At 41.5% G+C, this 72,089-nt stretch overlaps 1 protein-coding gene across 1 annotated transcript; it reads left to right on the top strand.

Annotated features, from left to right (window-relative positions):
* The first annotated feature begins 23,701 nt into the window (after positions 1-23,701).
* LOC149121639 (uncharacterized) lies at positions 23,702-56,470 on the top strand. Its single transcript, XM_089315067.1, has 4 exons — positions 23,702-24,028; positions 47,584-47,710; positions 47,954-48,046; positions 51,105-56,470. Exons 2-4 carry the CDS (start codon positions 47,587-47,589, stop codon positions 53,312-53,314), a joined length of 2,427 nt encoding a protein of 808 aa, XP_089171193.1. The 5' UTR covers positions 23,702-24,028; positions 47,584-47,586; the 3' UTR covers positions 53,315-56,470.
* Positions 56,471-72,089: the final 15,619 nt, after the last annotated feature.

Genomic DNA, 72,089 nt, shown 5'->3' with positions numbered 1-72,089 from the left:
CTTGGTTAAGTTTATTCCAAGGTATTTGATTGTTTTTGTAGCTATTGTGAATGGGATTGATCTTAGCAGTTCTTTCTCAGTCATGGCATTACTTGTGTATACAAAGGCTGTTGATTTTTGTGCATTGATTTTATATCCTGCCACTTTGCCAAACTCCTCTATGAGTTCCAATAGTCTCTTAGTAGAGTTCTTTGGATCCTCTAAGTACAGAATCATATCGTCTGCAAAGAGGGATAGTTTGACTTCTTCCTTCTTGATTTGTATTCCTTTGATTTCTTTTTCTTGTCTGATGGCTCTGGCTAAAACTTCCAGAACTATGTTAAATAGCAGTGGTGAGAGTGGGCATCCCTGCCTGGTGCCAGATTTCAGTGGAAATGCTTCCAACTTTTCCCCATTCAATAGGATGCTGGCTGTGGGTTTTTTATAAATTGCTTTGATTATATTGAGGAATGTTCCTTCTATACCCAATTTGCTTAGAGTTTTCATCATGAAAGGGTGTTGAATTTTATCAAATGCTTTCTCTGCATCAATTGAGATAACCATATGGTTTTTCTTCTGCAGTCTGTTAATGTGGTGAATCACATTGATTGATTTGCGAATGTTGAACCATCCCTGCATACCAGGGATGAATCCCACTTGGTCTGGGTGGATGATTTTCCTGATGTGTTGTTGTATTCTATTGGCCAGAATTTTATTGAGGATTTTTGCATCTATGTTCATCAGGGATATTGGTCTGTAATTTTCTTTCAGTGCTGCATCTTTCTCTGGCTTAGGGATTAAGGTGATGCTGGCTTCATAGAAAGAATTTGGGAGGATTCCCTCTTCTTCGATTGTTCTGAATAGTTTGAGAAGAATTGGAGTTAGTTCTTCTTTAAATGTCTGGTAGAATTCAGCAGTGAATCCATCTGGTCCTGGGCTTTTCTTTGTTGGGAGGGCCTTTATTACTGTTTCAATTTCTGTTTCAGTTATGGGTCTATTTAGGTTTTCGATGTCTTCATGGTTCAATTTTGGTAGATTGCATGTGTCCAGGAATCTATCCATTTCTGATAGGTTTTCCTGTTTGCTGGCATACAGGTCCTTGTAGTAATTTCTGATGATTCTTTTTATTTCTGTGGTGTCTGTTGTTACGTTTCCTTTTTCATCTCTGATTTTATTGATTTGGGTCTTTTCTCTTCTTTTTTTAGTTAGTTGGGCCAATGGGGTGTCAATTTTGTTTATTTTTTCAAAAAACCAGCTTCTCGCTTGGCTGATTTTTTGTAATGTTTTTTTGGATTCAATCCTGTTAATTTCTTCTCTGATTTTAATGATTTCTCTTCTCCTACTAGATTTGGGTTTGGTTTGCTGCAGTTTTTCTAGGTCCTTGAGGTGCGCTGAAAGCTCATTTATTTGGTACCTTTCCAATTTCTTGATATAGGCACCTATTGCTATAAATTTGCCTCTCAATACTGCTTTTGCTGTATCCCATAAGTTTTGATATGTTGTGTTGTTGTCTTCATTTACTTCCAGAAAGTTTTTGATTTCTCTTTTGATTTCTTGAATGACCCAGTGTTCATTCAGGAGCATGTTGTTCAGTCTCCATGTGTTTGCATACTTTCTGGGGTTTCCTGAGTTGCTAATTTCCAGCTTCATCCCGCTGTGGTCTGAGAAGCTGCATGGTATGATTCTAATTCTTTTCAATTTGCTGAGACTTGCTTTATGGCCTAGTATGTGATCAATCCTAGAGAAGGTTCCATGCGCTGCTGAGAAGAATGTGAAGTCTGTAGATGTAGGGTTGAAAGTTCTGTAGATATCTGTTAGATCCATTTGGGCAATAGTGTCAATTAAATCTGCTGTTTCCTTGTTGATCTTCTGTCCGGATGATCTGTCTATTTCTGAGAGTGGAGTATTGAAGTCCCCCAGTACTATTGTATTGGAATCTAAATCTCCCTTTAAGTCCCTTAACATATCTTTTAAATAGACCGGTGCCCTGTAATTAGGTGCATATACATTTATAATAGTTACATCTTCCTGTTGAATTGAACCCTTAATCATTATATAGTGTCCCTCTTTGTCTCTCTTAACAGTTTTTGTATTAAAGTTTATTTTGTCTGATATTAATATGGCTACACCTGCTTTTTTTTGGTTTCTGTTGGCATGGAATATCTTTTTCCAACCTTTCACTTTCAGTTTGCATGCCTCTTTGTTAGAGAGATGTGTTTCTTGTAGGCAACAAATAGTTGGGTTGTGTTCTGTGAGCCAGTCAGCCAAACGGTGTCTTTTAACTGAAGAATTCAGACCATTAATGTTCAATGTGACTATTGATACGTAGTGACTTTGCCCTGCCATTTTCCCGGAAATATTTTCTAGTATATGCTTTGAGCTTCCCATGCTCTTTTACTGGTAGGTGTTCTTCCTTTCCCTTCTTTCATATTGATGGCCGTGTTTCTGTGTTTCTGAGTGTAGCACATCTTTAAGTATCTTTTGCAGGGCCGGACGAGTGGCCACAAAGTCTTTCAATTTCTGTTTGCTATGAAAGGTCTTTATTTCACCTTCATTCACAAATGAGAGCTTACCAAGCATTTTTTAATGTAGGTTTTAGTGACAGCATTATATTTCTTTCCATGGTGTACTGAAAATGATTTGAACAATAATCTTTAAAAATATAAATTAGTTCTCTTCAGCTCATTGCTTTTATTTCTCAGCTCATTCTGTATTCCTTGTTCAACACAGTATGATCTTGCTTAGTGCAGTAGAATGTAAGAGCAAGCCAGATCAGCTCGCTCACAACCCCCTCCATTCACCTTCCTTTACAGATGCAGTTCTAGAGACCTCTACATGTCTCTGAGATAATGAAGACATCGCCAGTAAGTTCTTTATTAACTTATTCCTCCATTGTTTTATGTTGTATTTTAGGAGATTTAAGAGGTTGTGATAATTAAAATGGAAATGTAAAAGTAATTAAAACTCACTGTTACAGAATATACATAAACAAGATAAAGTTATGTTTACAACACACTAGAACCATGTATTCTAATTGCAAATTGCCCTCTGGTTTTTCTGATTACATAACAAAAAGACCATTCATTACATAATTCAAGCTGATACTTAGAGCACTCTTGTGGGATGTAAAACCTGAAATAGTCTTTTTTGGTCCTGTAGGTGATATAGTGGACAGTGGTTTTCTTAAAGAACTCTCTTATACATTTCTTCCAGCCATGCTGGAGCTAGTGTAAATTTATATATTTGGGCAATCATTCTATTCTTCATTTGGAGTTTAACCTACTCAAAATTGTCAAAATTCATTTCTTCAAGTACTTACCAAGAATATACGGTCAAAGCCTATATATATATTTGAGAGGTTGACAGAGAGAGGGGGAGATCAAGACAGAAAAAAAGAGACAGAACTCAATTGACTCAGTTCTGAAATACCCAGTGCAGCCAGGACTGGCCTAAGGCTACAGCTGAGAGGCAGGAATGTAGTCCTTACCCACATTGTCCAGTTACTTGAGTTATCACTACTGCCTCACAGCATCTGCATTAGCAAGCTGCTGGAATCAGGAATCGGGGTTGGGAATCAAACCACGGCACTCTGAATTTGGATTAGGGTTTCTCAGCTGACATCCTAGACACTAGTCTAAATGCCTACCCTCTTCTTTAATTTTTTCTCTGCAATATTTGAAACCAATGTGAGTGATCTGCTCCTGAAATTTTTGTTTCTTTTTTCTTTCTAACATGACCTCACTGGTGATTTCTCATCTTTCTCTTTGAACTCTTCTATTTTCTTCTCCTTAACAACACTCATCCAGGAACCCATGTGGTCTCCCAGTCAACGCTCACTGCATGTCCCATCACTAATATGCCCCAGATGTCACTGTTATGGGATCATTTGTTCAACATACTTTCTGATTTACCTTGTGAGTTCTTCTCTCACTCATAGATTATTTGGAATTACATTTTTTCATGTTTAAATATTGGAGATTCTTCTGGTTTTCATTTTTCTTATTGACTTCTACCTTGAAAGTATGATCAGACAGAATGTTTTATTATTTTAGTCCTTAATTATGACTCATCATATGTTTTGTTTGGTGATTATTTTTCACAGAGTGGCCTATGGATATTAATTAGGTCAATATGCTGTCATTCACATGTATAGTTGACTGGTTTTATGTTTTAGTACTAGAAGAGATATATTAATTGTCTAATATTGTGTTTTTTTTTAATTTCTTGTTAAAATGTGTGAATTTTGTTTTCTGCCTTTTGAGGCTTTGTTTATTGTACATTAACATTTATAATTGTTATATCATCCTAATGTATAATCCATTTATTATGATGTAAAGCCTTTCTATATCTGTGGTAATATATTTTTTGTTGAAGATATTTTGTTTGCTGCTAACTAAGTTGTCAACTTGAGCTTTTTCTTTTTAGAGACATTTTATTTATGTGAAAGCAGAGTTGCAGAGAGATGTAGAGCCAGAGAGAGGTCATGTATATGCTGGTTCACTTCTCAAATGACCACAATGTTCAGAGCTGAGCTAATCTGAAGCTGGGAGCCAGGAGCTTCTTCTGGTCTCCCATGTGGGTGTGTAGGCCCAAGGACTTGGGCCATCTTCTGCTTTCTCAGGCCATAGTAGAGAGCTGGAATGGAAGTCAAACAACAGGACTCTAATGGTGCCCATATGGTATGCCAGCACTGCAGGCTAGGGCTTTAACCCACTGTGCCACAGTGCTGGCTCGAGCTTTTTTTATTTTATTTATTTATTTGAAAGGCAGAGTTACAGGTAGGTAGAAAGAGAGTGAAAGAGGTCTTCCATTTGTTAGTTCACACCTCACATGGCCACAATGTCGAGCTGCTCTGATCTGGAGCTAGGAGACATAAACTTCTTCTAGGTCTCCCACATGGGTACAGGGGCCCAAGGGCTAGGGCCAGCTTGTACTAATTTCCCAGGCCATAGCAGGGAGCTGGATCAGAAGTGGAGCAGCTGAGACTTGAACCAACGCCTACATGGAATGCTGGCACTGCAGCTTCTACCTGCTGCACCACAGCGCTGGCCCCAAGAGCATTTTATAATTAGTTCTTAAGTCAACAACAGGAGTCACTGTGTACTTACTCCTCATGTAAGATCTCTGTACTTAATGTGTTGTTCAATGTGAATTCATGCTATAACTAGTACTGAAACAGTATTTTACACTTTATGTTCTGTGTGGGTGCAAACTGATGAAATCTTGACTTAATATATACTAAATTGATCTTCTCTATATAAAGCTAAACTGAATCTTGATATGAATGGAATGGAAGGGGGGCAGAGATGGGGGGTTGTGGGTGGGAGGAAAGTTGGGGGTGGGGAAGCCATTGTAATCCATAAACTGTACTTTGGAAATGTATATTAACTAAATAAAAGTTTAAAAAAAAGACCTCTGTCTCTGTCTCTTCCTCTCTCTGTAACTCTTTCAATAAAATAAATCTTTGACAAAAAAATAAACCTTATTTTATAGTAACAAAAGATTATGAGTTATAGAAACATTTCATCACTATTCCAAGGATGTATCATCCACTATATAATAAATTTCACTTGCCCACCTGTGCCAGAAAATTTTATAAGGATGTTAAGATGCTTGGAGAAAGATCAATTTCCTTGCTGTTGGGACCTACTAGACCCATTTTAAGAAGAGAGTGAAGAGCTAGCACTGTGGCATAGTGGGTAAATCACCAAATGCAGTGCTGGCATCCCATATGAGTGCTGGTTCGAGTCCCAGCTGCTCCACTTCTGATCCAGGTCTCTGCTATAGCCTGGGAAAGCAGTGGAATATGCCCAAAGTCCTTGGGCCCCTGCACCTGCAGAGGAGACCTGGAAGAACTCTGGGCTCCTGGCTTTGGACCAGCCCAGTTCCTGATATTGTGGCCATTTGGAGAGTGAACCAGTGGATGGAAGACATCTCTCTCTCTCTCTCTGCCTCTGCCATTCTGTCACTCTGCCTTTCAAATAAATCAATACAACTTCAAAAAGAATATAAGAGAGTGAATGAACCATTAAATGGAGAGACCTTGGAGTCTTTCCACTGCAAGATTAGCTCTTCCAGGTTGTGTCATCTTGTGATTCAGTTTTCCCTCCATCAAATGGAGGAAGTGTGATTCTACCTGTCCTTATGTCACCTTGTGAAAGTGGTAATAGGGAACATTGGTGTACCAGATATTCTCAATAAGGGACTTCTCTAGTCCTCCAGTCCAGACTAAAGTTATTTCTCCCATACTCCCATTGTATATTGACACAGAATGTTTTTACTATTCAAGTTATAGAGAAGGACTGAATTCACACTTCATGACAAATATTCTACACATGCTTTTTACTCAACTTAAACAGGAAGATATCTACTTTCAACACATAAAATATGCCATGCAGTAGGGTTGACATTAAATTCTTCACAGTGAGAAGAAGGGTAATTGTGGGGAACAACCCGGACTGGACTGAGTTACTGGAATTAAGACTTATTCTATGCATCTGCTCTCCCACAATATGGCGCTGGGAGAGAAGAAAACAGCTTCTACGCAGCTGCCTCTTGCCAACTTGAGTGATGACCTCCAGGAGCTGATCCTGCTCCTGATTGGAGGAGAGCAGCGTACTCGGCGTGTGGGCAGCCGAGTTAGGATTGGCAGAGGAGGACTATAAAGGAGGAGAGAGATGGCATGCACCAGGAACATCTAAGGGGAACATCTATCTGAAGGAACACCTGTGCAGCCCCCGAGAGAGCCGGCCAGCGGTGTGCCGCTCCCCCGCGGAAGTGGGGAATGTGGCAGGGGGAACCGCCCTTCCACGGAGGTGGAAGGGACGGTAGCCAACCCGGGAAGAACCAGCAGCAAACCTGGGGAGGGCCGAGCAGACAAAAGAACAGTGCAGGGTCCTGTGTCATTCCTCCATGAAGAGGGGGAGCGACAGTAATCATTAAGCTTGTGTGACTCTGGATCAACTTTCATTCTGGGCTGTGAATTCATTGTCCTTTCCAACAGAGTTTGGTTCCTTCATGACCTTTGTGCTCTCACATTTTCAGACATAGCAGTTGATCCTTCACAGTGGAATTTTTTCCATTAACCAACTGTGAAGACATCTTTCATTTGAAATGCCAAGGTTCCCTTGAATTCTTTGGAGTTGAGTCTATTGTCTGTATCTTCTATCATATGCATCTGTGCAATGCTGAAATTAAGGATGCTTTGCTCCTCTCTGCTGTAATCTGGAGTATTCTTTTGCACTCTCACACAATATGAGTTGTGGCTACTTGGTGTTGTCAGGTAGAAAGTGGGGCATGAAGTCTTTTATCTTTTTCCTTTGTGGTTATGTATTGTTGGCAGTAGTAGATGGCCTTGAGTTTCAGGAGGAGGGAAAGAGATTCCAGGTTTCTAACTAATTGAGAATGTGTCCTGCTGCAGGTAGAAATAATAAAGTATTATTTTCTGGGTTATTATTTAATATATTCCTATTTTCCAAATAAATCTCTCATATTGAAAATTCATATGAAACATTAGGTGGGTAATCAACAGAAGGAGGAAAACCAAAAGTCCATATCTGCAGATGACATGATTAGACCCTCAGAAACAGCTCCACAGCCCATCAAAAACCTGTGACAACGGATGAACTATTGCAGGAGGAGGTAGGTCAGGTAGTCCATACCTAAGGTGGACTCGGGCTGCTCCACCCACACTGACAGACCCCGGACTGGGATTTCATCCTACCCACCATTTTCACACCTGATCCCGCTTCCCAAATGAGAAGGAGTAGGCCTTCTTCCGGGCTGAGGCTGGCGGCCACCTCTCACAGACTCTGAGGCCTGAGGAACCCGTGGCAGCTGTGTGCAGCCACAAGCCAGGGGCTCAGGGCTCTTCTCTGAGCTCACAGTAACTGTTGCTAAGCAACGCCTAATACACAAGTGTGCAGGCGTGCCTTGCTAACGAGCTCTGTGGGCTGCACAGGCATACAGAAGCCTGGTGGCCAGAAGTGCTCAGTGTGCATGTGCAGGGGGAATCGGAGCATTTGGGTTGCTTTCCAAGATCAGTGGGACTTGACTAAGCCTTGGTGATGTTTTGGAAAAGCAGTCCCTGCAATCCGGCATGACTAAGCTGGCGCAGGGTGTCAGGCGCTGAAGGCCTCATGCAGAGTCAACTCCCTGGAAACCCCTCTCCCAGAATCAACTGATCCCAAAGTGGATTCCCCATCCAGATCCCCCGGGGTCCTAGTTGGTTTCCATGGGAATGCAAGAAAGGAAGTCATGATTTCACACACACACACATAGTACACATACCACAGAGGGAGTCACACATTTCCTTTCTAGAAACGGTTTCTACTGCTGATACACTACTAAACTAAACTTTTGTTCCTGTCTACCTTTCATTTCACATTGGGAGAATGATTGTTCAAACTCTAACCAGGGTTAGTCAGTTCCTCAGAGTCCTGGGTTGATAACATTCTCCTCCTCTTCTCCTAACCCTCATCTGGATGTCATGTCTATAAAATGTTGCTACTGATCCATTCGTGATAACATTGATTCCTGTGAATGTGAAATCGATGCACACACCTATCCTCTATTCATGAATATTACAATACAGAAAAGCAGTCCCAAGAAAGACATCCAGAAGTATAAAGCAGTTAAAGAAGCAGAAGTTGCAGCAGGCATGAAGGTGAGCAGGTGAAGCTGCCAAGAGAGACAATGGCATCCATATGCAAGTTCCACTGGGAGTCCTGGAGACTCTGTATCTAATCCAACTTCTTGATAATGCACATGAGAATGAGGTGGATCCTTATCCTAGTCCATGATTCCCTGCCACCGCCACCCAAGTCGGAGACCTGGATAGAGCTCCAGGATCCTGGATCCCACCTGGCCCAGCCCAAGTTCTTGAAGGAATCTGAGAGAGGGAACCTCAGATGTGAGATCTCTCATTCACTCCTCCATTGAAGCAAATACATGTCTGAGAAAATGAGAAAAATGTTACAAAGAATAATTTCTAAGAATAATATAAAAAAGCAATGAACATCCTATTGGGATCTGCCCACTCTAGTTTTTTGATCCTTTAAGCATAGAGAAAAAATGTATAGATATCTAATGAATTGCACCCAGATTATCTTTGCAGGTTTAATCAACTGAAGTCAATTTATCATTCTTTCCTTTTCTCACAGACAATTTTTATGAACGTCCACATTTTCCCAATGACTGGCCACTCGTTCCCATAATAGGGCAATAATACGACTTCAGGAAGCATTGTTTTGATTCACTCGTTTACCCACTCACTCAGGAAAGCAACACTTCCCGGGACTATCAAGTCACAGTCACAATCCTGAGAGAAGCCAAAAGGATGAGAGCTTGATTTTACCCTATATTCATGTGGAGGAACAGAGGGAGGAAAAGTAGAAGAGCAAAGTCATCTGTCAGTACCCCTCAGACCTGGAACCAGACAAAGATATCAACTCCCACCACTCTTATTTCATGAAGTATTGGAAGCCTCATCAAGAGCAGTTAGAAAAAGAGAAAGCCAGCAGGAGTCAGACATAGGGCTGTCACTCAGAGGGGGGCAGGACAAGAAGGGCTGTCAGTCTCCGGGATCAGGACAAAGTAGGGTGGTCACTCCCAGAGGGGTGGAACAAAGCAGTACTGTCAATCCCAGGTGTTGGGAAAAAGCAGGGCTGCCAAGGCCAGAGGGGCAGGACAAAGCAAGACTGCCACAGCCATAGGGCCAGGACAAAGCAGGGCTGTCACTCTGAGAGGGGCTGGACAATGCAGGGCTGTCACTCCCAGGTGGCGGGACAAAGCAGGGCTGTCACTACCAGGGGTGGGACAAAGCAGTGCAGACACTTCCAGAGGGGTGGAATGAAGCAGTCCTGTAAATCCCAGGCATGGGGAAAAGCAGGGCTGCCAAGGCCAGAGGGGCAGGACAAAGCAAGACTGCCACAGCCATAGGGCCCAGACAAAGCAGGGCTGTCACTCCCAGGTGGCAGGACAAAGCAGGGTTGTAACTCCCAGGGGGCAGTACAAAGCTGGGCTGTCACTCCTAGAGGGCCTGGACAAAGTAGTGCTCTCACTCCCAAAGGGGCGGGATAAAGCAGCACTGTCATTCCCAGGGGTCAGGACAAAGCAGGGCTGTCACACCAAGAGGGGCATAACAAAGTATTACTGTCAATCCCAGGGGGTGGTACAAAGCAGGGCTGTCACTCCCTGAGGGGCAGGACAAAGCAGGGCTGTCACTCTCAGGGAGCAGGACAAGGCAAGGCTGTCAGTCCCAGGGGGCAGGGCAAAGCAGGGTTGTCACACCAAGAGGGGCGGGACAAAGCAGGGCTGTCACACCAAGAGGGGCAGGACAAAGCAAGGCTGTCACTCCCTGAGGGGTTGGACAAAGCAGGGCTGCCAATATCAGGAAGCAGGACAAAGCAGGGCTGTCATTCCCAGGGGTCAGTACAAAGCAGGGATGTCACTCCCACAGGGGCGGGATAAAGCAAGGCTGTCACATCCAGGGGCTGGGAAAAAGCAAGCCTGTCACTTCTGGAGGGGCAGGACAAAGCAGGCTGCCACGCCCAGAGGGGCAGGACAAAGCAAGTCTGCCACAGCCATAGGACTGGGACAAAGCAGAGCTGTCAGTCCCAGGGGGTGGTACAAATCAGGGATGCCACACCCAGAGGGGCAGGACAAAGCAAGACTGCCACAGCCAGAGGGCCTGGACAAACCAGATCTGTCACTCTGACAGGGGCTGGACAAAGCAAGGCTGTCAGTCCCTGGTATGTGTAACTGCTCCAGTCTGTAAAGATGGAAGAATTTAACAGCCAGATTTATCTAAATCTTAGGGGAGTATAGTTAACATTAAAAAAGAAGAAGAAGAAAAAGCAGAGCCAGGGCCATGACATAGTAAGCTAATCTTCTACCTGCAGCACCAGCATCCCAATATGTGTGCAGTTCATATCCCAGCTGCTGCACTTCTAATCCAGTCTCTGTTATGGCATGTGTAAGCAGTGGAAGATGGTCCAAGTGCTTGGACCTCTGCACCCATATGAAGACCAAGAAGAAGCTCCTGGATCCTGCCTTTGGATCAGCTAAGCTCCAGACATTGTGGCCACTGGGCAATGAACAAGGAGACAGAAGACATTTCTCTCTGTCTCTCCCTCTGTCTGTAAGTCTGCCTCTCAAGTAAATAAATAAAATCTTAAGTAAGATTTGTTACTCTCCTCCTATTGAATCCACTCTCACCTGTTCTAACACTGGATAGCAATCTTTAGTAATATTCATGAAGCACCTGACTCTCCCGTGTCTTTGGTCCCCTCTTCTTAGCCATAGTACTCATTACTGAAGCTCAGGGCCCTAATATCAGTACCTGATATATTATTACAGCTCTGAGTCACCCAAATCATTCAAAACAACATGCAACACTGACCTTCACCTGTAGATGGAGCTCTGAAGGTCAAAAGAGAGAAGGGAGAAAAACCTGTGGACACATTTTGGGTGGCAATGGTTCACATTAAAGCTCAGGGGAAATGTCTAAGACTCTCCTCAGCCCTATTACCAATCACTCACCACTGGCTTTCCTATCTTGATCTGATAACCTCTTCACAGCTGTGGGCAGCCACAGGCAGTCACTCCCTTTGTTTACACTTAACCATATGGATGGAGACTTCCTGGCACAGACAATTAGACTAAGGAGATTCTGGGAAGAGGCAGGAAGAACCTTATCTCACTGCTAAGCCTCTCACAAGAGATGATATAGATAATCAGTCACACCTGAAACCGGCATTAATCACCTAAGTGTAATCAATAATTAAGAACCTTATCTGGAACTCTTTGTAACCTTAAAAGCCTTTTTGATATGTAAATCTTTTGTGCTCCTTCTTGTAAACAACTGGTCATGTTTAAATACTACTGGATTTGTTGAATAAACAAACAAACAAAAAAAGCCTTGTTTATGACTTGTCTTGGCTCCATTCTTTTTGTCCTTGTCCCTGCATTCCCACTCTCTGTTTCAGGAAACCAGGTACTTTGTGCTGCAGGCCTGCACGCACAGAGTCTTCCCTTCTCCAAATGTGAAAGCAATGTCCACCAGAGCAGAGTTTGCTCAGGACATTCTGGCAATTTCTCAACCCCCTATACTATAAGATAGCACTTTGGGAGACCGAACAAGGCCTAAAGATGTCAAGTAAACACAGTCTTAGGACTTTGCTTTTGCCAGCTCCAGACACACACTCCCATAGAGGCCCTGAATGACTGTAGGACTTTTTAAATGCAGCAAGGAAAAGAAAACACAAATGCAGTAGTAACAGGAACATTGATAAAAGTCTAGAAAAGTTTTCTGAATGTGTGAAAAAAGTTATTTTCTCTTTACATTTTTGTTTGAAATTTGCATGATGTCTAATCCTCAGAGGCCTAACCAAAGTTTTAGTTATAAATAATGCAAGTTTCCTAAAATAGAAACAAATAAAGGTAAGGCAGAATGTTTGTCTTTCCTCCTTTTAAATCCAGCTCCTAAATTTCTCACTACTTTAGTCTTTAAATAAAAACCTCACTGCTCAGAACAGAAGTGGTCTCATTCCAACAAACACAAAGGCTTGTCTCTGAATGGCTGCCAGCTGGCACCTGGCTACTCCCATCCAAGGTAGAGGAGATAACACCCAGTGAAGTCCACAGAATGCTTCAAAGGCAAACAGCTCACTACCACATGCATGGAATGGACAATGCCAAGTGTCACTTTTTTTTTTCCAGCTTTCTTCTTTCTCATTGAATTAGCCACACTCACCTACATCTTGATAAAGCTATGTGCTAATGTAGGTCTTCAACGTACCTGAATTTCTAGTGAGAGCTCATGGTGATTCAGTAGTGGTAAGGCTGAAAACTATGTTAAATTGTTTCTGGGTCCTACAGAAGCACAGCACTTGTTTATCCCACTGTGCTATAGCTCTCTAAAAATACAGCCAAAATCCCTTTGCCTGGGTAGGCAAAGGTTGCCTTGTGTTTCACTCTTGAATCCCTAGGAGAGACAAAAGGGCCACATCCCTTTGGAAAACAGAAAGCTAATTAACTCTTTACATCACCCTCTTTTGAAGGTTAGCTGAGATGGGAGACACTAATATTCTCAGATTTCTCATTCAAGGTGTGATGCAAAGTCCCTTAGTGCCTCAAACTCTTCTCTACTCTCATCAGCTTAGGTCATATATAAGGCCTTTTGAAAGACTTAACCTTAGGCTAGTGCTATGGCATAGCAAGTAAAGCTATTGCCAGCAGCTCTGGCAACCTTATGGGCTCTGGTGGGAGTCCCAGATGCTCAATTTATGATCCAGATCCCTGCTGATATGCCTGGGAAAACAGTGCAGGTTGATCCAAGTTCTTGAATCTCTGAATCCAAGTAGAAGATCCAGAAGAAACCCCTGGCTATAGATCAGCCCACCTCTGGCCATTGCAGCTGTTTGGGGAGTAAACCCGTGGATGGAAGTTCTCTCTCTCTCTCTCTCTCTCTCTCTCTCTGCCTTTCAAATAAAATAAATAAATCTTTTAATTTTTGACAGGCTGAGTGGACAGTGAGAGGGAGAGACAGAGTAAAAGGTCTTTCTTTTGCCGTTGGTTCACACTCCAATGGCCGCCACGGCCGGCGCACTGTGGCCAGTGCACCACACTGATCCGATGGTAGGAGCAAGGTACTTATCCTGGTCTCCCATGGGGTGCAGGGCCCAAGCACTTGGGCCATCCACCACTACACTCCCTGGACACAGCAGAGAGCAGGCAAGGAGAGGGGCAACCGGGACAGAATCCGGCGCCCCGACCAGGACTAGAACCCGGTGTGCCATCACCCCAAGGTGGAGGATTATCCTAGTGAGCCACAGTGCCGGCCAAATAAATAAATCTTTTTAAAGGAAAACCTTTTGGAATCTGTAGACAGTATATATATATATATATATATATATATATATATATAGTATACACAATCAACTAGACTGACAAATCCAAACAGAAATTAAACATCGTCGTTAAGAAATGCTTCCAGATTAAAATGCTGACTTTGTCATGCTTAGCAATAGCATCTTGGGTAATCTCTGTTCCTCTTCATCTGGAAAATGATAACAATAGTTATATCTAGTGCTTAAGCAAAAATGAAATGGGACAACACATTTAGAATGCTAATAGTCATGTCTGGCATATAATGACTCATTAAATACTGGTTAACCACTATTACTATTATGTCCTAACAGGCTATTTCCAATGGGCTACCCTTGAGTTCCCATACTCTGAATTTATAAGCTCAATCAACACATCATGTAGCTGCAGAGGGATCAATGTCTCCCATATTCCTCCCTAGAGTGCTCTAGACTACACATAGGGCAAACTATATCCAAGGAGACTCTTAAGAATACACAAGATGAATGGAATTAAAGGGCCAGTGCAGTGGTGCAGTGGGTTAATCCTCCCCTTGCAGTGCCCGCATCCCATATGGGTGCCAGTTCTAGTCCTGGCTGCTCCTCTTTGAATCTAGCTCTCTGCTGTGGCCTGGGAAAGCAATAGAAGATGGCCCAAGTGCTTGGGTCCCTGCACCCATATGGGAGACCAGGAAGAAACACCTGGTTCCTGGCTTCAGATTGGTGCAGCTCTGGCTGTTCTAGCCATTTGGGGAGTGAACCAATGGAGGGAAGGACTTTCTCTCTGTCTCTACCTCTCAATGTCTGTAAATAAATAAAATCTTTTTTAAAAAAAGAAAATGGAATTAAAAGGTAAGTTAACTTTATTACAATTAAAAAATTGATACCTAGTTTTTCTCTGACACACATTTTTAATGAAATTTTTGAAGACTCCTCATGTACCCTCGTCTCTATCATGGGCAACATATTGATTTTCAGAGTCCTTTTGCTTGCACACTATATTTTCTCACTTGATTTAACTCACATATAAAAGCTTTAGGAAATCATGGGAGTATCCATTAATAGGTCAGGCCTCCCAATATCAGTAGTCACTGGGTTCCACACTCCCCTTCCTTCTCAGAGCTAAGTTCAGCTAAGTCAAAGAAAAAAGGGTAGTTCTTTGTATTTTATTCCTGAAAACATCAATCTTAAGACATTTTAAGTCCTCTTTTAAAGCTTCAAGTTGGAGAGAGAACATTTATCCAAGGTCCATGATCTAGGTAGCTGATTATTTTTAGCATCTTTGAGCAAGAATTGGTAATGAGCTTTTAATTTGAAGGGCTTAAATCACCAAAGTGTTCCAAGTTTCAGGGAAGCACCACAGAATTCAAAGGAAATCTCATCAATTGCTTTCTATCAGTTCACTTCCTGACACTCACTTTCCAATAAAAGCAGCCAAAAGACTTTCTAAGATCACAGATACACTTTAGTGGAGTCACATTCCAAGTCCTTGTTTATAAATTGGTTTTTAAATGGTCAGGGATTGAGGTAATATACTTCATCTCCATTACACAGGCCCACAAAACAATACAAACTTTGTGCCAAGAAAGAGGAGACAGAGCATGAAGCCACAGGCAGTCCTGATTTATTCAGAAGGTTTATTCACTCCAAGGTGAATGCATGGCAGAGAGTTCCCAGCAAGCACACAGCAAAGAGAGAACCCCCTGTCTTACAGACTAGTGCTTTATATAGTACAAAGTAGTGGGAAGGAGCTTGGAGGTCTGAGCTAAAGCAGAGCTGCTGAGATAGAGAAGTGCTTGGGCTAGATTTAAAGGTCCTTTGAGGTCACAGTGTGAGCTGGGAGGGGTTTGGAATGAGGCTGGATTCTGAGGCTGAGCTGCTGAGATAGAGGGAGACAGCTTGGGAAGATTGAAGGAGATCTCAGGCTGATAGCAGGAGCTTTCATATGTTGTTGTATCCAAAAGTTGAGGCAGGGCAAGGATGGTCAAGGTGGGGATGGGGGGAAGAGGCTGTATTAGCAAGACAAACATGAGCCTGCTTGTTGTGTAGGTGAGAGGTCAACATGGATGTAAGAATTGTTCTTCCTCCATCACCGTGTATGATACATCCAGAATAAAGGATACTTTGGTGGCAAATTTCTGATATAAATTCTATAATAAAAATGTAGCCAATCACAATCTTTTGCAGTTAAGATAGATTTCTGTGGGTGATCCCATGGGACTGCCTGCCCTGCCCCATGCAGAAAGTTGAGAGGGCATGGTGCACCATGCTTGCTGGGAGGGACCCCACAGCCTGGCTGCTGGCAAGTTGCAGGAGCTCCAGGCCCATTTCCTCCATTCCCCACTTCCTGTTAGAAGCCTTGTGGCTGTGCTTTTGTGGTTCATAAACAGAGAGCTGATAAGCAACAGCCAGATGTGGGCTGATTGCACAAAGGAGCCCAGGAGCCTATGAGTCCTATGTGAGCTATAAGTCAATTAGTTAGAAGCCTTTTGGCATGCTGCCCCTTCTGCCCTATAGAATTACTGTTAGCACCCCAGGCTTTTTTCTTCCCCACTTACCCTATACTAAATCTGTGCCTGATTGCTAATAAACAGACATGCTCATCAGGTCTGTCTCCAGTGCTTCTTGTTGAGTGACGCCTTCACTCTTCCAGCCTGACAGATGAGAGTCTCACACAAAGAGACCACAGATGTCAGCCTTTCGATAATGGGATTCACATTTGGCTGCCTTTCAGCTGGGAATCTGAGGAAATGTCTAGCAAGGGTAAATGCCATAGGAGTTGTCAGAGACCTAGTAGAGAAAATGATGTGCACCACCAATGGCAAAATCCAGCTCTAATGACAGAACTCCAAACCCCCAATATGGAGCCACACATTTAGCATCTTTCAAGTCAGCAAAGAGTACTTATATTTTGCAAGAACTCTCAGTCAAGTCTCAAGCTATATGCATGCCTATATTTGTTTTAAGAAAATATTATTTGTTGGGTCATTTTAGGAAAGACCAGCAGAATATTAGCCACATTGGGCCCTTTATTCACAAGTTCCTACATCATTACTAGCACCAATTCAGATTTAAGAGGAGGGCAATTGCTAACCTTGAATGTGCATCTTGGGGAAGGGGCTAAGGGGATGTAGTATTTCCTATCTCTTTGCTCATTTTCTAGCTTGCAAACCTCCCTTCCCCTTCTCTAGTAGCCCCAGGTAAGAAATCAGCCTGCTTCACTTGCTCACAGGTCCTTCTTGAAAATCCCATGGCCCACTCTCCCTCTGTCAGACCCTCATTCATATCAGGCATGTCGGTGAACGCATGGGACAGCACCTAACATTGCATATACGGTTGTCATTATGACCTGCATACAATAACCAGAATTTCATCTGGTGGTCTCTCAGCATCACCAAACCAGGTTGTTGCACTCGACTCACGCTCATCTAAGTTCAGAGGAGCATTAGGGGAAGGACATGTATTTAGGAGACCACCCTGCCTTGCAGGGTTAACCCTGCCACATCATCCCCTGAAAATATTGTTGCTATGGCAACTTTCCAACCTTGAGGCCAGTGCTTCATACTTCCTCTGACTGTAGGTCTACACACATCCCTTGGCCTCATCAGGCACTCCAGGAGCAGACTCCATGCATACTGCAGTGCTGGTCAGGCAGAGACAGGATTAGCTCAAACCACTGCCACCAGTCATCCCTGATGTGTCAACAGCTGCAGGCAGTACCACGAGGCCACAACTCACAAAATGTCTTCAGGCCTTCTGTGATCATCCTACTCTGTGGGCTGATGTGTGATGCAGCAAGCCTCTGAGTCTTCTGCTGTATCCTTTGACCAATGGGCTCTAGTGGGGCAGGGCTTTTCCTCCCCAAATGCTTTCTACACTGTCAAGATAGTGCCTGTCCAATTCTGGTCTTCAGGGATTTGTCATTGTTCCAGGAGCATGTACTCAGGAGGTGGGTGGCTGGGCACTTCTGAAGTGTGCATAGGATTTTCTTTGTTTTCTTTTTCCCTCCCTCCCTTCCTCCCTCCCTCTCTCCCTCTTTCTTTATTCCTTCCTTCCTTCCTTCCTTCCTTCCTTCCTTCCTTCCTTCCTTTCTTCTTCTTTCTCCTCTTTCTTTCTTATTTTCTCCTCTTTCTTTCTTTCTTGCTTGCTTTGTAAGGAGGACTCTGTGGTTGAGCCTGACCAATGTCCCCTGCCTCAGTTTTCTTACCTTCAAGTATACCTATAAGCTGAGAATAGATTCATGAGTCTTCCATTTACATGATACCTCAAGATTCTGTTCATTCAGCCATACGTTATCATGTGCCCTGTGATGTGGGTCTATGGGAGGTCTGGTGGCATGAGAGGTTTATGCTAAGAAGACAAGGCCAGAAAAGCCTTCCTATGAAAGAGGGAATCTCAGGGTTAAAAAGATTCTGGCTTCAAATGTGGGGAGCTCCCATAGTCCTCTCAGCCAAAGCCAGAGGTGATTTTATCTTTCTTGGTTATGCCTCTCTGCCAAGACATGGGCACTAGGATAGATATTGGGAGATCCCAGCCTTGTCCAGGTTGATGAGTGGTTTGACAGCCTCCCAGTCAAGATCCATGTTCTGATCCCAGATTCAGTTACCAAGCTTCTACCTATCATCTGTCTATTTTCATTTCATACAATGCTGTCATTTCTAGGCTCTGCTTCCTCTGAGATCTCTTTTTTAAAGAAAGATTTATTTATTTATTTGAAATTCAGAATTACACAGAGATAGAAGGAGGGGCAGAGAGAGAAAGAGGTCTTCCATACCCTGTTTCACTCCCCAGTTGGCCACAAAGGCAGGAGCTGCCCTGCTCAGAAGCCAGGAGCCAGGAGATTCCTCCAGGTCTTCCCATGAGAGTGCAGGGGCCCAAGGACTTGTGCCATCTGCTTTCCCAGGCAATAGCAGAGAGCTGGATCAGGAGTGGAGCAGCTGGGAATTGAACTGGTGCCCATATGGGATGCTCACACTGCTGGGGGTGGCTTTACCCTCCACACCACAATGCCAGCCCTGAAATCTGACCTTAACCTGATGGTTCCTGACTGATAGGCATGGCATCCAAAAATGATGTAGGAGATTGTATTGTGCACCTACAACTTTTGTCACATTGTTTTTAATTATCTATGTCCTTGTCATCTGTCCACCAGGACTCAAATTGCCTTGAGAGTAATCATGATACTCACATTATTCATGTTGCATCAATTATACCCAGGAGAGTACCAGGCATAATGCATACAAGTCATCCTGTCTCCATTCACCCTCTGCTCCTCATTCCCACAGTGCTAGGGGCTCTTGCTCTTCTCCTCCTCCTCCTCCACCCCTCCCTCTGCACAGCTACCACCACCATGAGACCCACACACCATGCTCCTCTACTCCCTCTGACCCCATACACTCTCCAGTTCCAGTGGATCCTAACAGAATGGCATATCAAGTGTGTGAGGTTTAGTTGTACTCATGAAACAAAGCTACAGTACTCCACTATCACTAAGTGAATTGTGGATGTTGGACTTGAAAGCTCTGATTTTTGTGCTCAGTTCTATGGTCCTAGAACAACTCAGAGCATGGCAGAAATTAAGGAGATGCCTGCCTGCATATTACATTCATTTAGGAGCCACAGAGCTCTACAGCATTGTTGTTGGAGCCGTTTCCATTTATTCACTGCTCAAACCTATTGCTTTCTTTTCTGCTTTGTGTCCATCCACTCATATCAGAGTAGCCAAAGCAGAGTGAGTTTTTTATGAGTCATGATGGTGACCCAGTGGCTAGACACCTTACTTGGACTTTATAATGTGCATTTTGGTTATTACAGGAAATTTTTTTAGAGATTTACTTATATTTGAAATAGTTCCACAGGGAGAGAAGGAGAGGAAGAAAGAAAGGGCAAGGCCCTCCATCTATTGGTTCATTCCCAACTGGCTGCAATGGCCAGAGCTGCGTCATTCTGAAGCCAGGAGCCATGACCCAGGAGCCAGGAGCCTCTTCTGGGTCTCCCATGTGGGTGCAGGGGACCAAGGCCTTAAACCATCTTCTACTGTTTTCCCAGGTCATAGCAGAGAGCTGTAGTAGAAGTGGAGAAGCTGGGACTTGAACCGATGCCCATATTGGATGCTGGCACTGCAGGTGGCAGCTGTACCGACTGCACCATAGTGCCAACCCTACCCCGCGGAAAATTTTTCACTTCTTTCCTGCTTGATTGTGCTTTAGTTACCTAAGGTTGATGAATATATAAATTGTGAATTACTGAAGTATTCCAAATTTAGCTTTGAATTATATGATTTTGAGGTGTTTTTAATTTAACTTTTTTATAAATATTGACCATTACTATACTTTTTAAAAATATTTATTTATTTATTTATTTGAAAATCAGAGTTACACAGAGAGAGGAGAGGCACGTCGTGTTCTACTACTGGCCAGGGAACCAGATTCTTTCTCAGTTGCCCCTCTTCCAGGCCAGCTCTCAGTTGTGGACTGAGAGTGCAGTGGAGGATGGCCCAAGTCCTTGGGCCCTGCAGCCACGTGGGAGACCAGGAGAAGCACCTGGCTCCTGGCTTCGGATCAGTGCGATGTGCTGGCCACAGCGCACTGGCTGTAGTGGCCATTGGAGGGTGAACCAATGGTAAAGGAAGACCTTTCTCTCTGTCTCTCTCTCACTGTCCACTCTGTCTGTCAAAAAAAAAAAAAAAGTGGAGCATCCAGGTCTCAAACAGGTGCCTGTATGGGATGCCAGCACTTCAGGCCAGGGTGTTAACTTGCTGTGCCACAGCGCCAGCCCCTGAATTTTACTTTTTTATTTAGATTGTTCTTATAGACCCTGACTATGTCTTCTAGTTTCTAAGTAACTGCATCATAAGAAGGACCATTGTATATTGTAGCAGTTAAAAATATTTGGCATGATGATCAACATAAGGCTTATAGATTGTAGCTACCCATGAGACTGTGTCCTGGATTTAGGGGCAGTTTATAAGTCGGTTGGAGGTAGCCTTTTATTACTGATGAACATTAATGTACTGAGAACTCCTTGCCTATTAAATAATAAAATCTAAATGAAGACTTACACATGAGTTCCCTCCTGCCTTCATCTACCATTAAAATCCTGTTGTTTCTGCATTTTAGATCTCCCTGTAATCTGTTGCTTCTTCTTCATTCCCACTACCACCATACCTTGGTTTAGATCCTACTAAATTACCTTTGATATACTTTTTAATTGACCTCTCTGCTTTTTGTTTTTCTTACCTTTGTGTAAATCCTCTTAGTTCATCCAAACCTTTTTCTGATTGCTCAGGTTCTCTTACTCCAATAACTAGGGAAATCATGTGGCTGGTAATTCTTTCAACACACCACACAAAAGAATGCTCAGTAAATGCTTACTAAATAATGAATGGAATGCCTTACAAAGCTAGGGTGAACATTTAACCTGCTTGGCCATGGATGGTTTCTGTTTATACATTTCAACCCTGTGTCATTATTAATATGTCTCTTTTATGATCAAATTTATCTCTGAGCAACAAATTATACAGTCATCTAATTGTGGCAGTTATCAAATATATATCTATTTCATTGTCTCTTCAACTAGGTAGTTCTTGGGATCAGAAATTGTATTTGTTTAATTTTTATAGCCTCATTTATTCATTCAACTAAAAGAATGACTCTATCAAGATGCTGAGTTTTAATGTCAAAGCAAACATGTTTCTTGCCCTCCTGAATTTTCAATCTGGCAAGAAAAAGAAGTCTACACAAATAATATTGCCTGACATGATAAACATTAGTGTGAAATGAATGGATACATTTAAGCATTCCTAATCCAGCAATTCTAATCCCATGGATTATAATTGCCAGAAGTAATCACAAACAGCACTCCATGTCATCCTGCTTCCATTTACATTCCTACTTAAATCTTAAAAATCAGACACCACACATATACCTAAGAATGCATAATATTTATATGCTATCTTGATGTTAAACATGAGAAAATTAACCATACAGCAATAGCAACTTTGAATCTCCTTTCTTTTTTAGATAAGTTGTAATCATATGTGTTTCTCTATAGTGAAGATTAGCATTGTAGATACTCTTCCTCTCCTTCACTTTTTATTTTAGAGATGAGAAATCTGGGGTTTAGAAACTGAGCCCCAAATTAAAAGAAATATTTCCTTTTAAAGATTTATTTTTTTATTTGAAAGGCAGAGTTACAAAGAGGCAGAGGTAGAGAGAGAGAGAGACATCTTCCATCCACTGGTTCACTCCCCCAAATGGCTGCAATGGCCATAGTTAAGCTGATTCAAAGTCAGGAGCCAGGAAGTTCTGGGTCTCCAGTGTGGATGCAGGGTCCCAAGCATTTGGGCCATCTTCTACTGCTTTCCCAGGCTAGACCAGAAAGCTGGATTGGAAGTGGAGCAGCAGGGACTTGAACCTGCACCCATGTAGAATGTCAGTGTTGAAGGCAGAGGCTTAGCCCACTATGCCACAGTGCTGGTCCCAAAATATTTCTTTTTTTAAATTTTATTTAATAAATATAATTTTCCAAAGTACAGTTTTTGGATGTTAATAGTTCCCCCCCTATAACTTTCCTCTCACCCGCAACCCTCCCATCTCCCACTCCCTCTCCCATTCCATTCGCATGAAAATTCATTTTCAATTATCTTTATATACAGAAGATTAACTTAGTATATATTAAGTAAAGATTTCAACAGTTTGCACCCACACCGAAACACAAAGTGAAAAATACTGTTTGAGTACTAGTTATAGCATTAATTCACCTTGTACAACACATTAAGGATAGAGATCCTACATGAGGAGTAAGTGCACAGCGACTCCTGTTGTTGACTTAACAAATTGACACTCTTGTTTATGGCGTCAGAAATCTCCCTAGGCTCTAGTCATCAGTTGCCAAGGCTATGAAAGCCTTTTGAGTTTGTTGACTTCAATCTTATTTAGACAATGTCATAGTCAAAGTGGAAGTTCTCGCCTCCCTTCAGAGAAAAGTACCCTTCTTTGATGGCCCATTCTTTCCACTGGGATCTCACTCACAGAGATCTTTCATTTATGTTTTTTTTTTGAGAGTGTCTTGACTTTCCATGCCTAAAATAATTTCATGGGCTCTTCAGCCAGATCCGAATGCCTATATTTAACTTTAGTTGGCTTTTAACCTAGACTTTTTAACCATATTTCCGTGGGCAAATTCAATTCTGAACTCTTTCCACCTCGGCTTTCTCTTTGTAAATTGATAATACTGTCTCCAGAATTGACGTAAGGTATAAATGATACAAAGTAAGGCATTTACTCTGTTAATCTGGCCCCTAGAAGATACTTGGCAATGTTAGTCCTGTATCCAGCTCTCCTGTTTTTTTTTTTTTTTTTGTACTTGGTGAATTAGAGGGTGGTGTGAAATGCTTTGAAAAGAACAACAAACATCAACAAGACACAAATAAAAATTGTATTCTGAAATCTATATGTTAAACTATGCTGTCTACACCTGTGCTAAGAGTTACATTGAAATCATTGTCATTTATTACTTGAGAGAAGCTGCCCAGGAATAAAGCAGCAGGGGGATTTTTCTGAGGGAAACAGCATGTGTGAGGGAACTGGCATTTGGGACTCAGCAGCAGTGGCTGTCAGTTCTTAAGATTTTGTTCAAGAAAGGAAGAACAGCACCTGACCCTTGAGATTTGGGGTGGGAAGGAAGGGAAGGAGGGATGTAAACAAAAGCAAACGCCCTCTGGTTCCCAGCCTGTCTCCACCCACCCCACAATGAAGCCCTAGGAGAGGGCCAGTAAGTCTATCTAGGAATGCCCTGGCCTGGACTCCATTTCCCAGAGTCACCCGGTGCTCTAACGTTTTCCTCTCTGAATGCCTGTGCGTGTGAATGTGGGAGAACCTGCGCATGCGCGTGCCTTTCCCTGTGGCTCAGGGTTGGGAACAGATGAAGTTCATTTACTGGTCAGAGTGTTCCCTGAGAGGCTGCTTTGCTCTTTCTCCCACATTCACTGGGGCGTCTTGCTCTGCAAGTGCAATTGCAGGCATTTGGGGAGCACACACCCCAGACCTACCACCCACTGCTTCTGTGCTTCTGCATCTGCCACCCGTGGGTCCCAAATTCAAGTGACTTCTCCTGTCCCACACTCTCCACTTTGCCCTCCAGGTGTCCTGAAGAAAGGGGACGTGCTCCTAAGATTTTCCACGGCAAGTATGGAGAATAGGAAGGGGCATCTATGCATGTGTGGGAGAGGGGTGGGTGTGATGGTGGATGTCGGCTCCCAGACATTGATCACTAGCTTCTCAGTGATTCTGGGAGCTTCTCCAGCAGAGTCAAGGCTGGGGCCCAGGTGTTGTGTCTCCCACCGCCGCTTCCCAGTCTCCCAGTGCTCGGCCAGTCCCATGGGCTGCCTCACTCAAATTCTTAAAGTACACAGGACGAGTAACAGCACAAGCAGGGCAGTTGAGAGCAAGGCGAAGGACGGAGTCCCATTCCCTATATTTAAATAAGCCCAGTTCTCACTTTGGGTGGGTCAAAGAATGTTTTCTGGCTGGGCCTCCTGTTATATCCCATGGTAGTTCCAGCTGGGCAGGCTTGGTGGCCTTCAGCTGGGAGCCTGAGGCAGCAGAGAGGTGGAGAGAGAAGATCAGAGTAGGATCTGGCTCATGGCCCCCATGCTGGACCCCGTGGACACATCTGACAGCTGGGGCACCTTGTGTTTGGATGTATTTCCCAGCGGCAATGTGAAGCTTGTGCAGTAGCTATGTGCATTGATCTCTCCTCTGTGTTTAATTAACAGACCCTTTTTCAATCTGGAGCTTGAGGCCATGGAAACATAGCTGATTTATTTTCCTGCTATTCAATTTCTGTCTTCATCCCTTCTTTCTTATGTTATTAGGGATGTCAACTATTATTACCTGCTGCTAATCTCTTTGCAAAGTGAGAAGTGAACTGATTTTTTTTTCAGGCAGAATGGACAGTGAGAGAGAGAGAGAGAGAGAGAGAGAGAAAGTTCTTCCTTTGCCATTGGTTCACCCTCCAATGGCTGCCGCAGTGGGCATGCTGAGGCCAGTGCACCCCGACCAGGACTAGAACCCGGTGTGCTGGTGCCGCTAGGTGGAGGATTAGCCTATTGAGCCGCGGCACTGGCGTGAACTGAAATTAATGCAAGTCTACTGTGTGTGTTAATAATGAGCTACTTTAATATGGATATTCATAAAGTGGAGAGCTATGAAAACATAAATACAGAAAAGTGCAATTTTTCTCTTCTGGTTCTTTACAGTCACTCAATGCTCCACCAAGCTGGTTATCTTACAGTCCATACAGTTTTAATTAAGAGGGCCAATTACTTTTTAAAAAGAAAACATTTATTTATTTGAAAGGCAGAGTTACAGAGAGGCAAAGGCACAGAGAGAGAGAGAGAGAGGTCTCCCATCTGCTGGTTCACTCCCCAGATGTTCACAATGGCCAGACCTGCATGGATCTGAAGTCAGGAGCCAGGAACTTCTTCCAGGTCTCCTACACAGATGCAGGGGACCAAGCACTTGGGCTATCTTCCACTGTTTTCCCAGGCCATAGCAGAGAGCTGGATCACAAGTGGAGCAGCCAGGTCTCGAACCAGCACCCTTATGGTTTTACCCGCTCAGCCAGAACACCAGCTTCCAATTACTTTTCTTATTCTGGGTTCTGTGTTTAACCCCATGACATTTTCAACATGGGAGGATATTAGTGATAGATTTTCATAATGACTGTGTTCTGTGTAAGCCTTTGTACAAGGTGTTAACATGAGGAGGAGTAAGGAAGAAAAGAGAAAATATGCCCCTTCCTTCCAAGAGGTGCACAAACAGTACAGTAAAAGATGTGGCTTTGGGCTGGCACTGTGATTCAGCAGGTTAATCCTCTGCCTGTGGTACCAGCATCCTATATGGGTAGGCACTTGTCAAGTACCAGCTGCTCCTCCTCTGATCCAGCTCTCTGCTGTGGCCTGGGAAGGCAGTATAAGATGGCCCAAGGGTTTTGGCCTCTGCACCCATGTGGGAGACCCAGAAGAAGCTCCTGGCTCCTGGCTTTAGATCAGTGCATTTCTTCTGGCCATTTTAGCCAACTGGGGAGTGAACTAGCAGAAGGAAGACCTTTCTCTCTGTCTATCTGTCTCACTATCTGTAATTCTACCTCTCAAATAAATAAATAAATCATTTTTACAAAAAGAGAGATGTGGCCCTAAAAACTATTGCTATAGACTTTCAGTATAATGAAGTTTTCACTTGATTAACTGAGTGATTCATAGATTCTGTTAGAGTCCTGTTGTCACAAGATTAATAACCTGTAAAACTCATTTACCATAGTAAAAACAGGAAGTAAAAATAGAAAGGGAATCCTGGATAGAGGTTGTTAGAGTAACAGCATTCTTCCTGTCAAACCCAGTGTGTTTTGACCTTTTCCCCCATGTACTCCCTATCACAGTGCTTGTGAGTGGACAAGCAGTTATGTGTTTCTGCTGAAAAGAGTTTCTTCACACCCAGGAAACAGCTGTAAGACACTTTCTCAGCAACTATGTTGTGTGTACATTAATACAAACTTGAAAACAGCCAAGAACAGGATTCCTAGACTACTCAGGCTAACTGACTGTTCTTAGCACATCATTCCCTGCTCTGCTCTAGGTTTCTGGCAAGTTCTTTCAAATTTTTAGGAGAGATATGTTTCACATGAGAGACATAATCTGTTAATGTAGCAGTGATGTCTTTAAGAAAATGTGCCATGTGAGGAAGCAGTCTGATGGTATCCATTCATCTTCCCATTTTTTTTCTGACAGGCAGAGCTAGACAGAGAGACAGAAAGGTCTTCCTTCCATTGGTTCACCCCTCAAATGGTCACCACATCTGGAGTGCTGCACTGATCTGAAGCCAGGAGCCAGGTGCTTCCTCCTGGTCTCACATGTGGGGGCAGGTCCCAAGCACTTGCGCCATCCTCCATTGCCTTCCTGGGCCACAGCAGAGAGCTGGACTGGAAGAGGAGCAACTAGGACAGGACTGGTGCCCCAATTGGGATTAGAACCCAGAGTACCAGTGCTGCAGGTGGAGGATTAGCCTAGGGAGCTTTGGCACTGGCCCATTCATCTTCCCACTAATAACTTTCATTGATGTCTACCACATGGTGGCAGAAGGCAATCATCCTTCTGAATTGCATCAAGCCAGGAGGATTCATCTACAGTTTATCTGAGCTTTCTTTGTATGAGAGAATAACCAAAATATACATTGTATACAGTGTATTTTTTAGATTCATTTTATTTACTTGAAAGGCAGATTTACAGAGAGATTGAAAGAGAGGTCTTCCATCTGTTGGTTCACTCCTCAGATGGCCACAATGACTTGGGCTGGGCCAGGTGAACCCAGGAGCTAGGAGCTTCTTCTGGTTCTCACACTTGATTTCAGGGGCCCAAACACTTGGGCCACCACCCTCTGCTTTCCTAGGTGAATTAGTAGGGAGCTATATTGGAAATGGAGCAGCCAGGTCTTGAACCAGTGCTCATGTGAGTGCTGGCACTGCCAGGGTCTGCTTAACCTACAACACCAGCCCCATGTGCATTTTTTCAAAGTGTGGGAGGGGTTAATTTTTTTCTAACATGACTCAAAGATTATAATTTGTAGTAGATTATTTTGGTTATATTTTGAGTTTCATTAAATTTCTATATTTTTGAAGTTAATGAGTACTAGTAGTTATTTTTTAAAGATTTATTTATTTTACTTGAAAGTCAGAGTTACACACAGAGAGAAGGAGAGGTAGAGAGAGAGAAGTCTTCCATCTGCTGGTTCACTCCCCAATTGGCTACAGTGGTCGGAGCTGTGCCGATCCAAAGCCAGGAGCCAGGAGCTTCTTCTGTGTGGTATTATCTTGTTATCCTTGCTTTGGATAAACAAACTCTCTCCCATCCCTCATTTAAAATGCTTTTTAAAATAGGTTTATTTTGAGGACTGGCACAGTGGCATGGCAGGTGAGGCTGCCACCTATAGTGCTGGCATCCCATATGGGTGCTTTTTTGAGATCCAGCTTTCTGCTGTGGCCTGGGAAAGCGGTGGAAGATGGCTCAAGTTCTTGGGTTCTGCACCTGCATGGGATATCTGACAGAAGATTCTGGCTCCTGGCTTCAGATAGATCCAGCTCTGGCTATTGCAGCCATTTTCAGAATGAATCAGTGCATGGAAGACCACTCTCTGTGCCTCTGCCTCTCTGTAATTCTGCCTTTTAAATAAACAAATAAAATTTTACATGCTACACCACTGCACTGGACCCAAGACCTAACAGGTTTTCTGGGTGCTTATTCTGGGGTTCACTTTGAGCACTAAGCACAGTTATTCTGTGTGCCTGAATATTTCATGTTCCTTCATATGGTAAAGTTTTTCTCATGTTCTGAGTGATTGGGCTACATGTGCCCATAGTGGAAACTAAAACTTAATTTGGCATTTGAACACCCAGAGTGCTGATTCCTGTAATCTTCTGAATTTAATCAGAAAATGGGTTTTGAAACATTTGGTCTATGGATAGGCAGGGCAGTTTTCCTGGATCCCTGTGAGAATTGATGAACTGATGGTGTTTTTCTACTCCACATTATATTCTGAAATTGACTTCATTTCATTTTCTTAAAATAACTATATTTGAAATTTGCTCCCCCCTTCTGAAATGTTTGTGCTTCTGTCCTCCTTATAACCATGCACATGAGTAGCTCTTTTCATTCTCTTTATGATGCTACAAGAGCAATGAGACAATGCAGCTCTCTCCCCTGGCAGCACATCTTCCTCAGTATGTCTCTTTGATTTAGACCCTGGGTTAACTTGGCTGCACAAAAGGCTTATATCTAAACCCAGTGTACCTATTGAATGAAAGTTATCATAAAACAAATATGCTTTGTAAACCTCTCATCTGTTGTTTTGAAGTATCTTGTGAATGTGTCTTTTATGTCAGTGTCTGTAAGCTGGAGACTTCCCACTTAAGGCAGAAGGCTGCTGAGGGACAGCACAACTGTAGCTTTGCTCTATTACTTTACTATGGCTACTCTTTCACCCTTTCCCTTTATTTTATTAAGATTTAAAAATTTTAGTTTAAAGGCAGAGTTAAAGAGAAAGAGGCAGAGACAGAAGGATGGGGATCTTGCATCTGCTGGTTCATTCAAGAGACTGAAATGAATAATGCTGACCCAGCCTGGAAGTCCAACCAAGTGTTGCATGTTGGTGCAAGGACCCAAGTACTTGTGCCATCTGTTTCTGCTTCCCCAGTTGCATTAGCAGGGAGCTGGACCAGAAGTGGAACAGCTGTGACTCAAACTGACACTTGTGAGGCTGACATTGTGGCACAATGGGGGAAGCCACCATCTGCATTGCCAGCTTCCCAGATGAGCAGCAGTTCATGTCCCAGTTGCTCCACTTCTAACCTAGCTCCCTTCTGATGGCCTGAGAAAAGCAGCAAAGGATGACTTAAGTGTTTGGGCCATTGTAAGCCATGTGAGAGACCCAGATGAAGTGCCTGGCTCCTGGTTTCTGTGTGGTTCAGCCCTGGCCATGGCAGCCATCTAAGATGGAAGATCTCTCTCTCTTTTAGCATTTATTTGCAAGGCAAAGATAGAGAAAGGGAGAGAATGAGAAAGAGATTTTCCATCTGCTGGTCTACTTCCTAGATGGCTGCAATGGCCAGAACTGGGCCAGGCCCAAGCCAGGTGCCAAGAGCTTCATTCAGGTCTCCCACTTGGGTGTCAAGAACCCAGGTATTGGACCATCTTCTACTTTTCCAGGGCCACTAGCAGAGAAGTGGATCAGAAGTGGAGCAGCCAGGACATGAACTGGTGCCTATATGGGATGCCAGCATTGCAGGGAACAGCTGTACCTGCTAATCCACAATGCCATCCCATCTGACTCTCCCTCCTCTCCATAACTCTGATTTTTTTAAGAATGATTTTATTTATTTGACAGTTACCGATAGAGATAGAGACAGATAGAGAGGTCTTCAGTCTGCTGGTTCACTCCCCAAATGACCGCAGTGGCCAGATCTGAGCTAATCTGAAGCCAGGAGCCAGTAGCTTCTTCTGGATCTCCCATGTGGATATAGGGGGCCAAGGACTTGGGCCATGCTGTGCCACTTTCCCAAGCACATTAGCAGGCAGCTGGATTGGAAGTGGAGCAGCCAAGACCCAAACCGGTGACCATATGGGATGCCGGCCAGGGCCTCAACCAGCTGTGCCACAGCACCAGCCCCCAAAACTCTGACTTTCAAATAAATCAATCTTTTTTAAAGGGTGGACACACATATTGGATCCCAGCATTTTATTTGGTGGTGGCTTAACCCACTGTGCCACAAAGCCAGCCCCACCCTTTATCTTTCTGATGACTTGTGTGTCAAGATCTTGGTAATATCTGCTGAACAAATGTTGGTATTATGTTAGACTGTTCTGTTTTATTTTGGTTCTCATTTGTTGAGTTTATTTTGGCTGTCCCTTTTGGGTAGCAAGCTGTGATGTCATCAGTGGCTAAAGCTGCCATGTGTTAGGCTGGCACTGATTCTACCTTTCTATCTCTTCAAATAGAAGTGGAATATGAAATCGTTTCAAAACTAACATGCTACAAAGTAACAACTGGAAATCAAGCTTCCTTCCTTCTCACCTAACAGACTCAACTGGTCTCTGTGTTCCTCATTTTAGCCCAAATCTATATCCGATTTCTAGAGCAGAAGGAAGCTTATTTTTTAAGGCAGAATTCATAGATGTGGTTGTCCATTCACCTCTGAGAATTAAAGCCATCACTCTGCTTTTTGACTGGTTTTCAGTTTGTGGTGGTGCCATCTCTCACAGGAAGACAGATTCCTCACAGAAGAATACACCTAGGTGGAGAAAAGTTTATGGAGTGGGTTTTCCAAAGTGAAATGGAATTCTGGCCTGGACATCTTTGAGATCGTGATTAGCAGAGTGGGGAAATTCTTAGCTATCTCCATTCACACCTTTTCCTTTTGTGTTCAATGTATTCCTCCCTTACATAGTGCTCTGTGCTCTCCTTCTGTTGCACACACACAAGGCGTGTCTGTGATTGAGGCTGTTTGTGTACCACTGCAGTATCTGGAGTTGCCTTTGTCTCCCTCTCTAATCAGAAACTCAGATGCAAAGTGGGGAGGGGACTGTCACCCTGCCACACAGGGTTTGGGCCCCTTGCTCCTTTACTTTTCCTCAGTGCAGGAGCAGCCTTAAACAGAGCTGTACTGGGTAGTATTATTTCTTTTGGATTTGAATGTTTGGATAGCAAAAGAAATAAATATTTTTTTCTTATAGAATGGATTGAGGAGACACTACATAAAGTCAGCAGCAACTTTCTTGGCTCCTGTTACATGTCAAGATGAGTCAGAATATTTAGGGCCATTTGTTAATTTTTTTAAAAAATTAAAAATATTATTTATTTGAAAGGCAGAGTTAGAGAGAGAGAGAGAGAGATGTAAATCATTTATCCACTATTTCACACCCCTAATGGCCACAACAGCTGGGGTTGGAGCTGGATTAAAGTCAGGAGCCAGTATCTTCTTCCACATTTCCCATGTGGGAGTAGGAGCACAAGCACCATCCTTTGTGGTTTTCCTAGGCACATGGAGGAGCTGGATCAGAAATAGAGCAACTGGGACATGAACTCATGCACAGTATGGAATACCAGCATCACAGGCAATGGCTTTCCCACTATGCTCTACTGTCTGTTTTTAAAATTATTTTTATTATTATTATTATTATTTATTTTGTTTTGTTTTCTTTGAGTTAGAGAGATGCAGAGGCAGAGAGAGAGGGAGAAAGATGGAAGCATCTTCTGGTTTACTCCCCAGATGGCTGCAATGGCTGGAGCTACCCCAAACTGAAGCCAAGAGCTGGGAGACTCTTCCAGTTTTCCCACATGGGTTCAGGGGCCCACGGACTTGGGTCATCTTCTACTGCTTCCCAAGACCTTAGAAGAGAGCTGGATCAGAAATGGAGCAGCCGAGACTCAAAGCAGCACCCATAAGGGATGCCAGCAATGCAGGCAGCAGCTTTTCCTGCCAGGACACAGTACCAGCCCCTCTATTGCCTGTTTTATGGAAATATATATTTAAGGGATATTAGAAGGCCATTCAGGCCCTTCCTACAAAACATTTTGCAATAATGATTGACAGTCTACAAGACTGGTTTGAAAGGGAGAGAACTGCAGGGACAGAGAGGCAGTGATATTGAAAGGGTATGAGGAACAAGGGAAGGCAGGAAGGCCAGAAGAAATCTGGAAAAGTACTCCAAAGAATAAAGTAATAGGACACAGGTTATTTGTGCAGATTGCCAAAATGAACCATTTCTATTTTAGGGTTTTCCTTTTTTCAAATTAGAGATAATTTCTAACATAATTTGTGATATACTTGACTCACTTTTCAGTTTTCTTCTTACAGATAAGATGTGTTTATAAGATGTAGAGGGGATGGTACTGTGGCACTGGCACCCCATATGGGCATCAGTTCTAGCCCCAGCTGCTAATCTTCTGATCAAGCTCTCAGCTATGGACTGGGAAAATAGTAGAAGATGGCTCAAGTACTTAGGCCCCTTTACCCAAGGGGGGACAGAGAAGAAGCTCCTGGCTCCTGGTTTCAGACCAGTGCAGCTCCATCTGTGAGAGCCATTTGGGGAGTGAACCAGCAGATGGAAGACTTTTATCTCTGTCTCTTCCTCTCACTGTCTATAATTTGACCTCTCAAATAAATAAAATGTGAAAAAATAAGATATAGAAAAGTACTGTAATTCAATGCAATAGAACACTCCTAAATATGCAGTTAGCATTAAATTTTTGTTGAGAAAGGGATGAGATTGGCTTTATGTGTGTCTTGCTTAGAGCAGAATTTTTATGACTAATGATAGGATTAAGAGTCAAAGGTCTGTACTAGTTGATAGAATTAAAAAGGCGAGAATATTCCAACATGGGAAGTGGGATACACAGCAGACTCATAGAATGGCGGATGTCCTAAACAGCACTCTGGCCTCAGAATCAGCCCTTAAGGCATTCAGATATGGCTGAAAAGCCTGTGAGAGTATTTCAGGCATGGAAAGCCAAGACACTCTGTCAAAAAAAAAAAAAAATGAAAGATCTCCACGAGTGAGATCCCATTTGAAAGAACAGGTCATCAAAGAAGGAGGTACTTTTCTCTGAAGGGAGGAGAGAACTTCCACTTTGACTATGATCTTGTCTAAATATGATCAGAGTCAGTGAACTCAAAAGGCTTCCATAGCCTTGGCAACTCATGACTAGAGCCTAGGGTGATTACTGATGCCATAAACAAGAGTGTCAAATTGTTAAGTCAACAACAGGAGTCACTGTGCACTTACTCCTCATGTAGGATCTCTGTCCTTAGTGTGCTGTACATTGAGATTTAATGCTATAACTAGTACTCAAACAGTATTTTTCACTTTGTGTTTCTATGTGGGTGCAAACGGTTGAAATATTTACTTAATATATGCTAAACTGATCTGTATATAAAGAGAATCAAAAATGAATCTTGATGTGAATGGAAGGGGAGAGGGAGCGGGGGATGGGAGGGTTGTGGGTGGGAGGGAAGATATGGGGGGAAGCCATTGTAATCCTTTGGAAATTTATATTCATTATATAAAAGTTAAAAAAATAAATAAAAAAAGAAATGAAAATGTCCTTAAGACAGTAAAAGTCATCATGACTGAGCACTGAGGAATCTATTGAAATGATTACATTTTAAAAGATTTATTTATATATTTGAAAAGTAGTGTTAGAGTGAGAAAGGGAGAGACTAATCTCTCTGCTTTGTTCTCCTCCAGAATGGCTACAATGACTGGGGCTAGACCAGGCTGATCTCATAAGATAGGAGCTTCTTCCAGATATCACATGGGTTCAGGGGCCCAAGCATTTGGGCAAGCCTTTGCTGCTTTCCCAGACACATTAGCAGGGAGCTGGATAAGTTTGGATCATCAATATCTATGACATCTTCCTTGCAGTACAAGGATATAGAACCCATCTGGCACAATTAGCATCCTATTTATGTATGGGCCAACTATAACAGCTTCCAACTCTCAACACATGGACTAGATGGGTTCTGAGATATTGTGTTATAATAGATATTAATCCATAACTCTTGGTTTAAGCTTTTGTTAGCAGATAATGGCTGTGACTACTTTGGGTCTCTGCTTTGTCACCAGTGAAGGCATTCCGATTAACAGTAATGAGATCAACAGTCAGCAGAATGGTGTCCAGCTGAACTTAAATGGTTTTTCTATTTTATTGTTAGAATAGTGACCTCCTGCAGTACCCTGGCATCTGGATGTAGACAGTAGACATTGGAAGCCATCCCCTTTGCCAAATGGAGTATGTCAAGTTTGGGTCCATCATATATTAAGGAGGCCATAGTAGCCATTCTCTTGTTTTACTGTTCTATATCCATGGCCAAAGTCCTACTAGACAACAAGGTTTGGAGAATCACAGGCTCAAGGTGTGTAGGTGACTGTTTTTCCAGTAGAGCACAGTTAATAGCCATCTAATTTAATTTTACTGGCACATAGCAAGGTTCCAAGAGAGGCTATTCCTTGCATCACAGCCCTTGAGAAGTAATGGATATCATAACTGATCCAAAGAATTTAGAAGGCATATGAGCTCCACAAGTGAAGAAGTCACTGAGAGCACTAATGAGAGTGCCTACAGAATTCAATTTGACTGATTTTAGTACTTTTCATTGGAAGGGGGGCCATATAAGCTGGGCTGATTTGTAGCATCCATGACAAATAATTTTTTAAAGGAGGCATGCATTGCACCAAAACCCAGGAAGGACTAAAAGGCATTAGCATTGTATGTTCTTCAAAGGCATGTCAAATAGTCTCATTCAGGGAGGAAGTCATCAATGTGATGACTTCTTGCTCTCCTGATAAAAGCTGGGTACAGTTAAATTCTTTGCAAAGATTATGTTTGATGGCAAAGTCAATGAAATGCTCATGTATACCCTAGAAAAAGTATCTTTTCAAAGTGAAGGCAAACTAGACTGAGGAGCTGTTGGAAAAGCTTTGAGCAAAACACATTTTCCACTTTTGTAATAATTAAGACAGGTCCTGAAATCTGGTATTGTGATGTCTCCAGCTTTGTTTTTGTTGTACAAGATTGCTTTAGGTATTCAAGGTCTCCTGTGTCTCCATTTGAATTTCAGCATAATTTTTTCCAAATCTGAGAAGAATGTCTTCAGTATTTTGATTGGTATTGCATTGAATCTATAAATTGCTTTCAGAAGTATGGACATTTTGATGATATTAATTCTTCCAATCCATGAGCATGGAAGATTTTTCCATTTTTTGGTATCCTCTTCTATTTGTTCCTGTAAGGTTTTGTAATTCTCATCGTAGATTTCTTTAATGTCCTTGGTTAAGTTTATTCCAAGGTATTTGATTGTTTTTGTGGCTATTTTGAATGGGATTGATCTTACCAGTTCATTCTCAGCTGTGGCATTGCCTGTGTATACAAAGGCTGTTGATTTCTGTGCATTGATTTTATATCATGCTACTTTGCCAAACTTTTCTATGAGTTCCAATAGTCTCTCAGTAGAGTTCTTTGGATCCCCTTAATAAAGAACCATATCATCTGCAAAGAGGGATAGTTTGACTTCTTCCTTCCCAATTTGTATCCATTTAATTACTTTTTCTTGCCTAATGGCTCTGGCTAAAACTTTCAAACTATATTGACTAGCAGTGGTGAGAGTGGGCATCACTGTCTGGTGCCAGATCTCAGTGGAAATGCTTTCAACTTTTCCCCATTCAATAGGATGCTGGCCATGGGTTTTTCATAAAATGCTTTGATTGTATTGAGGAATGTTCCTCATATAACCAGTTTGTTTGGAGTTTTCATCATGAAAGGGTATTGTATTTATCGAATGCTTACTCTGCATCTTTTGAGATAATCGTATGGTTTTTCTTCTGCAATCTGTTAATGTGGTGTATCACACTTATTGATTTGCAAACACTGAATCATCCCTGCATACCAGGGATGAATCCCACCTGGTGTGGGTGGATGATCTTTCTGATGTGTTGTTGCATTCTATTGGCCAGAATTTTATTGAGGATTTTTGTGTCTATGTTGATCAGGGATATTGGTCTGTAATTGTCTTTCAGTGCTGCATCTTTTTCCGGCTTAGGAATTAAGCTGATGCTGGCTTCATAGAAAGAATTTGGGAGGATTCCCACTTTTTCTATTGTTCTAACTAGTTTGAGAAGAACTGCAGTCAGTTCTTCTTTAAATGTCTGGTAGAATTCAGCAGTGAATTCATCTGGTCCTGGGTTTTTCTTTGTTGGGAGGGCCTTTATTTCAATTTCTGTCTCAGTTATGGGTCTGTTTAGGTTTTCGATGTCTTCCTGGTTCAATTTAGGTAGGTTGCATGTGTCCAGGAATCTATCCATTTCTGATAGGTTTCCCTGTTTGCTGGCATACCAGGTCTTGTAGTAATTTCTGATGATTCTTTTTATTTCTGTGGTATCTGTTGTTACATTTCCCTTTTCATTTCTGATTTTATTGATTTGGGTCTTTTCCCTTCATTTTTAGTTAGTTGGGCCAACGAGGTGTCAATTTTGTTTATTTTTTAAAAAAAACGAGCTCCTCATCGTTTGGCTGATTTTTTGTAATTTTTTTTTTTTTAGATTCAATGCTATTCATTTCCTCTCTGATTTTAATAATTTCTCTTCTCCTACTAGTTTTGGGTCTGGTTCGCTTCAGTTTTTCTAGATCCTGGAGATGCATTGAAAGCTCATTTATTTGGTTCCTTTCCAATTTCTTGATGTAGGCACCCGTTGATATAAACTTTCCTCTTAACACTGCTTTTGCTGTATCCCATAAGTTTTGGAGTGTTGTGTTATCCTCATTTACTTCCAGAAAGTTTTTGATTTCTCTTTTGATTTCTTCTATGACCCATTGTTCATTCAGGAGCATGTTGTTCAATCTCCATGTGTTTGCATATGCTCTAGGGATTCCTGAGTTGCTAATTTCCAACTTCATACCTCTATGGTCTGAGAAGCTGCATGGTATGATTCTACTTCTTTTGAATTTGCTGAGACTTGCTTTATGGCCTAGTATGTGGTCAGTCCTAGAGTAGGTTCCATGCACTGCTGAGAAAAATGTATATTCTGGAACTGTAAGATGAAAAGTTCTGTAGATATCTGTTAGATCCACTTGGGCTATAGTGCCAATTAAATATGCTGTTTCCTTTTTGATCTTCTGTACAGTTTATCTGTCTATTTCTGAGAGTGGAGTATTTTTTTATCTTTTATTTAATGAATATAAATTTCCAAAGTACGACTTATGGATTACAATGGCTTCCCCCCCATACCGTCCTCCCACCCACAAACCTCCCCTCTCCCACTCCCTCTCCCCTTCCATTCACATCAAAATTCATTTTTGATTATCTTAATAGACAGAAGATCAGCTTAGTATACATTAAGTAAGGATTTCAACAGTTTGCTCCCACACAGAAACATAAAGTGAAAAATCATAGATGAGTTTTTTTTTTAAATGATGATGAAATCAGATCAGACCTATTGTCATGTTTAATCCCAGTGAGAGTCAAGTTGGGAATTGATAATTTCTTTTTTTTTATAGACGATCAGTTTAGTATACATTAAGTAAAGATTTCAACCATTTGCACGCCCATAGAAACACAAAGTGAAATATATTGTTTGAGTACTCGTTATAGCATTAAATCTCAATGCACAGCACATTAAGGACAGAGATCCTACATGAGGAGTAAGTGCACAGTGACTCCTGTTGTTGACTTTACCAATTGACACTCCTGTCTATGGCATCAGTAATCTCCCTATGCACCAGTCATGAGTTTCCAAGGATATGGAAGCCCCTTGAGTTCTCCGACTCTTATCTTGTTTAGACAAGGTCATAGTCAAAGTGGAGGTTCTCTCCTCCCTTCAGAGAAAGGCACCTCCCTCTTTGAAGACCTGTTCTTTCCACTGGGATCTCACTCGCAGAGATCTTTTTGCCAGAGTGTCTTGGCTTTCCATGCCTGAAGTACTCTCATGGGCTTTTCAGCCAGATCCGAATGGCTTTAGGGCTGATTCTGAGGCCAGAGTGCTATTTAGGACATCTGCCATTCTATGAGTCTGCTGAGTATCTCGCTTCCCATGTTGGATCACTCTCCCCTTTATTTATTCCATCAGTTAGTGTTAGCAGGTACTAGACTTGTTTATGTGGTCCCTTTGACTCTTAGTCCTTTCATTATGATCAATTGTGAACTAAAATTGATCACTTGGAATAGTGAGATGGCATTGGTACATGCCACCTTGATGGGATTGAATTGGAATCCCCTGGTATATTTCTAACTCTACCAATTGGGGCAAGTCAGCCCGAGCATGTCCCAAATTATGCATCTCTTTCCTCTCTTATTCCCACTCTTATGTTTAACAGGGATCACATTTCAGTTAATTTTCAACACTTAAGAATAACTGTGTGATAATTACAGAATTAAACCAGTCATATTAAGTAGAACAGACAAAAAAAATACTAAGAGGGATAATGTATTAAGTTGTTCATTAACAGTCAGGGCTATGCTGAACAATTAAGTCTGCGTTTCCTTTTTGATCTTCTGTACAGTTTATCTGTCTATTTCTGAGAGTGGAGTATTGAAGTCCCCCATACTATTGTATTGGGGTCTAAGTCTCCCTTTAAGTCCCATAACAAATTTTTAAATAAACCAGTACCCTGTAATAAGGTGCATACACATTTATAATAGTTACATCTTCCTGTTGAATTGATCTGTTATCATTTTATAAAGCCCCTCTTTGTCTCTCTTAACAGTTTTTTGTTAAAGTTTATTTTATCTGATATTACAGTGGCTACACCAGCTCTTTTTTCATTTCTGTTAGCATGGAATATCTTTTTCAAACCTTCCACTTTCAATCTGCATGCATCTTTGTTGGAAAGATGTGTTTCTTTTAAGCGTAAATAGATGGGTTTTATTCCTTAATCCACTCAGCCAGTCTGTCTTTTATCTGGACAGTTGAGGCCATTAACATTCAATGTGACTACTGATAAGTAGTAACTTTGCCCTGCCATTTGCCAAAGATATTTTCTAATATGTGCTTTGAACTTCCTATGATCTTTTACTGTGAGGTTTTGTTCCTTTACCTTCTTTCATATTGATGACTGTGTTTCTGTGTTTCTGTGTGTAACACAGCTTAAACATCTTTTGCAGGGCTGGATGAGTGATGACAATTTCTTTCAATTTCTGTTTGCTATGAAAGGTCTTTATTTCACCTTCATTCACAAATGAGAGCTTTGCAGGATGTAATATTCTGGGGTGGCAGTTTTTCTCTCTTAGTACTTGGGCTATATCTTGTCATTCCCTGCTATGCTGTAGGGTTTCTGATGAGAAGTCTGCTGTGAGTCTAATTGGAGATCCTCTGAGAGTAATCTGACGTTTCTCTCTTGCCCATTTTAGGATCTTTTCTTTGTATTTCACTGTGGTGAGTTTGATTACAACGTGTTGTGATGAGATCTCTTCTTGTCATATTTACTAGGAATTCTATGAGCTTCCTGTGCTAGGATGTCTCTGTTCTCCAAACCCTGGAAGTTTTCTGCTAGTATCTCACTGAAAAGGCCTTCTAATCCTTTCTCTCTCTCCATGCCTTCAGGAACTCCTAGAACGCGAATGTTTTTTTTTTTTTTTAATAGTATTCTGTAGATTCCCAACAATATTTGTTAGATTTCTAATTTCCTCTTCTTTTCTTTGGTTTGACTGTATACTTTCTTGTGCTCTGTCTTTGAAGTCCGAAATTTTCTCTTCTGCTTCACTCATTCTGCTTTTAAGGCTCTCTAATATGTTTGTCATTTGATGTATTGAATTGTTCATTTCATTATGATTTCTCATCACTATCACAGTTTCATGTTCTACTAGTTTTTCATTTCATTTTGATTCCTCCTTAAGATTTCATTTTCATGAGAGAGAAAATGTCCATTAAGGATTTCTGAAGTTCAAGAATTTGTTTTTCAGAACTTCTAAATGTTGTTTTCATAAATTTTTTGAATCCGTATCTTGCGTTTCTTCTATCTCATCATCTTCACAATCTTGAATTGGGGTGTCTTGTTCATTTGGGGGTGTTATGATGTCTTCTTTTTTCTTCTTTCCTCAGTTTCTTCATTCATTGCTTGGCATTGTGAAGATATTCTTTGGTTTCTCTCTCTATTTTTTTTTTTTTGCTTTGGTGGTTTTTCTCTTATACATTGACTCTAGATTAAGTGGACTGTCTGCTTTTGATGGATCCTTAGAGGCTTGTGATGGGTGTGGCCACAGAGCTCTGTTTGGTTCTTCAGGGTTAATGGTGACACACCCAGGTTAGGCATGCTAGATATTCTCTTTCTCTCTCTTTTTTTTTAATTCAGAAGGGAATTAATTCCACACAGCTGAGCGGAATTGAAGGCAGTCATTGTCTGAGCTCTGGCCCCTGTGGGTATAATATTTGTCTGCTCTGTCACAAGGACCACCCAAAGGATCTGTGCAGTCCTCAGTGTAAGCTCACATTTCCCTGCAATCTCTCATAAGGTTGCCAAGTTTATCAAGTTTGTGGCATCTCCCGAGAGTACTCACGTCTCAGGCACTCCATGAGTTCTCTCACACACCCTCATCTTTGTTATTATTTTTCACAGTCTCAGTTCATAAGCTCCACACATTCACTAGGTCCTAACCTCCTGTTATTTCTCCCCACCAGAGTCAGGTTTTTCTGTTTGGCTTAGGGCAGGCACAGCCCTGAGGTGGCATAGCTTTTATGTATATCCAGAATGGTGCCTGCTCTTTGTCTTGCTCACCTTTGTAAGGTGAGTGAGAAAAAGAATTGTGTCCATACTGGTCCATTTTATTTTATTTTATTTATTTTTCTCTCTCCTCTAGTTAGACTGGTGGACTTTCCCCCATGGGGCTTCAAACCTCATTCCCTCTAGGCTCTTCCTGCTGCTTCCCCACCAGTGTCTCAGGCTACTGAGGTTTCACCTCACCTCCCTTTCCAGAGCTGGTGCATAGACTTGGCAGCTGGGGTCCTGAGCCGTGGGCACCTGTGTCCTCCACATAGGTTCACCATGTCCTACTACTTCTGGAAGAGTTTCCTCTGAGTTTTTCCTGTAACTCTTCCCTGAAACTACAGTATCTCCACTTTTATTAAACTATCTTTTCCTGGATTATCAGTGTGCTCCCTCCCTATTCCACCATCTTGGAGGACTCCTTCCCCCTGTATTCTAATATTCCTCCCTGGTAGCTCAAGGAAGTTTTGCCAGGATCTTTGTAAAAAAGATGAAACATATTGTATTTCAGGCGAAAAGTGCTTTGTGTAGTGTCACATGATTTGTAAATACCTGGCACCCTAACTTCTGTCTAATGTTCTCCACTTTGCCACACTTAATTAAAAAAACATTTATTTTTCAGATCCATTTCAGAAATTGTCACCAGTTCACATAGTATTGCTTTAGAAAATTTTCCTGAGCATGTCTTCCCTTTTGCTACTAATGCTATGTTTGGAGTGTGTGACTTCAAAAAGCATATCATGAGGCCGGTGCTGTGGCACAGTGGGATAATGCCCTGTCCTGAAGCACCGACATCCCATATGGGTATGGGCTCAAGGCTTGGATGTTCCACTTCTGCTATGGCCTGGGAAAGCAGTAGAATATGGCTGAAGTACTTGGGTCCTTGCACTCATGTGGGAGACCTGGAAGAAGCCCCTGGCTTTGGATTGGTTCAGCTCCAGCCACTGCAGCCATTTGCAGAGTGAGTCATTGGATGGGAGACCTCTCTCTCTCTCTCTCTCTGTGCCTCTCCTCTCTCTGTGTAACTTTGACTTTCAAATAAATAAATAAATCTTTAAAAAAACCAAAAAGCATATCATAAAAATTTTCCCCCTTTCAGTTATTTCTTCTTGAACAATATGCAGTATACATGCAGCTACAGAAAACTACTCTGAACCTTTATCCTGCTTTCTGAAATAGTAAAATTATATTAAACTAAATTTCATGCAATAATAAGCTTATTAAAATATAAACCAAAAGAACACAATGACCATATATAAGCCGAAATGTGAAGCACAACCATATGATCTCCAGATAATTTATTTGTATGAATCCCAGGAATTTTTTTTTTACTGTCAGCAGCTTTCCTAAGTTCTAACTGATAGGCAAAGATCGTGTTTATAGGAGCTTTTTTCTAAGCTTTTAAAAAATTTATTTGAAAATATTGTGTATAGAGGAGAGACCCAGAGAGATCTTCCTTCTGCTTTTTCACGTCAGAGATGGCCTCATTGAGCAGGGCTGGGACAGAATGAGGCCAGGAACCAAGATCTTCATCTGGATTTCCCACATTGGTAGCATTTGCCCAAGTATTTGGATCATCTTTCATTGCTTTGCTCAGGCCATCAGCAGGAAGCTAGATCAAAAGCAGAACAGTCAGAACATGAACCTGTGCTCATATGAGGGGCTTGCATTGCAGACAGCAGGTTTACTTGCTATGTGACAATGCTGGCCTTGTTTTAATGCAACTTCTAAATGAAATTTTGAAGTTGTATGCATTGTAGTTTGCATGTAATTCAACTTTCTGCCATACTTACTGATATGTATCAGCATTTGAAGTAAGACAAATCAGAAAACACAATGGCTTAACAAATAGCCATTTGATTTGCAGTTCTTTTATTTATTTATTTTTTGACAGGCAGAGTGGACAGTGAGAGAGAGAGAGAGAGAAATTCTGTTGGTTCACTCCCCAGTGGCTGCTGCGGCAGGCGTGCTGTGGCCCTCTTAGTATTTTTTTGTTTGTTCTACTTAATACTTTTGGTTGAATACTGTAATCAATACACAATTCTTCTTAAGTGCTGAAACTTAACTGAAAAGTGATCGCTGTTAAATATAAGAGTGGGAATAAGAGAGGGAAGAGATGTGCAATTCGGGACATGCTCAAGCTGACTTACCTCAAACAGTAGAGTTAGAAACAAACCAGGGGATTCGAATTCAATCCCATCGAAGTGGCATGTACCAATGCCATTTCACTAGTCCCAGTGATCAATTTCTGTTCACAATTGATCGTAATGATAGGACTAAGAACCAAAGGGATCACATAAACAAGAATAGTGTCTGCAAATACTAGCTGACACTGCAAATACTAGCTGATAGAATCAAAAAGGGAGAGAATGATCCAACATGGGAAGTGAGATACACAGCAGACCCATAGAATGGCAAATGTCCTAACAGCACTCTGGCTTCATAATCAGCCCTTAAGGCATGCGGATCTGGCTGAAATGCCCATGAGAGTATTTCAGGCATGGAAAGTCAAGACACTCTGGAGGGGAAAAAAAAACCTAAATGAAAGATCTCCACGAGTGAGATCCCAGTGGAAAGAATGGGTCACCATCTTCTACTGTTTTCCCAGGCCATAGCAAAGAGCTGGATCGGAAGTGGAGCAGCCGAATCTTGAACTGACACCCATATGGGATGCTGGCACTGCAGGTGGTGGCCTTACCTGGTATGCCACAGAACCAGCACCAGAAATAGACAATTTCTAAAGTATTGGCCTTTTCAGATTTTCTTTTTCTGACTGTTGTTATCTTCTGAAAAACCCTGGGGCCTGCCTGTTGAAGAGATAGTATGTAGGCTGGCGTTGCAGCTCACTAGGCTAATCCTCCACTTGTGGCACCAGTACTCCAGGTTCTAGTCCCAGTTGGGGTGCTGGTTCTGTTCTGGTTGCTCCTCTTCCAGTCCAGCTCTCTGCTGTGGCCTGGGAAGGCAGTGGAGGATGACCCAAGTGCTTGGGCCCCTGCACACACATGGGAGATCAGGAGGAAGCATGTGGCCCTGGCTTTGGATTGGCACAGCATGCTAGCCATAGTGGCCATTTAGGGATGAACCAACAGAAGGAAGACCTTTCTCTCTCACTAACTCTGGCTGTCAAAAAAATGATAATATGTAGCCAAGATTCACCACAAACCCAAGACACTTAAGTGAAGCCTCGATAAGTTCTCCAAGTGACTAAACTCTCATTTATGCTCCTGGAGTGATCACAGGAACTGCCCAGCTGAGTGCAGCCCATAACATGGGGTCAGAACTGCAAATCAGGGCCGGCACCATGGCTCAATAGGCTAATCCTCTGCCTGAGGTGCTGGCACCCTGGGTTCTAGTCCAGGTTGGGGTGCCAGATTCTGTCCCAGTTGCTCCTCTTCCAGTCCAGCTCTCTGCTGTGGCCCAGGAGTGCAGTGGAGAATGGCCCAAGACCTTGAGCCCTGCACCCGCATGGGAGGCCAGGAGAAGCACTTGGTTCCTGGCTTCAGATCAGCACGGTGCGCCAGCCCAGCCCTCATCCTGACTGTTGATAAGCAGCTTAATATGTTATCCCTCTTATTCTTTATTCATTCTATCATATTCTTTTTTCCCACTGTTCAGTGCAGAAGGAAACCAGAGGGTTTTTTTAAAGTTTCATTTATTTATTGAAAGAGTTGCAGTGAGAGAGAGAGAAAGAAAGCCTTCTATCTGCTGTCTCACCCTCCAAATTACTGCAAAGGCCATAGCTGAGCTGATCCAAAGCCAAGACCCAAGAGCTTCTGGGTCTCCCATGCAGGTGTAGTGGCCCAAGGACTTGGACCATGTTCCACTGCTTTGTCAGGACATAGGCGGGAGCTAGATTGTACATTCAGCAGGAAGGATTTGAACCAGCCCCCATATGGAATGCTGGCACTGCAGGCAGCAACTTTACCCGTTATGCCACAGCGTTGGCCTCCCGAGTTTTCTTTGAACTCCTGCCATTCACCTTCTCTCCCAGGTATGATTCTAGGCCCTCCACATGATTCTAGGAGGAAGGAAAATTAATATATCACTTGTAAGTGTTTTTTCTTCTCAAATTATTCCCCAGCTTGGCAGTACTCATTTTAGGTGTTTAATGCTAGTTTTTTTTTTTTTAGATTTTTTTTATTTGTTTGAAAGTCAGAGTTACAGAGAAGCAGAGGGAGAGAGAGAGTCTTCCATCCACTGGTTCACCCCCCAGTTTGCCACAATGGCCGAAGTTGCACTGATCCAAAGCTAGAAGTGAAGAGCTTCTTCTGGGTGTCCCACATGGGTACAGGGTCCCAAGGATTTAGGTCATCTTCTACTGCTTTTCCAGGCCGTTGCAGAGAGCTGGATTGGAAGCAAAGCCACTGGGACTTGAACTGGCACCAATATGGGATGCCAGCACTGCAGATAGTGGCTTTACCTGCTATGTCACAGTGCTGGTCCCAGTATACTAGTTAATTAAAATGGAAAAATACAGGGCTGGCTCTGTGGCTCAGTGGATTAACACCCTGGTCTGAAGTATCGGCATCCCATATGGGCAACAGTTTGCAATCGGCTGCCCCACTTCTGCTCCAGCTCTCTACTATGGCCTGGGAAAGCAGTGGAAGATGGCCCAGGTCCTTGTGCCCCTTCACCCATGTGGGAGACCCAGAGGAAGCTCCTGGTTCCTGGCTTCAGATTGGTGCAGCTCCAGCCACTGCAGCCAATTGGGGACTGAACCAGCAGATGGAAGACCCACCCCTCTCTCTGTAACTCTTCCTTTCAAATAAATAAATAAATCTTTAAAAATTTTTTAAATAGAAAAATAGAAAAATAGACATAAAATTTGTTCTCATGAAATATGCAGAAATGAATGATGAATTTGGCATGACTGTGAAACATTACCATCATCTTTAATAATGCAGTTTGGTCTCTTGTTTTTCTGTTGCTATAGCAAAATATATATTTGTTACACGAATTGAGTTGAAACTAAGCACAATATGCTACATTTTGGGGGTCATGTGGTCTGAATCAGTCTTTATTGTCACATAGATGATGTACTGAGGAGTGTTTTAGTGCTATCTATGAAGTTAACACTTAGCATTCTGCAAGAGGAAGAGTTAGTGCTAAAGCACAAATCAGTTAAGTTTGTTTTTGAATTTTTAGAGTAATGGAGTCCTTAATACCTTTGAGAAGCTTAATTGGATTCGGGAATAGGATAAGGAATGTGTGGAGAAGAGAATCTACTAGAGGCTCATTTATTTTTTAAGATTATTTCATTGAAAGGCAGACTTACAGAGATTGGGAGAGACAGGGAGACAAAAGGAGATATCTTCTATCTACTGTTTCCTTCCCCAAATGCCTGCAATGGCTGGGACTGGACCAGGCCAAAGCCAGCAGCCTGGAACTCCATCTAGGTCTCCCATATTGGTGGAAGGGTCCAAATACTCAGGCCATTTTCACTTCTCTTTCAGTCAGATTAGCAGGGAACTGGATTGGAAGTGGAGCAGCCAGGACTCAAATCCTCTGTTTACATGGGATGCAGGCAGTGATGGTGGAGGCTTAGGCTGCTGCATCACAATTCTGGTGACTATTGCAGGTTCTTAAACAAATCTCTAAGCATTTTTCTCAGTGAGTCACAAGTGCAGATTGTACTGCAGACATTCCCAGGTTCTCTTTTGGGGCAAATAATTCCATTGCTTTCACCTTAATTATGTATAATGTTATTTCAAATGTTTATCATTTGAATGTTTTGGGCAAGTAATTCCATTGCTTTCTTTCTTTCTTTCTTTTTTTTTTTGACAGGCAGAGTGGACAGTGAGAGAGAGAGACAGAAAGGTCTTCCTTTTTTCCATTGGTTCACCTTCAATGGCCGCCATGGCTGGCATGCTGTGGCAGGCGCACCACACTGATCTTAAGCAGGAGCCAGGTGCTTCTCCTGGTCTCCCATGGGGTGCAGGGCCCAAGTACTTGGGCCATCCTCCACTGCAATCCCGGGCCACAGCAGAGAGCTGGCCTGGAAGAGGGGTAACCGGGAAAGAATCCGGCATCTCGAATGGGACTAGAACCCGGTGTGCCAGCGCCGCAAGGCAGAGTATTAAGCTAGTGAGCCATGGAGCTGGCCACCATTGCTTTCACTTTAATTAGGTATAATGTTATTTCAATTGTTTATCAGTAGAAGAATCATAGACAAGGGCAAAAGCTAATTTGTATTCTTTGTCTTACCTGTATTTTCTCTCTTACTTAAAAATATTTAATAGCTTGATATTGAAAGAAGTTGATGGACTGAGAGATAGAGAGCTTTGACACATTAATTCACTCCCTAGATAACCATACCAAACATAGTTGGGGCAGGACTGAAGCCAGAATTAAGAAATGGAATCTAGGCCTCCTTCATTGGTGACATCACAACTGCTTCCCCAGGTCTGCATTATCTGTGAGCTAAAAACTGCCACTGGCATTGGAAATCAAACATAGACACTCTGAGGTGGCACCAGAAACACTAAGCTAAATGTCTGCCCTGTCTTTTAATGTATTTTTTCTCTGACATATTGGAAATGATAGGCATGGTGTTTTCCTGGAAATTATCTTCTGTTCATTCCTATCATAGTTTCACGGATGCTTTCTTGCCTTTTTTCCTCAATGCTTCTACAAACTTCTCCTTAACCCTGCTCATTCATGAGTCAATATTGCCCCTCTGTTAGCCTGCTGTGCAATTCCCCTTGACAGATGTGGCCTTTGTGATTTGAACCTCCTGTTTCCCTCCAGCTTAGGCATTTCTCACAGCCTGTAGATCATGGGTTTGACTCGGTTGAATGCTTCTGTGTGGATTTCTAAACACTCAACAAGTTTAATGAGAAACCATATCCTTTCTTTTTTCCTTTGTATCCACACACAACTGTCGGTGTTTATTTTGTGACAGAATTAATATGTTGACTGGAAATGTAATATTACAGGTGATGATAGCATTTGAAGACCTGGCTGTGTACTTTACTTGGGAGGAATGGCAGAAAATGAACAATGCTCAGAAAATCCTGTACAGAGATGTGATGCTGGAGACCTACAGCAGCCTGTTCTCCTTGGGTGAGTAACACCCATCACACACCCAGTGATAATATTTTCTTGCTATTTGACAAATAAGGGAACACTTTATAATGTTTAATATTGGGCTGGTGTAGAATTTGAGTCCAGGAATGATCTGAATATCTACCCTCTAATAAAAGATTCAAATTGGAACATTTGTTGCATAGCTCCTGGACCAAGCTGTAGTCCTTTAAATAACCCAAGATAGTGATTTCACAAAGTCTTACATGTTTCCATTAATAGGGCACTGCATTACCAAACCTGACTTGATCTTCAAGTTGGAGCAAGGAGCAGAGCCATGGATAGTGGAAGAATGCCTGAATCAGAGCCTTCCAGGTCAGTCTGCACATAAGAGATAGGGAGACCAAGGCAGAAATTGTGCAGATGGTGACTGGTGCTCTTTCCATGAATTTTTCTCAAGCCTTACTCCTGATGACAGCTGGTTTTGTGCATCAGACACAGGCATTCTAGAGTATTTAGTGATACCAGTGTCTTTCTAACTTTTGTTCTTAGTGAAGATGTTCTTTGAATAAAAAAAATCCAATCATTTTCTGATGTTACTAAGGCTTTTATCTAGGTTTGATAATTCCCCAAATTCTAACTTGTCCTTCTCTAAACTTTCATACCTTTTCCTTCATGCACTTATTAGTTCCTTCAGTGCTTGTTAATTAGGCAATGTTCAGAAACTTTTTTTTTAAGATTAATGTTTCTTTTTTTTAAAAGATTTATTTATTTGAAAGTCAGAGAAGAAGGAGAGGGAGAGAGAGAGGTTTTCCATCCACTGGTTCACTTCCCAATTGGCTGTCATGGCTGGAGCTGCACTGATCCAAAGCCAGGAGCCAGGAGCTTCTTCCAGGTCTCCCACATGGGTACAGGGGTCCAAGGATGTGGGCCATTTTCTACTGCTTTCCCAGGCCATAGCAGAGTGCTGGATCAGAAGTGGATCAGCTAGGACTTGAACTGGTGCCCATAAGTGATGTTGGCACTGCAGGTGGTGGCTTTACCTGCTATGCTACAACGCTGCCCCCCCAGAAACTTATTTCTAACTCATTGCTCAAATTGAGTACCCACTCATGATTTTGCCCAGGAATAGAACTTTCTCAGGATGGAATCAATAAATGTGAACTCTCTCTCTGTCTTAGTCTCTTTCCTTTTTTTTCCTCTGTGCCTCTCAAATAAATAAGAAAATTATAGTTTGTTGGAAACATTTGAGGAGTGAGCCTATAGCTGGCAAACCTCTGTTCAGTCTTTATCTCTCATTCTGTGTCTCTGACTCTCAATTAAGTAAATAAGTAAATGCTAAAATATGGTCACGGGTCCAGTGCTGTGGTGCAATGAGTTAACACCCTGGCCTGAAGTGCCAGCATCCCATATGGGCACCAGTTCAAGACCCAGTTGCTCCACTTCCAATCCACCTCTCTGCTATAACCTGGGAAAGCAGTAGAAGATGGTCCAAGTCCTTGGACCCCTGCACCCAAGGGAGACCCAGAAGAAGCTACTGGCTCCTGGCTTCAGATCAGCACAATTCTGGCCATTGAGGCCAATTGGGGAGTGAACCATTGGATGGAAGACCGTACTCTCTCTTTGCCTCTCCTCTCTCTGTGTAACTCTGACTTTCAAATATATAATCTTTCAAAAAAGATGGTCATGAGTAAGCCTCTGTGCTGTGACATCAGAAATTAGGAAGCTAGGAATGACACTGTGGCGCAGTGTGTTAAAGCTCCAGCCTGCAGAACTAGCATTGCATATGGGTGCCAGCTCAAGTCCCAGCTGGTCCTCTTCTAATCCAGCTCTCTGCTAATGCACATGAGAAAGGAGTAGAGGTTGGCCCAAGTCCTTGGCTCCCTGTACCCATGTGGGAGGCAAGAAAGACACTCCTGGCTCCTAACTTCATCTTGGCCCAGTATTGGTTGTTGTGTCCATATAGGGAGTGAACCACTTCTCTCTGTCTCTACCTCTCTCTATAATTCTAGCTTTCAAATAAATAAAGTAAATCTTTGAAAAAAGAAATCATAAACTAAGCATGAATTTATATAAAACATGAAAATAAGTGATCCTAGACTAACCAAAAAAGTAATGAGATGTTGAGACCAAGGTCAAGTAGCCTCGTGGGTTTATGTTGAGTGGTTCAGATTTCTTTAAGGGTGGAGTTTGAAGTATGCTTTCTCTCCTATTTTTCAGTATCATTGAAAAATATGCAAACAAAAAGATGAGAAATGCATAGGAAATGAATCTTTCTGTGCAAATAGGAGGCAATTGATCAAAAGCCTCCAGAAATTCAAATTATCACACAGGAATGTTTATAGAAAGAATTTAGAGGAGGTAACCAGCACTGATGATTTCAGAATGAGCTAGAAAACACTTTTAAAGAAGATGAGCACATCCCAGTTTGCAGAAACACATTCTTCAAACTGATTGGAAGTGTTTAACCACAGTGGTATATTGTGACTATTTTCTACCTGTTGTACTTCTGAGAAGCTGAAGGTGTTGGGTGTCCTTAGGAATTTGGGGAAGCTGTCCTAGAGTAGAGACAAAGTATTTTTTCATTTGAAAAATCCCACAAATGATGTTTACCTAGGAAGATTGAATGTAAGACAATCATAGATTCCAATCATACTCCTTAAATGTTGTCTTGCTGAAAGTACAGGAACATTTCACTCTTCTCCACCTACAAGTAAGTGATCAGTAAAACTTTTTCATGTTTATATTTGAAATATCAGAGAAGCACAAAACACACAGATTTTATAAAAAATAAACTGGAGAAAAAGGACAGGGAAAAATGGTTGCTAGTTAGTGGGTGAATATTTTTATTAAACATTTGTCCATTCTTTAGAATACTTTATAGTTATTTCATCTTTGTGAAAGGCAGAGTGATAGTGAGAGGAGAAAGAGAGAGAAAGAGGTCCTCTCTTAGCTCACTTCCCAGATGCCTGCAACACTTAGGTCTAACTAGTCTGAAGCCAAAACTCTAGAATTCATCTAGTCTTCCCTGGTGTCTCACAGGTTCCCATGCACATGACCCATTATCTACTTCCTCCCTGTTTACATGGGTAGAGAGCTGTACTGAAAGCAGAGTAGCCGGGGCTGAAACTGACACTGTTTTGAGATGCAGGGATCACACACATCATAGCACAAATGAAATTCTACCATCCTTGAAAAATTCTCATAGTAAAAAGAATCATGTTTCAACATTGGGAAACCTCATGGTACAATTTAATATATGAATGTATTAAGGAGAAAAGCCATATAATGGTCATAAATAAGTACCTCATACTGATTTTGTGAAAATATTATGCCACTTGGATAACAAGTGACTTCATTCCCTTTACATGAGTATGCCAGGAGAAATAGTTACATGCGATTCAGTAACATGATTGCTTTTTTCTCATTTCAGTGGTCATGAAAAGGGATGACCTGATTAGGATCAACCAGGAAAGTCATGACAAAAATCTGAATCAGGATTTTATGAAAAATAATAAGACATCAGCTCTCAAGAGAGTTGAATTAAGAAAAACACTTAGTTTAAAATCAAGCCATATTCCAACACTGATTATTAAAAAGGGAACCTATACAGGATTGAAGCCTGAGGAATACAGTAAATGTCACACTGTGTATCCCCCCAGTGGGCCTGATCAACTACAGGCTGGAGAGAAATTTGATAACACCAAGATACCTGGAAATTCTCTCCAGTTCTGTGAGCCTCTTGGTCAGCATGACAATATTCATGTTATGAAGAAGCCATTTGGACCCACTGGACAAGCAAACGTCTGCACAAGAAAGATGTTTTATAAATCTGAGAGGATTCATATGGCAGAAAACTATAATAAATCAACTGTCACTTTTGGAAAAGCAACGCAAATAGAAAAAGCTAAACATGAAAATTTTAGCCTCAATATGTACCAACAAACCTACACAAGAGAGAAACTTTATAAGTACCTTAGGTATGTTGAACCTGTCATTCACCATTCACATCCTGCAATAAATCAAAGATTAAATACAAGGGAAAAACTCTACACATGTAAACCTTGTGGAAAATCAATCAGTTTTAATTCACCTTATGAATGTAATGACTGCGGAAAAGCTTTTGGACAAAAGTCAGTCCTCAGGAAACATCAGCAGATTCACACAGGGGAGAAACCTCATAAATGTAATGACTGTGGAAAAGCCTTTGGACGAAAGTCAGACCTCATCATACACCAGCGAATTCACACAGGGGAGAAACCTCATAAATGTAATGACTGTGGAAAAGAATTTGGACGAAAGTCAAACCTCATCATACATCAGCGAATTCACACAGGGGAGAAACCTCATAAATGTAATGACTGTGGAAAAGCCTTTGGACGAAAGTCATACCTCATAATGCACCAGAGAATTCACACAGGGGAGAAACCTCATAAATGTAATGACTGTGGAAAAGCCTTTGGGCCAAAGTCAAACCTCATAATGCACCAGCAAATTCACACAGGGGAGAAACCTCATAAATGTAATGACTGTGGAAAAGCCTTTGGGCAAAAGTCACACCTCATAATACACCAGCAAATTCACACAGGGGAGAAACCTCATAAATGTAATGACTGTGGGAAAGCCTTTGGACGAAAGTCAGCCCTCATCATACACCAGCGAATTCACACAGGGGAGAAACCTCATAAATGTAATGACTGTGGAAAAGCCTTTGGGCAAAAGTCAGACCTCATCATACACCAGCGAATTCACACAGGGGAGAAACCTCATAAATGTAATGACTGTGGAAAAGCCTTTGGGCAAAAGTCAGCCCTCATCATACACCAGCGAATTCACACAGGGGAGAAACCTCATAAATGTAATGACTGTGGAAAAGCCTTTGGACGAAAGTCAGCCCTCATCGTACACCAGCGACTTCACACAGGGGAGAAACCTCATAAATGTAATGACTGTGGAAAAGCCTTTGGACGAAAATCAGCCCTCCTCGTACACCAGCAAATTCACACAGGGGAGAAACCTCATAAATGTAATGACTGTGGAAAAGCCTTTGGGCAAAAGTCAGCCCTCATCATACACCAGCGAATTCACACAGGGGAGAAACCTCATAAATGTAATGACTGTGGAAAAGCCTTTGGGCAAAAGTCAGCCCTCATCATACACCAGCGAATTCACACAGGGGAGAAATCTCATGAATGTAATGACTGTGGAAAAGCCTTTGGACGAAAGTCAAACCTCATCATACACCAGCGAATTCACACAGGGGAGAAACCTCATAAATGTAATGACTGTGGAAAAGCCTTTGGGCAAAAGTCAGCCCTCATCATACACCAGCGAATTCACACAGGGGAGAAACCTCATAAATGTAATGACTGTGGAAAAGCCTTTGGACGAAAGTCAGACCTCATCATACACCAGCAAATTCACATGGGACAGAAACCTCATGAATGTAATGACTGTGGAAAAGCCTTTGGACGAAAGTCAAACCTCATCATACATCAGCGAATTCACACAGGGGAGAAACCTCATAAATGTAATGACTGTGGAAAAGCCTTTGGACGAAAATCAGCCCTCATCAAACACCAGCAAATTCACATGGGACAGAAACCTCATGAATGTAATGACTGTGGAAAAGCCTTTGGATGATATTCAGACCTCATCATACACCAGACAATTCACACAGGGCAGAAACCTCATGAATGTAATGATTGTGGAAAAGCCTTTACAAAAAAGTCACACCTCATAAAGCACCAGAAAATTCACAAAGATGAGAAGTCCTATGAATATAATGACTATGGGAAAGCCGTTGTATGTAAGTCAGACCTCCTCATACATCAGTGAATTCACACAGGGCAGAAACCTCATAAGTGCAATGACTGTAGCAAAACCTTTTTATGAAAGTCACACCTCATATCACACTAAAGAATTCACACAGGGGAGACCCATGAATGTAATGACCAGGGGAAAGCCTCTTGATATAAGTCAGTCCTTTGGAAACATCAGAGAATTCACACAGGGGAGAAACCTCATGAGTGTAATTACTGTGGAAAAGCCTTTGGACAAAAGACAAACCTCATATCATAGAAGAGAATTAACACAGGGTAGAAAACTCATGAATGGAATAACTGTGGAAAAGCATTTAGCCATAAGTCAACCCTCATCATGCATCAGAGAATTCACACAGGTCAGAAACCTTATGAATTTAATGACTGGAAAACCCTTTGGACAAAAGTCAAACCTCATAATGCACCAGAGAATGCACACAGTGTTGAAACTTCATGAGTATAATGACTGTGGAAAAACTTTTGGTTCCAACTCCAAATGCATCAGAGGATTCACCCAGGGAAATAATCTTATAAATGTAATGACTGCAGAAAAGCATTTTTCTATAAATTATACCTCATATCAAACAGAATTCACACAGGGCATAAACCTTATGAATCTAATGAGTGTGGAAAAGCCTTTAGAAATCATATGTTATAAATCATAGCTCATATCACACCAGAGACTTCACACCAGGGAGAAACTTCATGAATGCAATGACTGTAGAAAATTCCTTGGGAATAAGTCACATCTCAGAATGCATCAGAAAATTCACATGAAGAGAAACCTTTTGAACATAATGACTTGGAAAGCTTTTTCCCATAATTCAGCCCTCATTGCACATCATCTAATTCATATGGGGGAAAACACTTTGGATATAATGCATATGGAAAAGCTTTTATCCTCAAGTAACACCTCATAAAACATCAGAATTCACATCGGGGAGAAACCTTATGAACAGAATGAGTGTTGGAAACTGCCAAAATCACACAATATAACAGCAGAGAATTTAGTACATGGTAGAAATCTTGTAATAAATGTGAGAAAGACTTTTTTCAGAAGGAATACCTCATAACACATGCAGTTCAAATGAGGGAGTGAACTTGAATATAATGAATGTGAAGGACTTTTTCCAAAATCAACATAACTATGTGACAGAGCCTTTTAATGGAAATCCCATAAGGAAGAAAGTTGGGGACCAGCGCTGTGGCACAGTAGGTTAAAGCCCTGGCCTGAAGTGCCAGCATGCCATGTGGGCACTGGTTCTGGTCCCAACTGCACCTCTTCTGATCCAGCTCTCTGCTATGGCCTGGGAAAGTGGTAGAAGATGGCCCTGCACCCAGGTGGGAAACCCAGAAGAAGCTCCTGACTCCTGGATTTGGATCTCTGTAGCTCCAGCCATTGCATCCATCTGGGGAGTGAACCAGTGGATGGAAGACCTCTTTATGCTTCCCTGTCTCTCTGTAACTATCTTTCAAATAAATAAAGTAAATCATTAAAAAATGAAGAAGTTCAGAAATATTATTAGTGTGACAAAAAGCCATTTGTCAGAAATCGATCATTATACATCAGAGAATTCACATAAGGGGTTTCTTAGGAGTGTAATGAATGTGGAAGTATATTTTCATGGAATTCAGGCTTGAATAAATATGCAACTCAAAAAAGGTGATATCCTTCCAGTGCAGTAGATTTGAACAAACCATAGCCAGAAATTAGACATCAGGCTGGCACCGTAGAGCAGTAGGTTAATCCTCCCCCCACAATGCTGACATCCCATATGGGTGCCAGTTCTTATCCCAGCTGCCCCTCTTCCAGTACAGCTGTATGCTGTGGCCTGAGAAAGCAGTAGAAGATGGCCTAAGTGCTTGGGCCTCTGCACCCACATGGGAGACCAGGAAGAAGCCCCTGGCTCCTGGCTTTGGTTTAGTGCAGCTCTGGCCATTGCAGCCATTTGAGGAGTGAACCAACAGAAGGAAGACCTTTCTCTCTGTCTCTCTCACTGTCTGTAACTCTACCTGTCAAATAAATAAATAAAAATCTTAAAAAACAAGAAATTAAACATCAACAAACAAGAGAATTCAAATAGTAAAATGTCAGTTTAATGAATGTGAAAAATTCTTCTGCCATTAATCAATTCACATGAAGAGACTCAGAAATGAGAAAACATACATGCATAGGAAAGTCATGTACCATACATCATCTCTCAATGGTTACCTGACAACTCACAGAAAGAAAAAAGCCTATGACTGTATTGTGATGGGAAATACCTTTATTATTAGGTGACCTTCCACAAAACATAGCAAGATTACAGAGAGAAGTCCCTGAAATATAATTTGTCTGGAAGAATTCTTTGGTGGAATCACACCTTAGTAGGTATTGGGCAGTTTTCATGATGAATTGTGACAGAGAGTGCTTAACCATTCTTCAGACATTTTTCTCTTATACAACCTGCAGTTTTGGTTTCTCATTGAGAGTGGGATCAAGTATATGAATTGAACTGTGCTCTCCTGTGTAAATTTTGTTAATAAATATTTCAAAGTTGAGTAACAGTAATTGCAACAGTTATTTGGAATACCATCTTCATCAATTACAAAGTTATTTGTTTATAGCTGCTTTGTTGGCCACCCAGGATTCTTTCCCCACATTATTGTAGTGCAAATCATAGGCATATGAAGTGACACATGTTCCAGCCATAATAGTGTACCCTGACCCTGGATAATAAGTGTTGTGTGCAGCACAAGGGAATGCGTTTGTGGTGACCTATATACCCATGAGAAATTTCAACTTATCTGTGTGCACATCTGGATTAGACTCCAATATCCAAGGTCTATTTGAATATGCAAGTAGATGTTGTCCCACACATCACCCTCATTCTTTAAAGGGACAACCTCAAACACTATAACTTGCAACACTCATCTGAATTTTCCTGTATTACTGAGTGCAAAATACCTTTTTCATTCATGATCCCCCTATTCTACATGTCTTCATTCTATTCCTAATTGCCTTGAGACAAGAACATGGAATGAAGTCTGTCCAGGTGGTACCCATTGCAACAGAGAAGCAGGAGCATAAATGTAGTACACTTTTTTTTTTAAAAAAAAGATTTATTTATTTATTTGAAAGAGTTACACAGAAAGAGCAGAGGAAGTGATAGAGGGACATCTTCCATCCAATGGTTCACTCTCCAATTGGCCACAACGGCCAGAACTGTGCTGATACAAAGCCAGGAGCTTCCTCCGGATCTCCCATGTAGGTGCAGGGGCCCAAGGACTTGGGCCTTCTACTATTTCCCAGGCCATAGCAGAGAGCTTGATTGGAAGTGGAGCAGCCGGGTCTCGAGCCAGCACCCATATGGGATGGCGGTACTTCAGGTCAGGGCGATAACCTGCTGTGAGACAGCACTGGCCCCTGTAGTGTACTTTTGTATTAATTTAACTTTACTATAATTTTTATAAACTTTTATTGTTGTATTATTCCCTGCTCCTACAGGTGGCTCTCATTTTTACTGAAAATGTGTGTTTTTATCCCTTCCAATTGACAATGTCATTTCTTGATTTATATAAACCTGATGTACATTCAGTTAATTCCTCAGGATACCCTCAGGAGGAACAATTTTCCTAGGTTGCATGGCTATCCCATGATAACAGGGCTACAAATGCTATGATGCATCTAGTTGCAGTAGCTCTTTTATTTCCTATCTAGAGAATAGCTGTGCAAGTAATCCATTCCACCTCCATTACTACCCATTAGAAATAGCTCTTCATCCCTGTCTAAGTCCCCATGGCTTCTTACAAGTGTTCATCAAATTAAGTCTTATATAAACAGATTTAATAGAAAATGAATGGTGTGTCTGCTGGTAGTTTCAGTGAGGTTGAATGATTTGCTGGACTGCTGTTTTGTCTGGGTTATCTTTCATATTACTTAGAACTAATTTTTCACAATATTGCTTGCCTGAGCATTTTTTCTAGGCTCCCAGCTAAACAGGTGTTTGAAGACTAGATTTGCTATTAATTCTCATAGTACAACTCACTAAGGACAGAGGTCTCAATGGGGAGCATAGATCCTTATGTGGTCCTTGGGACAGAGTAAATATACACACTTGATTTAGTACTCAGTCACTGGGCTCCATCAAGGAGAAGAGCTCAGCTGAACAGAATATAACTCCCTTCTGATTAAAAAAAGAGAGATTTACCATGCCAAACCTGGATGTGTCACCTTAGGCATACCCTTTACCCTTGAGAACTGAACAGAGCTCTCTGGCCATACCCACTATAAGCCTCTAGAGATTCACTGAAAGCAGAAAGTCCATTTATCTACAGTGATAATACAATGATAAAAACCGTCACAGCAGAAAAAAAGATGAGTATCTAAAAAATGCTAAACAAGAAATGCAACAATATGAGAAAAATAAGGAAGACATCATGACACTCCCAAAAGAACATGACACTTCCATACTAGATCATGAAGGTGATGAGATAGAAGAAATGCAAGAAATAGAACTCAAAAATTTGATCATATGATTACATAGAAGTAATCAAAAGCAAATGCACAAACTACTGAAATCCATGAAGGACATAAAATCTCTCCCATGAAATTGAAATGATAAGGAGGAATCAAGATGAAAGGAAGAATTCAACAGAACACGAAACTGAGATATTAAGGAGAAATCAAAATGAAATGAAGAATTCAATAGAACAAATAAAAAATGCAGTGGAGAGCCTTAAAAATAGAATCAGTGAGGCAGAAGAGAGAATATCAGACTTAGTAGACAGAGCACAGGAAAGTATACAGTCAAACCAAACACAATTAGAGGAGATTAGAAAAAAGATTATTGGGAATCTACAGGATACTATAAAAAAGGCAACATTCTGATTCTAGGAGTTCCTGCAGGCATGGGGAGAGAGAAAGGATTAGAAGGCATTTTTAGAGCCGGCGCCGTGGCTCAATAGGCTAATCCTCCACCTTGCGGCGCCGGCACACCGGGTTCTAGTCCCGGTTGGGGCGCCGGATTCTGTCCCGGTTGCCCCTCTTCCAGGCCAGCTCTCTGCTATGGCCAGGGAGTGCAGTGGAGGATGGCCCAGGTGCTTGGGCCCTGCACCCCATGGGAGACCAGGAAAAAGCACCTGGCTCCTGGCTCCTGCCAGGATCAGCGCGGTGCGCCGGCTGCAGCGGCGGCCATTGGAGGGTGAACCAACGGCAAAAGGAAGACCTTTCTCTCTCTGTCTCTCTCTCTCACTGTCCACTCTGCCTGTCAAAAAAAAAAAAAAAAAAAAAAAAAAAAAAAAAGAAGGCATTTTTAGTGAAATGCTAGCAGAAAACTTTCCAAAAGAGATACATCCAAGTACAGGAAGCACACAGAACTTTCAATAGAAATGTCCAGAAAACATCCTTGCCATGACACATTGTAATCAAACTGCCACAGTGAAACATTGAGAGTGCTCAAAGTTCCAGCCATACCATGAGTCTTCCCACACATCCTCAGTTTTTTTTCATTTTTTTTCTCATTCCTGCTTCAGAAGCTTCACACAGTCACAAGTTCCTAATTCCATGTTATTTCTCCCCACCAGAGACAGGAGTCTCTTCTCAGCTACTTGCCAGGTGCAGACACAAGCTGGCATAGTTGTTATGCATGTCCATCATGGCTCTTGCTCTATCAGCTTGCACACCTTTCTGAGGTGATTGGAGAGAGAAAGATGTCTGTACTGTCCCTTTTTTCCTCTCCTCTAGTTTGGCTGGCACACTTTCTCCCATGGAGATTTAAGCCTCATTCCCTCTAGGTTCCTGCCACTTCTTGCCGGTGGCTCAGGCTACTGCAGTCTTGTCTCACCTCACTTTCCAGTGTTGGTGCATAGGCTCTAGCTGTTGGAGTCATGAGCTGTGAACACCATGCCCTCCATGTGGGTCCACCATGTCCCTCTAATGTCTGAGAATTTCCTCTGTCATTTTTTTCCCTAACTCTTCCCTGAGTCTACTCTCTTTCCACTTTTTTAAAACTATCCTTTCCTTGTTTAGAGCAGTAAGCTCCCTGCCTACTCCACCATCCAATTATTGGCTCATCTCTATATGATTATGACTCTGTTTCTGCCAAATTACTAATTTATACACCATATAATCAAAATTAAATGCCTTCCATGGAATGCATATTTATTTTGTCATTTACTACTCTCACCTGCATGTGTAATGAGTAACATGATTTGTGACAGTCCTAACACAGGGACATGATGGGTACCATGGTTTGGTTTATAATTGTGTGGTCATCAACTCACTCTAAATGCTGGGAGTTGTCCCAGCAACTGTCATGTGTATAGGATTTGAGTATATTGCAGTGCCAGCATCATCATGGTCATCAGCATGGGGTACATTCTTAATGTTTCTAGATGCTCCTGGAGCTTTAAATTATTTTCTGATTGTGGAAATTTCCTAAACTATAAGTCTGTATCATACTTTAACTTTTCCAGCTTATTCTGGACTGTTTTTCACCAAATATTCATCCACAAATTTGTTTTTTAATTATGGCTCACATTAAAATACACATTGTTACCAAGGGCAAAGCAAAGTTTTAACTTCCATGTGCATCAGGTTTCTATTTTTTATTTTGCCTTTCATTTTATTAATTTCAACTGAGTATGTCAATATCCACATGGAAACCAATCTTAGCACTGCCAAGGTATGATGATTCTTTTGGGCACTTGCATTTTCATGTCATAAATGCACTAAATAATGTTCAAGTTGTCTTAGCAACCTCCATTTTTATGGCCTATCAAATAATTTTAGAACGTTAGCATTCTTTTACACTTTCAAGGACACTTTTATATAGCTTCTTTATATTTAGAGAATCAAAATTGTCATTCTCTTTAAAATTTCCATGCATTAGATTGAGACAATTTTGTCTTGGTTTTAAAATTACTGAATTCAATGGCATAAGCTTTCTTTGATTTAAGAGAGCACAAATTTTCTGTATTTAAATGTGTACTTAGGGCTATTTTTATTAATATCTGTTACATCTCCTTGTAATCTTATTCCTGCTTCTACTAAATTTACCATTTGTACACACAACTGTCAATATACAACATATATTGAACTGAATACATTTCTTTTTCATGTTGATTCAAATTTATTATTACCACCTCAATAAATAGTCAATCACCTAATTTGTGCCAATTCTAGTGCAGGGAACTTCAGGCTACCATGATTTACTTTATCATTGTAAGGCCATCAACTATCTAAATTCTGGAAGATGTCCAAATTTCATTTTCACAGTATATGAGAACAATTTAGGGCCAGTTCCATCACCCATTAGCAGATTTCATTCTTAGCCTTAGAGACATTCATGGAACTTGAAGTTAACCTTTAATTATGAAACTTTAAGGTAATTTTTAAATTCACTGGAGTCACTCTTTTGCACAAATATTTTAGGCTAGGCCAATCCCAGCACTGTGAATCTGTAGCCAGGGTGATTTAACATTTATTGTAAGATCATCACCCCCAACATTCTGTAAGTTGCCCTGGAAACTGTCAGGTACACAGTGTCTCAGGGCCATTTTAGCCAAGGGTAATATTTTTTTCTCCTCAGTGTAAAATATATATGAATATATGTAACATATATAACATATATATATATATATATAAATTTACCACTGTGTCTAGATACTAGTATATTTCCTGAAAATTATGCGGGAAAATAGTGAGATCTTAATGTTATTTTTATCCTAAAATTGTGTATGTTTATTTAATTTTAGAGGTTGGTAGACTTGGAGACACAGAGAAACAGATTATGAGCTACAACTTGGTAGCTTACTCTTCATTCTTGTAATGATCAGAAACTGGTTTATTACAGAAATCTGAGCTATCCTTTGCTGATGATAAATACATTATAAAAATTTCAAAGTGTTGCTCTATATACGTTTATATTACAAATTATATATACGTACATTTACATTATAATGTCATAAATCACACACACACATATGATTATATATAAACACCTTTAAAATTCTCCTGGTTATTGGTATAATTTTTTTGAATTTTAAATGTTTACTTCTTTTTAAAATTTAATTTAAGTAATATAAATTTGATATATTTCATATATACAGATTAATGAATGTGACACTTCCCCCAATACCCTCCCTCCCACACACACTCCAACCCTTTCTCCTCTTCCCTCTCACATTCCCACTTAACTTTTACAAAATATGTTTTCAGTTTATTTAATGATTGTATAGTTAACCTTACACTAAGTAAGAGTTCAGCAAGTCAGCAAATAGTATGAAGAAAAAAATAAATTAAAAAAAAAATCACTGTTCCTCAATGGAAGAGACAAGGGCTGTAAACAATCATCAAATCTCAAAATGTGTATCTAACTCCAATACATTACATTTGAGGTACTCTATTAGGTACCTCAGATCAGGGAAAACATATGATATCTGTCTTTTGGGGTCTGGCTTATTTCACTAAGTATAATGGTTTCCAGTTGCATCTATCTTGTTGCAAAAGACAGGGTTTCCTTTTCTTTCTTTCTTTTTTATAACTGAGTAGTATGCCATAGTGTGCACATACCATAATTTTCTTGTCAAGTCAACAATTGATTGATATCTGGATTGTTCCCAGATCTCAGCTATTGTGAATTGTGCTGCAATGAACATGGGGTTATAGATAACTCTTTCATATGCTAATTTCTTTTGGTTTGGGTAAATTCCAAGGAGTGGGATGGCTGGATCATACGATAGGTCTATAATCAGATTTGTAAGATATCTCCATACGGTCTTTCACAGTGGCTTGCACCAGTTTACATTCCCACCAATAGTGGACCAGGGTAACTTTTTCCCCACATCCTCATCAGTTTTGTCACTGTTGATTTTTTTTTTTTGGACAGAGAGTTAGTGAGAGAGAGAGAGACAGAGAGAAAGGTCTTCCTTCCATTGGTTCACCCCCAAATGGCCACTATGGCTGCTGCGCTGCAGCTGGCACACTGCAGCCAGCACACTGTGCGGATACGAAGCCAGGAGCCAGGTGCTTCCTCCTGGTCTCCCATGTGGGTGCTATTCTTTCTTCCCTAGTTCTGACTCTGTTAAAGCTGTTCCAAATTATGGGATTTGATTTAATGCACCAGGTCTTAAATTTAAGGTTTTATTTCTGACTTTTTAACAACCAAAGAGACAGATTCTGTGTTATTTTAAAGTAATCTATTATGTTCTCTTAATGCCTCTTAAGTTCTAATTGTTTAAAAAACTGAATTTTAAAGGAGTTATGATTTGATCAAATCAGTTCTATACTTTGTCATGATGTTAAGGGATCTTATTTCAACCAGATATTTTAAGTCTTCTTGTCATCTTTGACAGGCATTCAAAAAATCAAAGTTCCAAAGAATTTGGACTTTGATATTTCCAGTTGGGTCCCTGGAAATGTCAAAGGATATATGTCTCTCATCTTGGAGAAACACCAGCTAATCAATCAGGCCACTTGGGTTATATTACAGGTACTGTCAAAATGTGAAGTGCTAAATTTTAAGTTTCAATAATATAAAATGCCATTGATACAAATGTCTGAAAGTGAAAAAGTCTAATGATCTTGTGTTACTAGACATGATGGTTATCTTATGGAGAAAGGCCCAGGGACCTAAAAGAGTTAAATGTTTTATAAAATCCTACAGGTGCTTTTGAAAATACTGTGTGAAGTAAGCAAATGCCTCTTATTGGTTAATGAGTTTATCATTTTAAACATGGCTATAAGTCTTTTCTCATCCACAGTTTTGTATATCAAATTTGCTGCTCGTTAAACTAAAACATTGTTGCTTCTGTGTTTAGCTGCTCTCCTAGGTTCTGAAGGACTTTTTCCAGCCACTTCTATTGTATTCACTAGTTTTGAATGGCTCTGTAAACAGATGAAGTCAATAATGCACTACAGGTTTCAACTGTGTGACTATCAGCCTGAAATGCAAAACCCTGGACACAGTCTCTGAAAGCTGACCCTCTGACAAACCAACTTCAGTGCCTTTCCTTGAAAAAGCCATTCCTAGAAAGATCCTCTTCAGATCAGCTATACCCAGGTGCTATTGAACATGACTACATCAGTAAAATTAGGATTAAATGTCTACCTCTCGAGTCCTCACAGGTGTGCTCAAAAAATGCCTGATTATTCCTATAAGCCAATCAGAGATCTTAAGCAAAAAGAAAAGTAAAGCCTTTGCTTTCCTCACATCAAGAGTGCTGCACATGAAGACAGGCATGGCGTACCTGCTGCTTTTGATTCTCTCTGTTATTAATAATAAAACTCCTAATGTGTTCTTCTATTATAATTCTCTATACTCAAGCTAAATGGTTTTATAATGCATCACCACCGACTATCTGGGAGTCTGTAGGATGTGGTCTTTTCATCTTAAAAGGACACTCCACTTACAAGTGGTTATGTTCCAGTTTTGCTCACACTGATTAACAAACTTATATGTTCCAGAACTCAACAACTTCTGGGAGTAACTGACCAGGCAGGGGACATAGACATTGGTGGTGACCAAGATTGCTCCAGCTCACAAAGAGAATTTGTTAGATGAGATAGGCAGAGACTTCCAGACCCAGGACCAGCAGGGCCTGCACTACATCCCTCGTAAACAGGAAGCAGCTATAGAAGATGTGATGATTCTACACCCTTCAATATCCCTTGGATTAAGGGAATGGAGTCTCTGAAGGGGGAATGATGTAGGCAGTCATATATCATTAGCCTTGAGAGCTGGAAGGCTATGCCTTCATCACACTTCCCCCATGCCCCCTGTGTGATCTCATGCCCCTGCTTTCCCATACCTGTGCACCCGCCTGCCTATTACAAAGGCCTGAAACATGGTGGGCCTGGCCTTTTTCCCTTTGCCCTTCTTTTCCTCCCTGCCCTTAATCCCTGTGCTAGGCATTCTTCAATTTCATTTAAAGCTTATTGTGGGTTGTGGCTTGTTGCCATGTCATGCTAAGCACAGTCATACTTGCCCTAAAACAAAGTGGGGAGATATGGGTGATCCTGTGAGACTTTCTGCCTAGCCCATGTGGCTAGCCTGACTGATGGTGGGAGGTGGGAGCCTCAGGCACATTCCTCCCACCCCCGCCTTCTGCCAATCAGGTAAACTGCTGCTGGGGGTGGTCCAGGCCCACCTGGAAAGCTACCCTAGTTATGAGACCTTCAAGCTAATTGGAGATGCATATTGGTGCCAGTGTCGGTTCTGTCCAATAGAGTTAGTGTTGCCCTGAATTAGTTACACCCCTTCTGCCTGCCCTTTAAAAATGTATGTAGTCATTAATAAAGGTGGACATGTCCACTGAAGCCTGTCCCCGGCACTTCCTATGGAAGAACACCATTGCCCCACTCTCCCTGATGGTTTGTGGGCCTCACAGGACAAGTCCACAACTCTTGGCCTGCTCCCTGCTTGATATGGCCCCTACTTAATTTCCAGACTTTCCTTTCTCCTTTAGATAGAGCTCTCACTCTCCTATGCATTTCTCTCACTGAATAAAAGCTTAAAGACTTAGCTTATCATCTGGTCTATTTGAGCCAGTATTCAGAATTTGTCTCTGAATTCATGGCGAGAACCTACACAGTTTATTAATTTCAGAAATATTAATAAGTGCTGAAGTCTCAGGGCCAACTTACGGAGTCTTTTATTTCTGAAAGCCGGCAGCTGCACAGGGGCATGTGCTCTCCAAATCAAACAGCCCTGATAGAGCCCTAGGGTGAGCTTATAAAGGCCCAAACCATATCTTGTTGAAGTTAATTACAAAGGCAAGCCTTTGTTACAGAAGCTAGAGCAAGCAACATTATGCTTATCTTGTGGGCATCAACAAGTTTCCCAGCAGTTAATGTAAATAAACTTACAGATCACCTCTCACAAGATTAGTTTTTGAGAAGCTAGCAGTTGTGGGACTGCTTAGAAAAAAAATAGAGGACAATCAGGGGAGAAAAAGGAGTGACACTGGTCAGGGCATAGCTCATTTGCACTTGAAAATCAGTAAAACATAGCCTGAGGATCTGCAGCACCTCCTGCATGGACCCAGAGGCCCCTCTGACTTTGACCACCTTGACCTCAGCATGACACTGGCACAGCTCCCCATATTCTGTTACAGGAAACTGGATTGCCAGCATCACTGAAGAGAACAAGGAGAGTCCCACAGTGACAGAGGTGGAGCCTGAGTCTCAATGAGGGGCAAGGACCCATGGCAATGTGGCCAGGTGTTCCCCATGTCTCACAGAAGACAGTGAGTGTGCCTCTGGTGGACTTCTTGTTGCAGGCAGAGGATTGCTCATCTGCAATCCCCACTTGAGGACTGGTTACTATGTGAATCATGCTGGCTGTGAGGCCTTAGCTCCAGGCAAAACTTTGCTCCTCCATTGGCTGCCCAGAATTAATCCAGATATGGCCAAGCAGGCCCTACAGCACTGCTCAGTGCATGGCGTGGCCTTTGTCAGTGAGCATAGTGTCAACAAAAAGAAGCTGCACCACTGCCCCTGAGCCAACCACCCAAAAGCAGTTGTCTGTCCCAGCATCTGAACACCAGCCTGTTTTCATAATCAATTTCATTGTGACAGTCAATAAAACTGGAGAAAAAGTGGGAAAAACTAATGTAATTCTATACACTTTTCAAAAGATGAAGAGGAGGAATACATCTGGACTAATTTATAATGCAAACATTATCCAACTTCAATGATTGAAGAAATCAAATTTCCACATGAGCAATAATAAAAAATCAAACTAAATTTTGAAACAGGATATTCTTCAATAGGTGAATGTATGAGTAAACTGTGTTGTATCTGAGAGACCTGAGCCGGGATCAAGGCACAACTCTTTTAGAATAGGCCTCCATCTTTTAACTCAGGCCTGACAGGGCCCTGAACCCTACAGCTCATGAAAGAAAAAAGAAATAAATGAACTCCCTTGCAATAAACCCACCTAGCAACAGCCAATCGGCAGATAGCAGGGAAATACCTGAAGTTTCAGGTGTCTTTTCAGGCCGTTAAGGTGATTGATAACATCCCGAGACACTGCAGTTTGGCATGTACACCCTAGCGGCTTGGACCCTATACTTTAGCCAATAATTTTAAAAGGCATTGACATCAAAAGCCATCCCACCACCTTTACTGGGTCCATTCCTGCCCCTGGATGCACTAACCAATTTTAAGAGATGTTCTTTGAATTTCCCGTGGAATGAGATGATTTGCTGAATGGTGCTATAATGTATAGATTGTCTCTGAAAACCCTATAAAAACCCTGTTAACTGAAGAGTTGGGGCTTTCAACCAGACCTGTGTCATCAATGATATTTGAGAGCCCAGGCCCAGACCTGCAAAAAAATTCTCGCGTGTTTTACAGCGGTATAGGCTCCTTGGTGGTCTTTGGGGACAATTGAACTGGGCATAATATATCAAACAAAAAAAATTAATTTCTAAAAGGAAATGAGCTCACAAATCATTTGGGCCATTAGCATTGAATACCACATCCTGTTTCAACAGCCTGAACATGCAGATGAACATCTGTGAGATGGGATAACTTCAAAGTAAAGTTAAGTTTCAAGATAAAGTCTGGGAGTCAGCACTGTGCTGTAGTGGCCTAAGCCTCTGCCTGCAGTGCCATCATCCCATATGGGCTCCAGTTCAAGTCCCAGCTGCTACACTTCTGATCCAGCTCTCTGCTTTGGCCTGGGAAGGCAGTGGAAGATGCCCCAAGGTGTTAGGCCCTTGCACCCATGTGAGAGACTTGGAATGAAGCTCATGGCTTTGGATTGGTCCAGCTCCAGCCATGTGGGGAGTGACCAGCAGATGGAAGATCTTTTTGTCTGTCTCTCTCTTTGTCTATAAATCTGTCCAATAAATAAATAAAATCTTTGAAAAGAAAAGATAAAGTCGGCCTGATTTTGTATCACTGTTTTCTGTTGTTGCTGAGACTTGAGGCAGCTTTCCTAGTTTATTTCTGCCTGCATTGGGGGGTTCATTCCCTATACTTTTTCAGTGGATAGGGATGTTTGACAAATTTAACATGGTCTCCTGACTTAAAAAATCTCAGGAAATTGAAAATACAATAATACTCCATCAATATGAAAAAGAGTATATACAATAAAACTCCAAAACATATTTAATGACAAAAATAAAATACTTCACTGTTAATACCAGGAACAAGATAGTAATTTGTTTTCACTACTTTTATTCAACTTTGTAGTGAAGATTCTAGCAATAAAAATAAATAAAAGTAGTGAAATTGAAAGGAAGAAGGAAAGATGTCTATTCACAAATATGATCACAACATAGGGGTGAGAATTCTCCACCCTCAAACTCTCACTTGTAGGCAGCTTCAGGTTTTAGTGATAAAGTTTTATTGGAACACAGCTATGATCATGGATTTATTTATCTATGACTACTGTCACACTAAAATGACAAAAAGTTGTCACAGAAAATGTATTGGTACAAATAAAAAATATTTACTATCATTAGTAAGAGAGTAGTTTGAGAAAGAAAACAACTGACAAGAATTGGTCTAGACAAAAATTCTGATGGCATAAACCAAAACATAATGCAGCAATAAGTGAGTTTAGTAAAATGAGAAGAAACAAAATCAATACAGAAGAATAAAATGCATTTAATGTAACACCAATGAAAATCAAAATTTTAGAATCACCACTAGTTCACTTAAAATATGAAATGCACATCTGATGAAATACTGACAGACCTACAAAAACAACTTAATTTTAAATGAAATTAATTATTCCTGTCTAAGTGGAAACATTTTATTCAAGAATCTCAGGATTCATCAATGTTAAAACATTAATTATCCTAACATTATTGTACAGACTCAACATTTCAATCTCTTTTCCAGCAAGCTACCTGGTTATTTTTAAAGTAACAAGCTGATATAAGCTCATATGAAAATGCAAAGAATCTAGGATAACCAAAATAACTCTGTAAAAATTATAAAATCAAAGCGATGATTTTAGGAGTTATACATTTATACTAACTAAAGTGTGCCGTTGACACACAGAAAGCCAAACAGATTAATGGAACACAAGAGGTTGCATAGAAGATCGAACACAAACAGTAAACAGTTTTCTACAGAGTCTCAATTGCAATGCAGTGGAGAAAGTATAGCCTTTTCAACACATAGTGTTAGCACAATAAGATATTTCCAATAAAATAGCTTCTACTTACAAAATTGAAAAAAAAAATGTGCCACAGATATAACTATAGTACTGAAAACTGCAATACTTCCAGAAAAAAATCATAGAAGAAAATTTTTTTTACTTTAAGTTAGGGAAAGATTTCCTAGATATGAGAAAAACTTAAGAGGACATCCATTCACTGGTTCACTCCCCAGATGGCCACAATGGCCAGAGCTGGGGTGATCTGAAGTCAGAAGCCAATAGCTTCTTCTGGATTTCCCAAGCAGTTGGGCCATCTTCTACTGCTTTCCCAGGCCATAACAGTGAGCTGGATCAGATGTGGAGCAGCCAGGACTCAAATTGGTACCCAGATGTGATGCCGGCACTGCAGGCAACAGTTTTATGCACTATGCCACAGCACTGGCCCCAAAAACTTCTTTTCAAAACACTGTTTAAAGAATGAAAGTCAAAGCAAAAAAAAATCCTTGAAAAATATATCATGGGACCAGCTCTGTAGCATAGTGGGTAAAGCTTCTTCCTAGAGTGCCAGTATCTCATATGTGCTCCAGTTTGAGTCCCAGCTGCTCCACTTCTGATCCAGCTCTCTGCTATGACCTGGGAAAACAGTAGTAGATGGCCTGAGTCCTTGGGCCCCTAAGTCCTCATGGGAGATTTGGAGGAAGTGCCTGCCTCCTGGCTTTGGATCGGCACAGTTCCGGGCATTGCGGCCAACTGGGGAATGAACCAACAGATGGATGACCTATCTCTCCCTGCCTCTCCTTCTCCCTCTGTGTAACTCTGACTTTCAAGTAAATGAATAAATCTTAAAAAAAAAGGAAAAGGAAAAATATACCTGATAAATTAATGGTATCCATAATATATGAAGAAATTTTATAGCGCAACACCTAAGATGCCAACAAAACAACCCTTCATTCTAAAATAGTAAGCATGTTAGATATAGTTCACCACAAAAGATGTGAGAGGGTGCTGTTGTTTAATACTAGGTTGTACCAACCCCTACAATACTAGCATTCTTTTTTTTCTTTTTTTTTCCTTTTTTTATTTAGTAAATATAAATTTCCAAAGTACAGTTTATGGATTACAATGGCTCCCCCCCATAATTTCCCTCCTACTCGCACCCCTCCCATCTCCCGTTCCCTCTCCCATTCCATTCGCATCAAAATTCATTTTCAATTATCTTTATATACAGAAGATCAATTTAGTATATATTAAGTAAAAATTTCATCAGTTTGCACCCACACAGAAACACAAAGTGTAAAATACTGTTTCAGTACTAGTTATAGCATTACTTCACATTGGACAACACATTAAGGATAGACGTTTCTCTCTTGCACATTTTAGGATCTTTTCTTTATGTTTCACTGTGGTAAGTTAAATTACCATGTGTCGTGGTGAGGATCTCTTTTGGTCATGTTTATTGGGTGTTCTATGAGCTTCCTGTACTAGGATGTCTCTGTCCTTCTCCAAACCTGGAAAGTTCTCTGCTAGTATCTCACTCAAAAGGCCTCCTAATCCTTTCTCTCTCCCCATGCCTTCAGGAACTCCTAGAACTCGAATGTTGGTTTTTTTAATAGTATCCTGTAGATTCCCCACAATATTTTTTAGATTTCTAATTTCCTCTTCTTTTCTTTGATTTGACTGTATGTTTTCCTGTGCTCTATCTTCTTTTTTTTTTTACTTGAATTCTTTTTTTTTGTTTTGTTTTTAAACTTTTATTTAATGAATATAAATTTCCAAAGTACAACTTATGGATTACAATGGCTTCCCCCCCATACCGTCCTTCCCACCCACAACCCTCCCCTTTCCCACTCCCTCTCCCCTTCCATTCACATCAAGATTCATTTTCGATTATCTTAATATACAGAAGATCAGCTTAGTATACATTAAGTAAGGATTTCAACAGTTTGCTCCCACACAGAAACATAAAGTGAAAAATAATAGATGATTTCTTTTAAATGATGATGAAATCAGAGCAGACCTATTGTCATGTTTAATCCCAGTGAGAGTCAAGTTGGGAATTGATAATTTCTTTTTTTTTTTTTTTTTTTTTTTTACAGAGGATCAGTTTCTACCTTCTAAGTCCGATATTCTCTCTTCTGCTTCACCCATTCTGTTTTTAAGTCTTTCTTTCTTTCTTTTTTTTTTTGACAGGCAGAGTGGACAGTGAGAGAGAGACAGAGAGAAAGGTCTTCCTTTGCCGTTGGTTCACCCTCCAATGGCCACCGTGGCCGGCGCGCTGCGGCTAGCGCACCGCGCTGATCTGATGGCAGGAGCCAGGAGCCAGGTGCTTTTCCTGGTCTCCCATGGGGTGCAGGGCCCAAGCACCTGAGCCATCCTCCACTGAACTCCCTGGCCACAGCAGAGAGCTGGCCTGGAAGAGGGGCAACCGGGACAGAATCCGGCGCTCCAACCGGGACTAGAACCCGGTGTGCCGGCGCCGCTAGGCGGAGGATTAGCCTAGTGAGCCGTGGCGCCGGCCTTTTTAAGGCTTTGTAATGTGTTTGTCATTTGATCTATTGAGCTCTTCATTTCATTTTGATTTCTCTTCACTATCACACTTTCCTGTTCTACTAGTTTCTGCGTTTCATTTTGATTCTTCCTTAAAATTTCATTTTGACAAGAGAGATTTTCAATCCTGTCCAATAAGGATTTCTGTAGTTCAAGGATTTGCTTTTGAAAACTTCTAAATGATCTTATCATAAATTTTTTGAAATCCATATCTTGCATTTCTTCTATCTCCTCATCTTCATAATCTTGGCTTGGGGTGTTTTGTTTATTTGGAGGCATCATAGTGTCATCGTTGATCTTGTTCCCTAGATTTCTGTCTGTGCGCTGTTTCTCCCCTGGACTCCCACTGGGTTGCCTCGGCTACTGAATTGTAGTGACTCAGTTCCTTAGCTCTCCCCTGTTATGTAAATCCAGAGATGGGGCCTGCTCTTTGTCTCTTGAAAACTCTTCAAGCCTTGCAGCTTTGCAAGCTTTGTAAGGTTGGCGGAGAGAGAAACCCCCAACCTTTTTTTCCTTCTCTCTCATAGTGAGTCTGGTGCACTTTCCGGCTCCCCTCTAGATTCTGACCCCAGTTTCCCTGCCAATGTCTCAGGTTATTGAGCTCATCTCCCCTTCCAGCGCTGTGTGGACTTGGAGCCCTGGGCGTCCCAACTCTCCCCACTGGTGTCTGTGTCACATGCACTCCCCTTCCTGCACTGGCGCACAGACCCTGCGGCTACCGCGGCTCGGCTTCCGCGCGGTGGGCGACCTTGTTCTCCCAGTAGATCCTCCGATTCACAGCCGCTAGATCCAGAAGAGTTTCCTCTGCAATATTTTCCTGGTCCTTTTTCTGAGGCTACCGTAACTCCCCCCCCCCTTTTTTTTTTTTTTTTTTTTTTTGACAGGCAGAGTGGACAGTGAGAGAGAGAGACAGAGAGAAAGGTCTTCCTTTGCCGTTGGTTCACCCTCCAA

The sequence above is a fragment of the Oryctolagus cuniculus genome, chromosome 16, assembly GCF_051225735.1.
Source record: "Oryctolagus cuniculus isolate XC-2025 breed Fujian yellow rabbit chromosome 16, ASM5122573v1, whole genome shotgun sequence".
NCBI lineage: Eukaryota > Metazoa > Chordata > Mammalia > Lagomorpha > Leporidae > Oryctolagus > Oryctolagus cuniculus.
The sequence above is the reverse complement of the archived record's forward strand: the minus strand, read 5'-3'. Positions and strand labels throughout refer to the sequence as shown.

What these genes read in the sequence shown, in the direction of transcription:
- LOC149121639 (XM_089315067.1), top strand. Translation starts at nt 47,587, where the DNA reads ATGATAGCATTTGAAGACCTGGCTGTGTACTTTACTTGGGAGGAATGG. An exon ending in CAGCAGCCTGTTCTCCTTGG is followed by an intron (nt 47,711 to 47,953) that starts GTGAGTAACACC and finishes TTCCATTAATAG; the next exon opens with GGCACTGCATTACCAAACCT. An exon ending in CCTGAATCAGAGCCTTCCAG is followed by an intron (nt 48,047 to 51,104) that starts GTCAGTCTGCAC and finishes TTCTCATTTCAG; the next exon opens with TGGTCATGAAAAGGGATGAC.